Here is a 70,308-nt window from a genome sequence, read left to right as displayed (position 1 = left end):
ACATGCTGAAAATAGAGCAAAGGCAAATGAGAGCCGAAGCTGAAAAACCAGTTAGCCACTTCCTGGCTCTCTCCATTGCAATAACCCAAGCAAGAGCCAACAGTGGCCTGCACCAGAAGAGTGGCAAAGGAGGTGCTGATGAGAGGTAGAATTGCAGGTTCACTTTGAAAGTTAACAAGTCTAACCCTAATTTTTTCAAACCATCGTGTCAAAGGTTGACTTCGAATAGATTCCAGTGAAAGAGGTGCTTGCTACATATGAAACCACACCCCAGAGGCAGGCTATCTAAAAATGGTTTGGCACCAGGTTGAATGGCCTTGCGTCAGAGTTGCTCAGTGACTAAATGTGGGATGTAAAAAGTTTTGTCCAGAGCAACTGGAAGAAAGGAGTCGCCACATTGAAACAGGAAGAACAGTGAAAGAAGCATGTGGGAGTGGGAAAATATCAGTTCAGTCTTGGATATAAGTTTGAAATGCCTATTAGACAAATGCAGACCAGAGAAATACAGTCTGAACACCGACCACTTAGGTCAAGCTCTCTAGAAATGGAGGCTGTAATGGAGCTTCTTGTGCAGGTTTATTTCTGAGGAACTGCTTCCAGGAGGAATCTGTGGGGAACTGAAAGACACAGGTAGGGCAGAGGGAGAAGGTAGGCCCAAAAAGAGAAGTGGCTCGGGGATTAATCTAGGCTCAGTTTGATACTATGGGAGATCTGGGGTGTAGATTGCTAAAGACCTGAACCCCTAAATTAAGTCAAATCTTCTTTACCAATAAAAGCAACTCTTCCTTCCTTATCTGGGAAGTTGGACACTCGTTCCTGGCAGAGTCTATAACAGACCCTGATAGTTTCATTGATACATACCAATATCCTAGAGGGGGATTGCTGGATCAAAGGGTGCGTACACTAGTAAATTTAATAGGAGTTGCCAAATTGCCTTTCATAGAGACTGTATTAATTTATATTCCCATTAGCAATGCGTAAGAGAACATATTTCTCCAATAAGTTAGCAAAGTGTTGTCAAAATTTATAAGTTTTGCCAAATAGATAGATTTTTGTAAGATTTTATTTTTAGAGAGAGGGGAAGGGAGGGAAAAGGAGAGACATCAGTGTGTGGTTGCCTCTTGCATAGCCCTACTGGGGACCTGGCCTGCAACCCAGGCACGTGCCCTGAGTGGGAATTGAACCAGCCACCCTTTGTTCACAGGCCAGCACTCAGTTCACTGAGCTACACCAGCCAGGGCTGCCAAATGGATATTTAAAAAATGGTATCTCACTACCACTTTGAACTTTCATTTTTCTAACTACAAATTAGGTTATCTTTCATTGTTTAAGAACCATTAACATTTTCCTTTTCTGTGAATTGCATATTTTCATCATTTGCTCTTCTCTTCCTCTACTTTTGGGTGGTCAATCATTTTCTCATCATTTCTAAAAGCTCTTTATAATTACACATTAAACTTTCATTTTGAATGCAGATATTTTCCCAGCTTTTTACATTTTTTGTGAATTTTTACTGTGCAGAACTTTTAAATTTTATTTGATCAATCTTTGTAAATTTTATTGATTTTATGATTTTATTGATTTTTATGAGTTTAAAAGATTTTCTGCACCCCAAGGTTTTAAGAGAATCTTCATCCTCTCATTTTTTTCCAGTAATTGTTTAATTGTATTTTTTCTTTGTTAACTTTAAAATACTCTATTTGGTCTACTTGGACTTTATGCTGGTTTATGGTTTGAGGTATGCCAGCATCTTAATTTTTTTCCAGATGATCATCCTGTGATTTCAATATCAGTTATTAAGTGATTTATTTTTCTGATCTGAAATATTACCTTTTTGTCTACACTAAATTTACACCAAATTCCCATATTATATGTATTCACTTATGGACTATCTATTCTACTGGGATATAATCACACACACTTTTTAAATTTTGAGGTTCATACTATAGTTTAATGTATGATAGAGCTTGTCTGTCTTGATTGCTTTCTTTTTCAGCTTCTTTCAATATCTATAATAACCTTTAGAGTACCCTAGCTTTATTTTTATAGGTTAAAGGGGGACGTCGGGGGAGCTGGCTATGAGTTTATAGTAAAGGTTGTTTTAAGGCACTAAGTGTTAGGATAACCTGTTAGACAATAGATAACGAATACAGGCACACTAAGGGGTTTTTTGCATTTCAGGATAAGTCTTTTTCTGCAGAAATTGTATTTTGCTAGAATTTTAGTTCTGCCCCTCTGGGTTCTCTAATTCCTCTTTATAATTCTTTTCAGTTTCTTTTTGTACACTACCTGATCTCATCTGTGACTGGCAGTGATTCCACGTGACTTGAAATGTGTGGATCATCTCTTAGCTTCACTAAAAAAGGAGTTTTTAGAGCCCCTTCAATTTCCTTACTGCTTTGACATAATCGCCAGGGAAAGAAGGGGAACACCATGATTTATGCCATAGTGTTTATAGCAGAAGCCTAATTGTTCTTTTAATTTTCATTTCCCTGATCAAAAGCAGTGATTAGCTCCTTTTCACATTTTACTTGGCAGTATGTACTATCTATTTTTCTCATTTAACCACAAGTCTATTAGTTTGCTTATATTTTTTTATTGACTTGAGGAAGCTCTTGGTATATTAAAGAGACTACCTTTTATCTTTTAAAAATGTTTATATTTTCTGACATGTTACTTTACTTTTTTATCTTTCTTATATGATTCAGTCTCATTCTTTATACTTAAATTTCTAATGCTTTTGACACTTTGTGCTATCTTTACTGCTTTGAAAATTTCCACAGTTCTACAGTTCATTTTTTTTTAACAAGTGATAAAGGATAAATAATAGTGTAATATTTTAATTGAAAGGTCCCCATCCCCTCTTTTTTTTATTATTTAACAATGAATAATATCATTAACAAACAGTATTTTTGGAAGAAACATTAAGAGAAATAAAAGGCATTTTATTTTCTGCATAAGCATAAAAGAGATAACTAGAGTAGGTAGGGTTCAGGCTGCAGGGAAAATTAAGCTCTAATGTAATAAAGAATTAACTATTCATTTTTATTTAAGCTGACCCTTGATCATCTATATACCTCCTATTAATAGTACTTTAAAATTGAAAAATAACTTAAGTGACTCCTACATTTATAGTATCTTTTCATTTAAAAAAAAAAAAGTGGTTTTAACTTTTCTATAGTCAATTTGCCAGTTATTTCCACTATGACCCAATACTTAAAGTGTTAATTACGAAGGCCTAAGAAAGCCCTAAGCCATCCCTGACCAGTGTGGTTCAGTGGGTTGGGCATTGTCCCAAAAACCCAAAGGTTGCCAGTTCAATTCCCAGTCAGAGCACATGCCTGGGTGGTAGGCCAGGTCTCAGATGGGGACTTGGGAGAGGCAACCAATTGACATTTCTTTCTCATATTGATGTTTCTCTCTCTTTCTCCATCCCTTCCCCTCTCTCTGTAAATAAATAAATAAATAAATAAAAACATTTAAAAGGAAGAAAGAAAGACCTGGCCAGGTAGCTCAGTTGCTTAGAGCTTTGTTCCAATGCACCAAGGTTGTGGGTTTGATCCCTGGTCAGGGCACATACAAGAATCAACCAATGAAAGCATCAATAAGTGGAACAGCAGATCCACCCCTTCCTCTTTCTCCCCTCCCCCTTTTTCTCTCTAAAAATCAATAAATTTAAAAATATATATTAAAATATTTTTTAAAAGAAGGCCTGAGAAAACAGAGCTTCTCTGGTTTGTGAGACCTGAAGGGTATGTACATACTTTATTGTACAATGACATACTAGAAGGTGGGGGAGGACAGTCAACATTTTTGTAAAACTTTATGTAATGAAATCTAGGAGAAATTGAATTACCAAAAATGGAGGGTCTTTTAAGAATTAAATAACATTTAAATTAAAGATCATCTGTCTTTAGAATTTATCTGGAATTTATGATAAAATGTTGGCTCTGGCTCTAGCTGGTGTGGTTCAATGGATTGAGGAGGAGCCTGCAAACCAGGGGGTCGCTGGTTCGGTTCCCGGTCTAGGGCGCATGCCTGGCTTGCGGGCCGGGTCCTCAGCAGAGGGGCACACAAAATGCACAAATGCATACATTGATGTTTCTCTTCCTCTCTCCCTCTTTTCTCCTCTCTAAAAATAAATAAATAAAACCTTTTAAAAATATGTTGGCTCTAATTTAATTTTTTATTTTTTCCAATTGTAGTACCAGTATACACTTATCTACTCCCACATCAATACCACACTGTTTTAAAATATATGGCACTAGAGTATCCCAGTTCTATCATTCCCTGGCCATGAGACTTTTGCAGATTCCTGTACGCCTCAGCTTCCATTTTGCACTATTGTTTTAAGAATTAAGTATAGACAAGATTTAAGTAAGTAAATTGTTCAGCCCCATGCCTCACACAAAAATAGGCATTCACAAATAACTGTTATTAATACTATCATAAAGTGTGATGAAATTAGACTATAGGCAAAAATTAATGATGTTACTAGTTATTTTTAAAATACAACAAGCCCTGGTTTTATTTTATTTTCCATGTATTCAAGCTCCAAGGTGACATGTGGGGAGGTCATTCAGATTACTGTTCATTCGGATATTCTGTTCTCCTGGGCTAATAATGTGAAGAGTGGAAGGACCAGAGAAACTTATAGAAATTTCTTTAGAAAGGGAGCTGGGGTTAAGTAACAAAGAGGAAGAAGTCAGGCTTCACTTAGATTCCCACAGGAAGGAGCTAAAAGCTTGTTGTTCACAGTTGCTTAGCAACATATATAAATGCTCAAGAAAGAATGAAAGTCAAGGCATAGCAAAATCAAGCAAATTTTACTCTCACTTACCCATTTATTATTTCCACATTGTGCACAAGTCAAAGAAAAACAGGATATAAGTTTGACCTCCAGAAATTAGCCAAACAGTGAAGAGAATGCAAATTGAGCATAAGCACTAAAATGTAGTAGGTAGACAAATACACAGACAATAGGACATGTGCTCACAGCTGGGTTCCAGGTGCAATAGAATCATTCTGTTCAATGTAGCAAGAATTGTATTTATTAGCACTTCTGGGAGCACATGGAAGACTATGAGGCAGCCCATGCCTTCAGAAACTTTAAAATCTACTGGGGAGAATAAAACCAGCATACAGATCATTCCACCACAAAGCAGAATTCATGTCACAACTAAGCAACATCCATCTATATGTCCTCAAACGTAGGTGACGGCAAAGCTTGGCGGGGGAGGGGGCACAAAGCAAAGCTCCCTGAAGAGAAGCCATACAAATTAACCTGTAAAAGATAAAGGGGTTGGGCAGGGGAAGAATTAAACAGGATTTTAACAGATGTGAGGGTTAAGAGCACACATCAGCATGTCAGAGGAAAAACTCCAGAACAATAATACAAATTCTGTTGCAAAATAGGATTCTGCTAGAATGGCAGCAGTGAGAGATGCAATTATTGCCATGTTTTGGAGGTCCTTGATGCCAAGTTTAGGGACCATGCTTTATTTGATAAGCACTGGCAAGTGATGAGGTGTGGGTGAAATAGTCAGAGTCATGCCTTCGGAAGATTCATCTAATGATGGTAGTTTTAGGGGTGGGAGAGAAGAGTGTAATGGAGCAAGTGATGAAGAAGTTTAAGCAGAGAGATGGACAGTCTAATCTAAAATAGGACCCACAGGAATGGGACGAAAAGGACAGATAACAGGCATATGAAACTGAAGACAAGTTGCTGATTAGGTAGAAAGTCTCAGCATAGAGTGGGGAGTGAAAACTGGCTCAAGAGGTTGGAAGCCTGCTTCACTGGATATCAAGAACAGAAAAAACAGACTCGACTGAGTGGTGGAGGGGCTGGTGGGGGGAAAGGAAGAGGAGCAGGAGGAGAAGGACAGACGTTTTACACCTGCTGAGTTTGAAGTGCTCACTGGCACCACCATGGTGCAGACTCCCAACAACAGGAAGAAAACACAGGTTTAGAGTTTTGAGGAAGGTCAAGGCTTTGGTAATTATTCACATGAAGGCAAATCTACTCACATAGGCGTAAACCCCAAGGGACAGTAGCAGATTAACCTCAAAGACAAAAGAGGGCTGGCTACAAGATCCCCAGCAAGAGGATGAGGGAGTGGGAGGGGGAGACAGGAGCACAGCAGGCGGAGAAGAGACCCCAGTGCAGCTTCGCAGGAGCCAAGAGGAGGAAGCCGCTCAGGAAGTCACGCAGGTGGGCAAGTACAGGTGGTGTTTACTTTCCTTCTCTAAATATCTCCTACCAACATCAGATACTACTTTTGTAAAAATATTTGTAACCTGTTTGGTTTTTTGAAAGAAATAATTTTTTATCAAGAGGCACAAATACAACAGAGACATAGAAAGATGAGGGTGGAGGATATCACAGGGAGGGACCAGGAACTTGGGAGTGTCCTTTAGAAACACATGTCAACAGAATGGGGAGCAGAAAGAGGACTGTATGGAGCTCCAGGGTGGGGTGGAGGTGGGGGCACCTTTGGCAAGTGACTAATTAGCAGGACTATCTATCTATCACTTGAGAGGGTTAGAAAGCCAAGTGGATTTTTCCCCCCCAGGAAAAACATTAAGAGGTACCTTTGCTGAAGAAGGGAAGGACAATAAAGAGGGAAAGGTTGAAGATTCAGATAGAAGTGGCTTTTTGAGTGGGGACCGGAAAGTGAACCTCAAAAAGTCAAAAGCAGGGTGTGTCTCCTAGTGCAGAGGCACGGGGGAGGGAAAAGAGAAAATACGGCTGAGAGATTTTAAAGCCAATAGAGGAAGTGTAGGGAGAAGGCCTTTGAGAAGGCCTGCCTGGGCTCTCTTTCTTCTTAAACCTCAACGGTCACAGAGATGTGGAGAAAACTCTCCATGTCAAAATCTCAGTAGGTCCCAATGGCAACATAAAAGAACCCACATCTGGATCCATGACCTTAACATTGACAAAACCAGCTAACAGAATGGGCTGTTGAGAACATGAATATATAAACCATAAAGCCCAGGTAACACTCACTGCCACACACACGAGCACACATGCATGAATTCCACCACACTCTGTGAAGGGAATTTGGACTTCAGGCCACTCTTGCACAGAAGGACAGAGAACTTCACTGCAGGAGACGGCTGGAAAACAGTTAAATGAAAAAAAAAAGGAAAGATGATTTAAAGCATGAAGCCAGAAGACAGCTGAAGTTCCAAAAAATCCTCTCTCATCTGACTCAACAGATAAACATCGCAGGATGTGTCAGGATCCTTGCATCTGGTTTTCAAAGGGATAATTTTAAACACCAAGAGACAGATCACAGGGAAAGTAGAAGTTTCCTGATTCTTAGCCACATCAAGTCCCACAGGGAACACAGCTGTACCAGCTACACACCTGCTGAGTGGAAATCAGTGACGCTAGCCCCCTTTTCAGGACCCTCAACCTCACCTTGGCATTCCTATTGCATTGAAGTTATTCTCCTCATCGTGCAATGTGGCAAAGAGGCTGAAAGAAGCAGTGTCCCCATGCCTCCTACATCTGAGTCTCTGAGGGTTTTCATCTGTTACAACTCAAGATGCTCCACAGCTTAAGGAGCAGCCCCTCTCCAGCGCAGCCCTCAGCTTGGGGTAGCTCACCAGTAGAATGATGGGGTGGACCGCTGTGCACAAGTAAATCACCACCTTCCACTTAAATTCCTGAGATGGGAAAATACCTGCAGCGTTTAGCACCAGCGACAGAAAAGCGGAGGTGAAGAGAATGACAAAGTAGATGAGGACGAGAAAAGCCTTGATGTGCGTCTGAGCACCAGGGTCAGGAGAGCTTGAGATGGACAGGAAGGTCTTCCTGGCATGTCTTCCAAAAGACATGATGAGCAAAACCATGCCAGAGAGGAAGACAATGGTAGGAACTGTTCAGGTAACAATTTTTAGAGGAAAGAAGTAGAATTTCTCATAGATTCTCCTCCCAGTATCCCCAGTGACGTTCTGAGACTGCAGACCTTTCCTTAAATAATTCTGATATATGCTTTGGTTGCCTATGAAGAAAAAGATGGTGCTCAAGCTAGAGAACCCCACCGAGCTGAGCAGCATCCATGGAACCAGCCCAGACACCTTCCGCTTGAGCCAGAGGAAAACCGGGTGAGTGAGCGTTGCAATCTTCACGCAATAGAAGACACTGAGCCAGCTGGAAAACCAGAAGGTGGCAGTGTTTAAGAAGTCCCACTGGAAAGCTAGGAACTGGAATACAGGGTTGTACGCGGAGGCCTTTGGGTACAGGAAAATATAAATTCTCTCACTGATCACCACCCACTGCAGATAGAAGCGGGAGGCCACCAGGCTGATCAGTAACTTATCACAAGACAACAGTGATCTCTGTAGCAACCACTGCATGCCCAGGGCTGCAATGATGAAGCTGTTGCTCACCACGGCCACCAGGCACAGAAGGTATAAAATGCTATCCAAGATGATGGCTCTCTCATCCATCACCGGAAGTCCTACAACCATGTTCCCATGCATCTCTTCTGTGGACCAGATGGATGTCAAGCCTTCAAGGCCGATTCCTGTTGGGTTGCTCTGAAAGGTCCTGGATGACCGGTGTCTCTCCAGCTGCCCTAAATGCAGAGGACAGGGTAGGGGAAGCGGGCTACCTGAGGAGGGTGAAGGGTTCTTCTCAGAATCGATGCAAATATTGTTCAGGCTCGGTGTTGAAAGTCCTTCTGCCTGCCCACGAATTTGCCTGCCCTTTCTCTGCCAGTTTTCTGCCCATGTCAACACTGATGTGGATAATATATCAGGCCCTCCCATTTAGCGTCTCTTACACAGCAATTGATACTTCTCAAAGCTGACACCTAAGTCATGATCATCCATCTGCTGGCAGCCTGTGAGGAAATCCACAGGGTGCGTCCCTACAGACACCATATATAAATCTCTGCATACGCATAATAACTAAGGTGCTGCTAACAACTGTTATCATAATGACTATTTTTCATTCTATCTAGCCTGTAAAGTCAAAAGTAGTCCAAGGAGAATCCAGGAGAGCATTATGGATGCACTACGGGTCCAGTGAACCAAATATTAGACCAGCCACTTCAGCTAAAGGAAGGCAGAGTAAGCAAAGGCCACACTTTCTATAGGAATGAGTTCAAAAAGTAATAAACAAACAAGGCAATCAATCAATTAGCAATCAAGTGAGTGCTTACTTACCCAGGTGAGAGTAAGCCAGTTAATGTGTTGCAGAAATTATTCTGAGTGAACTACAGCAATATTGAACACTCCAGAGCAAGCAACATAAGAGTGAGGGAGTATTTCATAGCACATTCACCTTCTGACTAACATCGTATTTTACCAGTTCCACGCATAGGACCCCACAAAGAGAAAAGAGTGCAGAACACTCAGCATCTCTCTCCAGTTCCCAGTCCACCCAGGAGAAAGGTCCAGGTGGGATTGTTCCTTAGTGAACACTGCGTTCCTGGGACAAGGAAAGGAGATGAAGTAAGGTAACTCATTCACTCTGCCTGCCTTGATGCAAATCTCCAGGGAATAGAGTTCCCAACTGCTCTCTCCTCTGCCGTTGTTCCTATAGATGACATCTGGCTGTTTTCTGCTGGAATGAGGAACAATAAGGCAAGCTCTGGGCTCCTAGCTGTAGAATTTGGCCAGCCACAAAATCTTCAATATGGAAAACTCATCTGCTCCCATCCACCTTCTACATCTTGATTGGCTCATACAATGGGAAAAATATGCAAATAATCCTCCATTCATTTAAAAACAATGAAACATTTCTTGTATGTGATAATGACCCTGTGAAAGGCATTAGGGCGGCAACAACGAACTAGGTATCTGCCCTCACAGTGCTTTCATGCACTAATCATAAACCACAGACATCTCCTGGACATATACAGATTAAGTTAATCCCAAAGGGGAAATAATCATTTGTATTCAAAATATACATTGTGTCCTGGCTGTGTGGCTCAAGTAGATTGAGCACTGGCCTAAGGACTGAAAGGTCACTTTCAGGAATCATGGTTTGATTCCTGGTCAGGGCACATGCCCGGGTTGCATGCCAGGTCCCCAGTTGGGGGCGTGAGAGGGGCAATGGATCACTGTTTCTCTCATACATCATGTTTCTCACCCTCTCTTTCTCCCTCCTTTCCCTTCTCTCTCAAAATAAATAAGATCTTTTAAAAAAAATATGCATTTTGTTTTATGGCAATTTCTTTTGTTTGTGCTTTTTGTTTGTTGCATTTTGCTTTCTCATATTCAGATTTATCTTAAGTGGAAGCCAAGTCTGAGAATGTAAAAATTCTCACAGTTAATCTTTCTAAGTGAAACCATGAGTGATAGAGACAGGAATCCTAATAGGTTCTCCATATGGGAAATCCCTCAACTCAGTACTCTCCGTCTCAGAGGGACTGAAAAACGGGAGGATTCTAAATGCCTGTGGTTCTAAAAGTCACGTGTCACCCTTTTCCCATCCTAAGAATTCTCAGAAGAGTTCAGCAGCAGCCCCTCATGGTGGGACAACAAAGATGTCTTGTATATTGGAAGGAAGGAGGCATGGCATCAGTTGTGAAGACGTGGTTATTGTCAAGGGAACAAGATGAGTTTGGCTACAGCAGAGGAGTTACATACAGGCTGACAAAGTAGGCTGGGGAAAAAAATCACTGAAAGCCTTGTAAGTCAGGATGAGATACTGGGTTGCAATGGGTGAAGATGGAGCCACCAAACATTTTTGGACTGTTGTGAGTTACAGCCTAGAAAGGGAGGCTGAGACCATCAACCAATTAAGACTCCTGAGATAAGCCTCTGGACTTGGCGTAACTCACAGGACTGCAGAAACAGTACAGAACATGAGTGCCCCGCCAGCACCTCCTTCCCACCCAAGACACCCAGTAAAGTTCTGGAACTCTGCACAAGGCAAAGATGGTCTCCAAGGGACACACGGCTGAGTAGAAGGGACAAGAGACAGACACCCCTGATGCTCCTGCTTTTGCTGCCTCCACCCAACCCTCCTGTGGCTTGAGCCTCAAGGCTTGGTCCCCACAATTTATTATTGCCCTCCATGTTGGAAGGTATCAGTGCACTCAGGTTGCTACGAAGGAGGAGGAGGAGAAAAGGAAAGAAGGAAGAAAGGAAGGGAGGGAGGGAGGAAGAGAAAGAGAGAGAGAGAAAGGAAAGGAATAGGAAAAGGAAAAGAAAAGACGCCTCATGAACCAGCTTCCCACAGATTCCTCCATCCAGCTTCACCCTCTCTCTGCTTTCTAGGAACCCCCTGCTCCTCTCCAGCAATTTGGAAATCTCTTTTAAAGCCTTACTCATCTTTTTTCCAGACGAAAATTCTTCACCCTGTTACTTCATCTCTGCCCTTCTTTCTCTCTCGACTTGCCACAACTCAGCCTCCAGCTAGCGTTATAACATAACGTAGTGGAGCCTCAGCCTCCCGAGAATATTAGACAATGCAGTTGTTTATTTGAGAATTCCTTGTAACCTCTATTCTGCTCTGTTACTTATTCCTTTTATTTTGACTAGCTCAAATATATAAATCTCTCTTAACCATGACTGGTGCTTTTCTCAATCTCTTCTAGTCTGTTGGTCTCCGCACTTTCTTTATAGTGAACTCCACCAGTAAAAACAAAACAAAAAAAATAATTATGAACATGCATCCCATCATATGTATTTTTATGTATGTACTACTTTACTAATACATTACATACATCATAAAACATACATACAAATAGGAGTTAGAAGGATAAGATAAAAATAAATGGAGATTGAAGATGCCACACTTTTCCTCTTACAGCCAATGGGTCATTTTTCACATACATTCTGGGGTGCAAACACCCCAACTTGGAGACAACTATCCTACACATCGGTGTTGAGGGTCCACCTCCTGGGTGAGCAGGCAGGAAGAGCAGGATTGTCAAACCTAAGAACTGCGGCAAATTTTCTTTGTTTTCCTTCTCTATCATCTGTTGGCCAAAAGCTAAAAACACTTCCACATCAGACAACTCCTTTTAATTCAATATATAGCAAACACACGAAATCATGGACAGGACCTATATATACTGACACACAATGCAAATACACCCTCAGCCTTTGCGGGGATCAAACTGGAAAAGCTCCATTGATGGAATCAGGATTAGCAGGGCACAAAAGAAGAGGGGGAATAGCAAAGAATGGCAGAGAAGGGAAAGAGCACTCCAGATGGGCCAACCACCACAGGCCAGAGGGAAGACGACGTGGGGAGATGAGGAGCAGCTCTGCTGGGCTGAGGCAGAGAGACTGAGCCTGGAGCACAGCAATGATGAGCAGGGAAGTTAACATGTGGGACAATCTGTGTGACCATTAAAAAAAAGAAACACTCCAGTTTGACCACAGAGGCAACTTACATGCATTACAGCTTTTTGTAAAGGGCTTATGGACCAAATTGATGCTTGGAGAACATTATTAGGGTTGTTCACATACAGAATAACAGAGGCCTATGAGGAAATGAGGCCACCATCCTAGTGCAATGTGGTTTGGGAGCCAGACCAGGGACCCAGGAGCAGTGGATGGAAAGGTGGGAGCAGAGAAGGATGGGAAAAAGATCCATGGAACGTGGAGGGAGTGGGAAAGATAGAAGGAAATGAAAAGAGAGGATGGCACCCAAACCTTGTGCATTTTTGCCACTCATGGGCTTGTCCACTGACAGTGGTTATTGGTACTGATAACTTGAGATGAACTGTCTTCTATCTAGGGCTTTCCAAAGCCTCGTCATCAGGGTCTTTCTGAGAGTGGGGTTGCTTAGCACCAGGATGCTGGCATGCAGGCAAGGCACCCACGTAAGCCACCACTTCCCAGGCCCAGCACCAGTGATTCTGGAAGGCTGAGATTTTCACAGCAACTATCATCAGGGACAGGAAATACAATGTGCAGAAGATGAAGAAGGCACGTGACTTCGGGGCCATCATGTGGGTAGTGGGATCACAGGGGCTGGGCCTATGGTCCCTCATCTGCCCCAAGTGCTGGGGCAGTGAGAACATGAGTAAGAGGGGGAACACCAGGAATAGGAGGGACGGATTAAGGCCACCAGCACTAGATGACGTAGGAAAAAGTGCCAACAAAAGACCTGCATTCTGTCAGCCAGGGTGCCAGTTTCAATGGGAACTCTGGGAGGCAATTATCTGCACCAGACTGTATTCTGGGTGGCTGATGAGATGGCTGTCAGACAGGATAGGATGGGATGGGGGAGCTCAGCAGCAGCCTGAGCACTGATGAAGAAATCCTCCCCTTGAGCCGGAAGAAGAGGTGGAGGAGAATGAGATCTTTGCACAGCAGAAGACAGCAAAGCCGGGCAGTAGGCCAGAAAGTGAGAGTGTTGTTGAAGGCCCAGGGGATGTTGAAATAGCACACTCTGGAACAAAACTCAAGGGAGGCTGTCAGGTTGTTCAGGAGGGCCATCCCATGCAGGCAGAACCGGGTGGCAGCTAGGAAGGCCACAGTCCCATCGCCTGTGGGAAGTGTCTGGTATCGCACTCACTCTCTGCCAAGCACAACCACCACAAAGCCACTCCGCAACACCGCAGCCAATAACCCAGGAAGAAGGTGACCACGGAGATCAAGAAAGGAGAGGAGGACACCTTCTCCGGGGCGGTTCTGCTGAGACTCGGCTTCTGCCAGAGAGTGCTGGGACACATCCACAGGGGATAATGGCCGCTCTGGCCAAGCCGCGCTCTTGAAACGGGAGATCCAGGAAGCCCTCTCCTTGGATTCATGCACAAGCTTAGTAGCCAGCAAACAGCCCCAGACCCCCAGGATTTGAAAAGAGGATCAATCCCCTGTGATCCCCCTTGGCAGGCAAATCACTCCCAGTTCAATGGCATCCTGTCTCTATTTGCATAAGCTGTATTTGCCTGTTCTTTTCCAGAACCAGATGCTAGAAAATGTTAACAAAATAAACATTCCAGGGGTGACTGAAAAATGACCACAACTGATCCTTTCCTAAGAAGGCTCTGAGGAAATGAGAAAAGTAGATGAGTCATAATGAGAAAAAGAAAAAGAGAGAAAGGGAACAGAGGCCATCCGGTCTCCAACGGACACCACAGGAGAAGCCAGGGAAGCTAGAGTGGTGTGACCAGAACTCAGAACAGAGCTCCGAACAAGCCCACAGGAAGGGGCTGTTTTATTTAGCACAAGCCACAGCCTATAACAATTAACAATGCTGAAGATAATAACAGCCAACCTGTTACAACACCTTGCCATTTGTGAAGTGATTTCTCACATGCTACATTTTGCCTCCACCACCGGCCACACAAAGTGGTACTGGCTCAGATCAGCCAACCTTGACACAGGGAGCCATGAGGAAAGACTCAGCCAAGGTGGGCTGTAAAAGGCAGGAATGCTAGTGAATGTGAAAAAAAGGAAAAGCAAAAGGGGAGACAGGAGAGAACAGAAGAAAGCAGAGGTGTGGGTGGAGAAGCAGTGATGGGAGTCCCCTCTCCTGATGTCGAAGGTCCTGGATTCACTCCCCCAAGAGCTCACCCAAGGCCTCTTTACATGGTCTCACTTGAGATTCCACAGGTGACAGGTCTATGTGTGAAAGAATAAAAAGAAATAAAAACCCCCGTACAGGCCACCAAAAAAACAGCACACACACACACACAGAGAAATATAAACAAGGATAAAGTTGTACAGTGGAGACCTCAGGAAAAAGAGGTTCAGCTACCTCTCAAATATAGCATTTGCCTGAAGAGGTGCTTCATTTTCAGTGAACTTTACAAAGATTATCAAAGAGCAGATAATCCAATCTGATCACCGGTTTTGCAACACAGCTTCAGTGGCTTCATTTAGTTCTTTGCATTTTTTCGTCTGGTTTCTTGAAGACAGCAGCAGCAAGCGGATTCTGCATGTTTCACAACATTTTGGCTCTTTGAATCCTTTGGCTAAAGGCCAGCTTCATGATGTCATCAAGAAGCAAGTTGAGGCCATGGCACACATGCCCTGTTGTGGTCACACATACCGAGTATTCCCTGTGTGCGCAAACGCCATGTGACTTGCACAGTCATCAAAGCACAGTTTGCCAGACACAGTCCTGTGACTTCCTTTTCTACAGTTACCAGCTCTACCAAGTCCATGTCTGTCCTGTTTCAGTGCTCCTTCAGAAGGAAATTGAGAGAGTTGAGGGAGCTCCCCTCCTCAGGCATCTGTTCATCCATCCCTTGGCGCTCCACCGGATATGTCTTAGAGAGGTCCATGTCCCATTCATAGTCAGCCACCAAAAGAGGCCACAAGAAGGACAATGCTTTTCCATTGTTTTTCAAGAGTCCCCCCACTATGCAAAAGCAGTCCAAGTACTGGGAGTTCCTCGCAAGAGTTTGGGTCACATGTCTCTTTTCTAAAGGCATCTCATGCCTGCAGATGAAGCTGATGGATCCTTCCCCGTAGCAAATGGCAATGTTTTTAGGGCGATACCTGAGTCCTCCGTGAACTGATGCTCATGTCAAACCAGTTACAGCAGAAAGCTGGATTTTGAGTGGAATTTCGAGTGGATGATTTTGAAAAGACCTACTTGTACTTATTTCTTTCTACTAGTAAAGGATTATTTTTTGTTTCTGTTCATGAGTTTGTTTTTGTTTTATTTTCTTTTATTACTTTTAAAAATCAATTGGGTCATCTTACAGACATGTAAAACTACATACGTCATATGACAGGGTTTGTAAATCTTGGTCCATTCTTTACTGGACCTTTGAGTGACATGCAATGTGTGAATATGTAGTCCCCACTTTACCCTCAGTTTTGCTTTTGCATGGTTTGTTACCCATAGTCAACCACAGCTTAAAAATATTAAATGGAAAATTCCAGAAATAAAATCCATAAGTTTTAAGTTGCATGCTGTTGGAATAGTATGACGAAACCTCATACCGCTCTGCTCCCTCCTGCCCAGGATATGAACCATCTCTTTGTCTACTGTCTCCACCCTGTACACACAGTACCTGCCCGTGGTCACTTAGGAACCATCTGGGTTATCAGATCAACTGTCGCAGTATCACAGTGCTTTGTGTTCAAATGTCCCCAAAGTGCAAGAGTAGCAATACTAGAAATGGATACGCCAAAGAGAAGCTGTAAAGTAAGTATGTATGTATGTATGTATGTATGTATATGAAAAAGCAGTACAAAGTGTTCGGTACCATCCACAGTTTCAGGGCATCTACTTGGAGGTCTTAGAAGCATCCTCTGCAGATAAGGGGGATTACTCTACTCCCACCTTTTTCCATGGTTTCATCAGGCAACTGATAGTCTGCCAGGGAAAGGAAGAGAAAGAAGGAAACCTTTTTAAAAATTTTTTTATCCTCATCAAGGACATTTTTTTCATTGCTTTTATAGAAAGAAGAAGGGCGACAGGGAGGGATTGAGAGAAAAATCACTGCAAGAGACAAGTATCAAATGGTTGCCTCCCATACACACCTTGGACTGGGGATCGTCTGTGCCCAGACCAGGGATGGAACTCACAACCTAGGTATGTGCCTGACCAGGAAATCAAACCCATAGCACTTCAGTTAGTGGGATGATGCTCCAACCAACTGATCCACACTAGGTAGAAATAATGTTTTTAATGGCTGGACTGCACACAAATATAAACTAAATCATATACAAATTTAATAATCATTTTTATGTAAAATAAGCTCTAAATATTTTTCTGGCCCTACAGACCTCCTCTCATATACTCAGGTAAATAATTTCAGATAAAATAGTGGATCTAATAGTAATCCAGTGTAAAACAGAATTTTAGCTGTCTGAAAGCGAATTTGAGAGTTTCCAATATTCTCAATTATCAAAATGTGAATGCACAGTTAAATACTGTTGAATATTCAGGTAAGTTTTATACACTTTCCAATTTAAAAAATAGCATTTTAAAGTTAGACTGCAAGGAAGTTTAGAGTTCAATTTTATTTCAAAACAAAAAAATCTCAGAACAGTTTTTTTCTCTGTCTTGTACCATTTGAGCAATTGGAAGCAATAAAATCTCAAATAGAATAAATTGATATTCCTTTCATAATGCTACAATCTTCACTTGAATGTCTAACATCTACTGGAAGGTAAGTCATGTTCAACTTCTAAATCAGCGATTTACAAACCATCCCTTCTTCAAACAGAAGAGCTTTGTTTACATGTATGGTACCTTATATACTGAGTTTCTACATAAGATTTCAGTTACACACAAGGCTCTACCACAAAAACAAAAACAAATTTAAAACTGCTGTCCTAGAACAAAAGTCACCAAGAGGAGAAAAGACAGATTCAATCAACACATCATTTTTCACTCTGTCCTCAAATTTCTGCTAAATTGACTGTAAAGGGATTTTTAGAAATTAATTTCAAGGCATCAATCCACAATAACAAAGAGAATGAGGGGAAAATATTTTTGGAAAACTGGAAAGTAGTGGTCAAAAATGTAGCAGGACTGAGAACATTGAATCCTATTCAAGCAGCAGGAAAAGTCAAGAACTAACCTGACTTTTATTCAGGATTTATAGTGCCAGGTACCTCTAGAGAAAAACTAGTAAAAATTAATTAAAAGTCCACCTTAAATAATAATTCCCAGATCACTTCTCCTTTTTGGATTTCTGGGCAACCACTCCTGTCCCACCCTCGGTAAAGACTTGCGGGGTGGGCGGCGGGGGTGCGGGGGGCAGTTTCTAGGAGCGGTGTCTTTGTTTTCCAGAGCAGATAAAACAGGATATCTCAGCTGGATGTATATCAAACACAGGGACCTAGGTTTACTGAAAACAGGGAAATTCAGTGAATAAATGCTTTTCCCTCACTTGCCTTCCAGAACACTGGCACCCAGGTCTTCAGGTAAGAGGTGAGTATAGTCTTTTCCAAGAATATAAACATTCCAGAGGAAGATCTAAAAAAACACAAATCAGTGATTCCTCAAACAACTGGCCCAGCCAATCACTGTCCAGTGAGGCCTATGGTCCACAAGTCCCGTGCATGAGTTCAGTGTGTCCAATCAGCCTTTCCACTCTTACTCAACCTGGGCAGAAAACAAGGAATTAAGGAACTCTGAGAAAAGATGGGAGACCAAAATAAAGAAACAAAGTAGCTATTTGTTGGGGCAGGGGTCGGGGGGGGGGGGAGACAATTCAAGGAAAACTTCCCCCCTCCCACCAGAAAAAGTTTCAGACAGTTAAGAGAATATAATAAAAACACATTAAATAATAGAATGTTGTTTTAAAGGACCTCAAAAATTTTTTTAAAGAAGAGCTCTTGGGAATTAAAAAATGATATCTGCCAACTTAAAACTCAATAGAAGAGTTGAAATATAAAATTTATGAAATATCTCAGAAAGTGCAAGCGGGAAAAGTAGGTAAACTTTTACAAAACATAGTACTGGAAATTCTATGCAATCAGACAAGAAAAAGAAATAAAAGGTATCCAAAAAGGGGGCTAAATGGTAATGGAAAAAAAATACAATTAAAAAAAAGAAATAAAAGGCATCCCAATTGCAAAGGAAGTAAAACTGTAATCATTTGCAAGTAAAATGATACTGTAAATTTAAAAAACCACAGACGCCACCAAAAAAACAGCACCTGGAGAGTATTTATGCTAAGTGAAATAAGAGAAAAACAAATACCATATGATTTTATTTATATGTGGAATCTAATGAACAAAACAAACTAACAAAATAGAAACATACACATAGATACTGAGAACACATTGACAGCTGTCAGAGGGAAGGGTTTGGGGGCCTGGGTACCAAAAGTGAAGGAACTGAGCAAAACCCACAGTACAGTGGTCGCTGGGGGAAAATGGATTAGGGGGTGGTGGAAGAGGACAAAGGGAAGTAAACAGCGACTGAAAGACCTGATTTGAGTGGTGAGCGCATGATGGAGTATGCGGGTACTGTGATACAGAGTTTACACTTGAAACCTCTACAGTTTTATTAATCACTGTCACCCAATAAATTCAGGTAATAAAAATACAAATAAAAAAAGTAGGTGAAAAATAAGGATGTCAATCCAAGATATCCCATATTCAAGTAATAGGGATTCTAAAAAGAGAAGTAGTAAATGAAGGGCATAAAAACAACATATGACTGAAGAAAAATCCCCAGAACTTAATATGGGTTTTCATATTAAAAGTGCCCTGCAAGTATCTTGCCCATTATCATAAAATTTCAGAATACTGAGCATAAAGAGTAGATCCCACAAGTTTCTATAGAGGGAAGGGGGAGACCAAATGCAAAATATTAGGAATTAACAGTGGTTTTACACTTCCCAAGGGTAATTTTGGAAACTGGAAGACAACGCAATAGTTACCTCTAACCTAGAATTCTCTATCGGGAGATGCAAGGGCAAAAGAAAAACTTTTCAGACAAGCCAAGTCTCAAACGAAGTTTACTTTTTATGTGCTATTTTTCTGGGAGCGCCTCAAGAATATATTCCTCCGGTGCCAGAGAGTATACATGCTAAAGGAGGACATGGGGTACAGTCAATACAGGATCCAAAACGAGAGGGGCAAAGACCAGGGACGACTGTAAAAGCAGACCTCAAGGGGCCAAGTTCAGACTGAAGCAAGAGGAGAGGCTCCAGAAGAAGCTTTCTCAGGCGAATAAAATCTCAGATGCCGGATGCATCCAAAATTCTTAAGATTTAAACCACTGATGAAGAGCTTGAGAGCGAAAGCAAAGCGAACAAGGCAATTAATAATCGAACCGAAAACAAAAATATGTACAGGCAAAAAATAGTAACTGTTTAATGCCCTCGTTCCAGCAACAACAGCATTTACATCGTCAGTAAAAGAAAACTTGTTTCCTCGCCACACTTCTGACACACGTGCGGGAGTTTTTCTCACACCAAACAATTCTCCGGCTCTCCAGGCACCCACTGCGCGCGCCGTCGTTCAGTTCTGACGCTAACTCCTGGCAACCCCGGGCAGACAGCACTTGAGAGGCTCAGTCTCACAGGACCGCCCCGCTCCAGACACCGGTGGCAGGTCACGTGTACCTCCACCACACTCCCTCCTCAGGTTCAACAATTTGCTATCTGCTCACAGAACTCAGAGAAACACTTTACTTACGCTTCTTCAGAATGAAGCGGCACCGAGGGCAAGGTCAGGAAGCGTTCCACCCAGGAGCGCCAGTCTCCGTGACACTGGGGTCCACCCACTCTCCGGCACGTGGACGTGTTCAGCAACTCTTCCAGAAGCTCTCTAAATCCCTTCGTCTAGGGCCTTTATTGGAGGTTCCTTTACGTAGGTAAATTAATTCGATCATTGGCCACTGGTGTGACTCAATCTCCAGCCCTTCTCCAGCCTCCACACCTCGGTCTTTCTGGCAACTGCAGACCCCAGCTGCCTGTCATCTCCGTAGCAAACTAAGAGACTCTACTGTCACTCAACTGAATCCAAGGACTTGAGTTCTTGCCTCAGGAACTGGAGTCAAACCCGTTGGGCCTTGGAAAACACGGGTCAGAGGTGCTCAGGTGCACGTATACATGTTTTTTGTTGGTTGGTTTGTTTCCAATACATACTGTCCGCCCCTCACATCCGCGAGTTTCACATCCGGGGATTCACCAACCGTGAGCAGCCCGCAGTATTTATTTCCGCATTCCCATCCGCAGATTCCCAACCTCGGACGCTCAACCGCGTGAATCGAAAAGAGTATTTTCACATTGGCAACAGCAGATTCCCAGATGCGAATTCCCAGCGAGGTTGAATTCTGGGATGCCAAGTCCTGGCTGTAGTTAACTTTGGAGGAAGTCAAAAGTTATACGTGAATTTTCAACTATGGTGGGGTTGTCCCCCAAGCCCTGTGCTGTTCAAGGGTCAACACAAAAGATGCTCCAAGCACCCCTATCACACAGGAAAGTACAAGAGTGTTACGGGTTTTGTATCAGGAACTAGAGGCAGAGAACCAAATATGTATTTCTTATGATATCACAGTGATAATATTTTAAACACTAAATATTGATTGAGCCAACCTCACAATAAAACTATCCTCAAAAGTGAGACGGAAAGGGGCTGCCATGGGAATGAGGTGAGGGAGAATGAAGCGTTCACATCCCGTAGGGAAAACCACGCCCAGGACTGAAATATCAAAAGTAAAAACACAAGCGTATAATTTAGATACAAAGGCATGTACACACAAACACACACATCAGCTAAAGGAAGTAAAACCAGTTGCCTTGGGAAAGAAGGGAAAGAAAAATGGCGGGAGCAGGAACCAGTGTTTTTCGAAACAAGCTAATGCAAACACCTGGCTCTTTAAACTAGACTACCGGCCAAAGCCCCGCCCCGCAGGTGGTTTGTTTCGGTAACTATTACACAGGTGGAAAGAGAACAAAGGGCTTTTCCCACAGAGTCCGGCCGTGGCCCTCTGCCTCCGTCTCTTGCTTTGCAGAAATTGACCTACGCCTGTCATCGGCATCTTTGTCACTCCAAGCAGCTTGAGTGGTGATTTAGCTTCGCCTTTTCACGTCTAGCTGGGCCAGCACGTGGAGATGGATATCTTTAGTTTCCTTCTGAAATGAAATTAAAACGACCTCAGGCCCTCTAGGTCCAACTACCAATTTGCTTGTAATGCAGAGCATGGGGGAAAGTGTAAAAGGATACCAAGGCGTGCAAGCGGCAGAAACTAGGCTGTGAGAAACCCCAGGACAAACGACATCATTTATTCAAGTAAATTGCAAGGAAGGGGAAAAAGAACCTGTAAATGAAAAATGATTTAAAAGACTTAAAAAAAAAACGCAGATGCACATGTAACTTTGATGAAATCTTAAGAAAAAAATGAGAAAAGGCAACAAGGAGAGGGCTACCAGCAAAAACAGCCAAGTTATTCTTCCTCGATTTTTGTACATGGCAGTACCTCCTAGAAACATGGATTCATTTGCCTCTTGCAATTAAGTATTGGATTGCTGTCCTCCATAAACAGGGATCTTAATGATGTAGTATTACTTACAATTTTATTAAAATTTTCCAAGTATGTGTTTTTCATAACCATTTGGAGGGAGAAAGGGCAGAAATCAGTATATGAGTCATGTTTCTAAAATGGCTTAATCACTTTGCTGGGAAAAAAATGATAATTTTTTAAATGGCAATATTTTTTTTCCATTCCATCCCCTTTCATCTTGTCCTTCCTTGGATCCTCAAATAGCCCGCACCCCCTATTCATCACCACACACCTTCCTGGAGGCAGAAGGATTGAAGGGAGTGTTGTTGGCATCAGATTACAAGACACTTCTTAGGACGAGGCCAACATGTGCTGACCTATATGCACCAGCAGGGGTAGGACAGTGTTTGGAATTGGGGAGAAAATAAAGAGACAAACAAAAAACATAGCATAGCATCCACTGTGTTCCCCAAGGGGAGGAGAAGAGGAAGTAAAAAGGATTACCAATCATCCAGCTCCTCCCTACAGTCCCCACAAAAAACTCCCTTCATTTTGTCTGCATGTGCAGAAAAGAAGGAAACGGGGATATAGTGAGGCTGCATGACCGTGTCCAACTGGGCAAATGTAAGGACTGCAGAACGCCTGAAGGAACACTGCGCCCCGGGCTCCCAGGGAGGGACGTTAGTTGGATTCATTGGTTTCTCCTCATGAGACCATGGTAATCGAAGAGGGGAAAGAAATATCTTTTTAAAAAATCACCAGGTATTAAGTAGGTAGTTCTAGGAAAGAAATACATCTCAAATTAACCAGCACTCATTGAAAAGTGAATCTATGGCTGGCATCATGCTCAGCACATTTGCACACATCATTTTCTCATTTAGTCTAATTTCAGGATGCCATATGCGCTCCAGAGTGTGCTCTTTATTGTTAGATGTACTGTCCAGGCTTCCATCCCCACCCCACCCCCATCAAGAAAATATAGTGAAGCTGCTACAGCTTTGCTTTTGCCCTGCATGGAGATCAGGACACGCTCTCATGTTTTCTGTCACCTGCTGAGACCAAAAGAAGCCAGCTTTATCTGCTTGCCATTTTTCAGTGACTAAATCTCAGATTTCTGAACCAAGAATGCTGTTCTGAGTAATAAGTGTTTTCTTATCTCTCTGTTTCTCCTCTTGTCCATAATACTTATTTACCACCAGTTCACAATGTGTAAATACACCCAAGCAGGCAAACATTAGACAGAATAAGAAAATAATCATGACATTCCGAAGGTAGTTATGGAAATAAAATCCTCATGTTAACATTCTACAAGTTTAAATTAACTTCAAGCTACTTTGTTGTCAAGGGCATATAATGAAGTTTAGAAGACTTGGGCTTGAGTTTTATTTCTGTCACTTTCTCAACATGTTACCTAATATTAAGTCTCTCCCTCTTTTTCAGCCTTGGTGTGTACAGTTGTCATAATAAATAGTTGGCCAGTTTGTGAATGTTAAACAAGGAAATATATAAAAATATTATTGCCCATAGCTAAGAACTATATGTTAGTTATTTAGTAAAAACAGGCACAACCCAGAAAAGATAATGTAGATGAAGCAAAAGGAACAAAATATAATCTCCCTAAATTAGCTATTGTTTTCCTTTTCTGAAAAGAAACTTACTCCCACAACATTCCTACTCCTATGTCTTTCCTTGTAAGAACAACAACCAAAAAAATGCCTTTTCTATTTCTTGCTAATGAACAAATCTTAAATCTTGTAACAGCTTCTTTGTAATGCCTTGAAACCCTGCTTTTTCCCTCAGAACATCCCTGCTTCATCTGAGGCTCCTAAAAGTCTCTCTTGTGGCATGGGCAGTCAAGACCTTGAATTAAATGTCCTCAAAGCTCCCTGCCAGCCCCAGATCCCCAGTTTCTGACTGTCTCTCTTTCCCAGTCAGTCACTGTCTGAGAACTCGTATCTTTTTTTTTCATCAGTGTCTCTGGGAAAAAGTCCAACTTCACCATCTCGCCAAGAAACACCATCAAGATACTCCTAATTATTAATATGCACAATTAAGATACCTCATTAGTCAAAAAGTCAATCTAATAATAATAGCATCTGCTTGTTTTGCTTCTATTCTGAATCTGACATTTGAACAAGGAGTGGTGTCTCCACCAATAGGGTGTCCCACCAGCGATAACGCCTCACAGCAGAAATCGTGGGTTAAGTTCTGGTGCCACCATGCTCAGGAGGGCAGATGAGAGAGGCCTGCCCACAGAAGGCTGCGTTCCTGGAGGAGAAAGGGAGGACAAGGCTCTGGGTTTTCCAAGTGAAGTCGAACCTGCTCTGACCCAGGTCTGGGAGCCACCTGGATAGGAGGGAAAAAGTGAGACAGAAAGAGCCCTCCTCCAAAGAAGTCACACTTTGTGCCCCAGCTTCCAGGGGAGGACGCCCTAGTTGAATGACTTGGGGATTTATCTTCCCCTAAAGGATTGTTCTGACAGGCACAAAAAGGCATATATAAGGACACTCCTTGCTGCTTTGTTTATAATAGCAAAAATCTAGAGGGGAAAAAAAGCATAAATACCATCATTAAATCACTGGTCACCCCTCTAAGAGATATTTAGGAAATTTATGTGGTTGTTTGTGATGTCATGATCTTTGGGGTTACTACTAACATTTATTGGTTGGGGCCTACAGTGTACCCCCTTCAATAAAGAATTTGCCCCATCTAGCAAGGACTTTGGGTGTCCTACCAGACACTGAGTTACGTAGGTGAAAACATAACATCTGAGCAAAGAACTAAGCTCTGCCATATATAAATACAAAGTAATTTTCGCACAATTTTAATACACAATGACTTTTCTAAGAATAAAAGCAAAATAAATGGAGACCTTGGGGAATTTTGTTTGGTTTGAATCTTTACCAGGAGTTGTTCATCTCAGAAAAATCATGAAATTAACATCAACATCACCCCAGATTTTAAATCAACACCAAAACACACTCAAGTCTGTCTGCATCTGGGGCTGCAGCCCTCGCGTGTATGTGGAGGTGCGGGCGTCTGCCTGCTTTCTGATGCCATCTGCCACAGTGTGCCTGAGCCACGTGTATGTCAACATACATGTTAGTTTATTTAAAACTGTTTTTCCTTCTACCTTCATATTCCAGCCAAAACAGTATATTGATTTTCATTATATTTAAGTACATTGTGTTATTAATTTTATTTCAGAAGAGTATGGGAAGGTGTTCCCCAATATTTTTATAAAAAGGGGCCATTGGTCCAGAGTATTTGTAATTAAATAAAATATGATACATTATACTATGCAATACTCTGCAACAGTTTAAAGGATTAGCTAAATCTATATATTCTGTAATAGAAAAATCCTTAAGACACATAGCTGAGTGAAGAAAGCTGACTCAGACACTTATACAGCATGTACAGCGTATATGTGTGTAACATATACGCACAAAACCACATTGTATGTGATATACATATAGAGAGAAAATGCTTATGGAGGAAATGTCTGAAAGTTCACAAATGAGCTGATAACAAGGGGATGGAATCAAGAATTAGGAGTCAGGTGGGTTTCTGCTTTATTTGCAATGCTCGAATGTGTATAGAGAGCACATAGATATTCATGACATAATTCAAAATTCCTCAAATAAAAATTTGGAAAAGAATTTTTGAGAAGAAAAAAACAACAACAAAACACCACGCTTGAGCTCTCTCACTTGTCACCCCTGTGTTGGTGGCGTGAACTGCAGGACCAGCCCTCTGCAGGACCAGCCTTCATGCAGCGAGGCCACGCCTGGGTCCCTGCTTCCTTCCGCGTGGAGACAGGGAGAGAAGGCGCTCTGCCTTGGGCCCCAGCCTAGTTCAGGCGGGGTCCTCCATGGAACGCACACTAGGAGGAAGTGGGCGTTCTGGCCCAAAGGCTTGCCCCCTCCGGGGAACAGCCTTGTACCATCACCACAAGCCTTAAAGGAGGCCCCACACCTTCACCCACCTTTCAGCTTTACACACAGGAAACAAAGGCCATGCAGCCAATAGGATAGGACTGAGCCAGACCGAGCTCCCTCCCTCTGGTCCAGACCAAGACTCCATGAAGCATCAGGGGACCCCAGACACATAACAGAGCGGGGCCAGGGACGTCAGAGGAGGGTTGGGGGGAACTCCTGGGCCTTCTGCCATCACCATCGGGTGGAGGGCTCAGCACACTCTGACGAAGAAGTGGGCACCTCATCCCATGGTCCCGTGTGACTAAATCATAGCGATCTTGGGGGTTATGGTCAGCAAAAGTGCCCCCTTCCTGTATTCCACTGGGCTTATTGCCAGTATCAGATACAACAGACAGCTTGGAAGCCACCTTTGGTAAGGCAGCTACAGCAGCAGTAGAAGAGCACAACTGCACAGCCCCGTGTGGAGGGAGAGTTTACAAATATAAAAGATACCTTTGTATGTGGAAGTCATAGCGATTTCCCAGGTCCTAACCGCCTGAGGGACAGATGATGCGTCACAGTGACAGGAGGCTCTTGGGTGCCCTGCCAGTCTGGTCTGTGATCTCCACGCTCAACCCCCTGGGCCGCACACCCCCACACAAGCTGTGCGCGGTCCTGCTCCCGCAGCTTCCAGGCTCCTGCTGTCACTGATTGTCCTGGCTGCTGCCCACGTGCTCAAGTCACCACCCACACCCTGCGATCCTACCTCAGGGGAACATGCTCTCTCCGTCAACCGTATAGAAAGTCAAGCCTTAGAGATCACACCGGTCTTTTCCATCAGGAGACACATGTGAGGCAGGAAGCTCAGGACCCCTGAGAAAGCTTCCTGGTTAAAAGACCAGTGTCCCCTGATGGCTCACACACCTTTGCTGTCTCTAAACCCAGAAGCAAGTTCCCTGCCATCCAGGCGTCCAGTTAGCTGACATTCCTTCCTTCTCCTTTATTTTTTTAATGCAGTGTTCCCAGAGTCCCAGAACCTGGCCATCGCTAACAAGCTCGTCACAAGAACACAGAGAGATGAGCATTAGATGTATTGAGAGTCCTGGACAGCCTGGCTCAGTGGATTGAGCATCGGCCTGCAAAGCAACAGGTCGCAGATTTGATTCCCGATCTCAGCACACACCTAGGTCAGGAGTAGGTACCTGGTTGGGACGCATGCAATCTATGGTTCTCGCCTACAATGATGTTTCTCTCCCTCTCTCTCTCTCCCTGCCCCTCTGTCTAAAAATAAATAAATAAAGTCTTTAAAAAAAAATGTAGTGAGAACATGAGCTCTGGTTTTACACTGTCAGGTTTGATGGTCACCTTTGCCATTACTAGCTGTGTGACCTTGATCTGTACACGACAACATCCCACAGGGTTCTGACAAAGGTTAGAAGGATGCACACAGTGGGCTTCACACAGCTCTGGTTCACAGGAGAACCACAAGAGCTCTATCCATGCCCGGACCCAGGCCACCAGGGAGGTGTGCAGACAAAGTGCCCATTATAACTTTCCTACACAGCAATGTACATGTTAAAGGCCTGTATTCTGACTTACATGTTATCTCCTTTCTTTAGTATGGCCTCCTTAAAACACTTCCATAGAGAGTGGGAATTCTTTTTTCTTTTTAACCAGAGTTCAGCATGAATACTTCTATATAAAATAAGTCACAAATTTTAAAGATGAATCCACTGAGAAGATAATAGTAAATTTTAAAAAGGGGCTTTCTATAATCACGTGACTATTCCATGCGCATGAAAACACTTATAATTGAAGTTTTTGTTTTCTGTACAAAGAGCTCACGTTGTTTCTGCGGTAAGGTAGATGTCGTGAATGATCCACTCACAGAAGTTCACTTAATGCAACATAATGAAGCCTGTTTCCTTCGCGTACTGATGGAAACACGGGCGGTACGCCTTGAGGCAGTGTTTCCGGATCGGACCAAGCTGGTCTGAGCAGATGCAGCAAGGCCGGAGGACCCTGGCAGAATTTTCTCAGATGGCTCCGGTGGAGCTGCTGGTGACCCATCTGGCTCTCTCAGATGCCACGAGGCAAAAGGAAAAAGGAGAGAGTTCCTTAGAAATTACGCTGGGTTCATTTTGACCTTGTTTTTGGGATCTTCCAGTCAATAGTCTTCGTGGAATCATAGATCTTAATACTGGCAGGGCCTTAAAAGATCATGTGGCCCTGCTTTGGATGAGATCTTCTTGTCCCCACTCAAAGCCAGGAGAGCTCAAACCGCTTGCCCAGGGTCTTATCGCTAGTAAAGGGAGGGGGCTCACAGGGAGGTATGATGTAGCCAATAAAATTAGATGTCTGGTCACTTCCATTGCTTGCGAGTGTCCATGCTGTCAAACTCTCTATCCCCTAAGGACCAAGAGACTTTCTGGACAATGACCATAGTGTCCGACGGGCCAGTTATAATTAATGCTTCCTCAAGACCCAGCAATAAAGGAAGGGATGATGATGGTAATGACAAGGTCAATGCCATGCTTCTGTTATCCTATCCGTTTTCTTTTTAGTCCCGAGAATTGCAAAATGGCAGTGAGGGATGTATTTCAAGCTGGTAAGGTGATAAAGGAGCAGAGAACACAATCAAACCCTCCCCAGGAAATAAAAGACACGTAAAGAACTGAGTAAACTTGGCCCCTCTTCCAGATGAATCCACTCGGAGCGGCAGGCCAGCGCCACGGAAGGGCGGTGGAAGAGCCCACCCGAGGGAGAGAGCCCGCGGCACACGAGCCCCGGGCAGCAGGTCTGCAGTCTCAATCCAGCTGGACTGTTGGTCGATAGAAATCCTTTGTCACCAAGCAGGAGCCTGAGGCAAAACACAGGGCTTAGAAGAGCAGACAGCGGGAATAGACCACACTAATCAAAGAAAACATAGAAAAATACCAGCAGAGTTGAAATTGTTGCTCCTTTCATTCTCCTACCGGCCGCCAAGCAGCAGAGCAAAATAAAAAGACCACCTGGGCCATGGGTCCTTGGCCTCCTATCCTTCCGAGAAAACTAAGAATCTGACTCTGCAAAGGCCATCCAATGACACAGTTTCTACAGAAGGCTCTACAGGGAGAGAAAGCTGAGGTCACATCTAGGTCCCCCCTCACTGCGAATCTTCCTAAGTGTCCTCTTGCGTCTTGACCCTTTTTAACCGATGATTTGCTCTGAAAGGCGCCTGCCTGATCTCGACATGCTCTCCTGTCCTCTCGCAAACTACCTGCTTCCAGGCAGGCCTCTGAGGTGCCCTGCCCTTCACCCGCCACCACTACGCCAGCTCAGTCATCGCAGCCAGCACCCCCCACTCAGCCAAACAAAAGCCTGATTGACGGTTTGATTCAAGCTACAATTCCGCACCCAATTCCAATGTGGGAGTTTTTCCCCCCACACCGTCGAGTCAATTCTGAGATACCAGCTGGGTTGTCCTACAACTCAGTGCCGACACCATCTACCCAGAGGTAGTATCCGATCCCACGGGTTATGGGCTCAGCCCTTCAGGATCCTCCTTCCACCTGAGACACCAGTTGCAAGACCAGACAGTTGGTCACCTGTGCTTCTGACCAACTGGCTATAAATCAGAGGTTCTCACGACCCCCTCCTGGGGCTTGATTAATTGGCTAGCGCCACTCACAGAACTCAGAAGAACAGTTTACTTACTAGATTATCAGTTTATTATAAAGGATATAACTCAGGAACAGCCAGAGGAAGAGACGCAAGGGACTCAGAGCTCCCCTGCTCTCTCCAGGCAAGCTGCTCTCCCCACCTCTCCCCACATTCCCCACCCTGAATGTTCTCCAACCCTTGCCCTTTGGGGTTTTGCGGGAAGCTTCATCGGGTAGTCATGATTGGTTAAACCAATGATGATTAATTCATCCTCCCACTCCTTTCCTCTCCCTTCCCCAGAAGTCAGGGGGTGGGGCTAAAAGTTCCAACCCTTTAATCACGTGGTCTGGTCCCCTGGCTACCTGCTCCCATCCCCAGGACTCTCCAAAAGTCACCTCATTAACATAGCAGAAGACCCTTGTTACTCTCCAAATGCTTTGGTTTCAGGAGCTCAGGGCCAGAAAAGGGTACGAAGACCAAATATTTATTTCTTATTGTAAATCACAGTATCACACCGATGTGTCACCATGATCTCTAAAGCTCTTTTCAGGGTGCAGCCCTTCATTTCCAAATGCCTCCTTTCACGTCGAGAACTGTTTTGTTTTTTTTTTAATCCCAGATACGACTCTACCACCATGATTGTACCCTACACGTAGGTTAGCCTCCCTCACCTCCCCGCCTAACCAGCCAGCACACCCTGCTACGGAGCTGGGGCAACGCCACTCATCTGGCCCTTGCACCCTCCACCTGAGCTGGAGCCCTTCTTATCTCTGACCTGGACCTGGGTCTCGCGGGCTCTCCCCCTCCCTTTGCACTTTCCTCCGCTGGCCACCAGATCTCAAAAACACCGTCCGCTCACATGGTTCCCTAGTACAAAACTGACTGCCTCCTGGTTACATAGAAAAGAAAGTTCAAATTCTGCCAGCTGGTCACCGAGGCCGACTCCCACCTGCCTTCCTGCGCGTATCTCCCTTCCTCCCTCCTCACCCCCGGCCCCACGCCCCCGGTTGCTGGCACATTCCCTTCTGTTCTTCAGTTCTCTGCCCAACCTCCTCCTTCTCCATACATAACAGAGGCTTTCTCATACAATCCCTTCCCTGACCCTGTTTTAATTTTTCTCCCAGTATTTCCCACCATCTGAAAAACATATTTTGTTATTTATTTGTGTGCTGTCTGGCTCCTCTCCCTAGAATGTAAACCAGCGAGTGAGGTGGGGATTCTTTTTTTCCTATTTTTTAAATTTACCCTTGTATATCCCCAGCACCCAGAAACAGTGCCTGGCTCATTTTAGGGCCTCCATCCCTTTTTGCTGAATGCATAAATGAATAAACTGCTCTGTTGAAGTCATTCTACCCACCAGGCTCCAAGCCAAGGCCACTTTTTTCCCATACTGTTCCTGTCAAAATCAGCCGCCTGTGTTTTCATGTTCTCTGCCTCCACCTTAGGGCTGCAGAGCTGTCTTCCATGGCGGGGGCGGGGGCGGGGGGGGCGGGGGGCGGGGAGTGGGCAGCAGGAGGCATTTGTACGCATGCGCGCGCGCGCACACGCTTCTAGAAGGTAAATGAACCACTGCAAATGAGGATGCTGAGTCTCAGAGAGGCGAAGAAAAATGTCCACTGTCCTACACCTAGGAGGCAGAAAGCCTGAACTCTACTCCAAATCAATCGGAATCCCAAGGCTACTGAGCATCTTTTCCCCTAAACTTGGTGCCTCTCAAGTGTCTTAATTTTGGTCTAAGAAATAGCCCTTTCCCATAATCATTTTAAAAAATAGAAGGGAGGGAGGCTCGAGAACAAGGAATAAAGGAAAAGAAACCATGTTGCCACTTTTCTGAGCCGGCACTCTGCCCAGAGGGCAAGGCAGCGTGGGCAGAAGAAGGTTTAATACCAGCGGAAGCATCTCTCTCCAGCTTGTACCTGAGGGGCACATTGCAAATAATGGTCACCCTTTCCTATCAGACAGCCTCTCCTACATGGCTTGGTTTCTGCTTTTTGGGGGTGTCAAATATTGAAGACTGAAAGGAGGACAAGCCCCACCCTCCCTTCCGTTCCCCTCCAGACCTTCCCTCCTGTCCTGTCAAAGGCCACATTACTGGGAGAACTAGGCAAGCTGAGGAAGCTTCTTTCTAGCCTAAAGCCTACCCATTTTCATGGCAATGAGGATGGCTGTCATTTTCATATCATGTTGATTAACAGTCTCGTGTTATTCTAAGATTTTATAAACAGTAATTACATCTATTTGCTATATCGCACACCTGGAATTTGAAGTTACAGATGCAGTTACCTACTTTCCTCACCAGGTGGCGCGGGGATTTTTCTGACCCAGGGCTTGGCTCTCTTCCTAACTCGAGGATATATTCAGAGAACTATACATTGATTCCTTAAAGAGGTAGCTGGTATCTGTATACTCAAAACTGTGTGTGTGTGTGTGTGTGTGTGTGTATTTATATTTATAACAGTAACTTTCTAACTAGGACTTTTTAGAAGAAATTGCAGATTGCCCTAACAGAATCATTTCAAAAAAAAACAAACCCCAAAAAACCTCTTCAAAGCATAAAAGGATTCAAGTTAATGCCCAATTAATAGAGCTCATACTTACCAAATACTTGCTTTATAAGACAACAATGTAATATCACCTCCAGACCATGGTACCAGTCACTGTGAGTGTGGGTTATGCCAATCTACATCCCAGTCGCCTTTAGTGGTTCATTTCCCAGACCTCCCAGCCCAGATGAGCAATAAAATGGTAAGTTTTTCAAATAAACTAAGTTAGCCTAACCCAAAAGGCAAAGCCCTCTCCTTCCTCACACTAGCTGAACTGGAATGACTTTGAAACACGGCTGGTTTTCCACTTGTTCTCCTCCTGCGGTTTAACCAGTAAACATTTTGACAAGGACCAAGTTTAGGCTCTTCTCCCAGAGGATCGGGTGTTTAACGCTTGTCTCAACTTGTTCTTATTAAATTTCTGACGTGCCCCAGCTCACTGAGCCACACTGGTTCTCATCCTTTCTCTGCCTCCCTTCTACCTGCCCGAGCAATAAAGCAGTGCTTTCATTGCTCAGGTCAGCCACACTGACATCGCAGGTAGTCAAATAAACAAGTGAAGGGAGAAACGCGACGGTTTCGCTCGAGACACACGCAAATGTTAGCATGAGGGATTCTGAATCCCGGCCCCTTCATGTGACAGGACCCCCTCCATGTTCTTCTGTCCTTACTCCAGAAATCGAATGAAGTCATAGGATTGTGAATTGGTTTTATTTTTACTTTAGAGTAAGATCAGTTAAGAATGAAGGTGCAGAAGGTATGGAGGTAAAGGCTGTACCTAAATACACACTTGGAAGCAACACATCATCCCAAGCAAGTTTCCACGTCAGCCCCTTAGTCTTGCCCGTCAGCACCAGGAACAATCCTACCCTCTTCCTTGTGGCTGCCACTGTCCATTCTTCAGTTCAGGCCTCCCCTGCTCTGTGGTCCAACCTAGAATGCAATGCAGGCTTACAGCTCCTCCACCACCTTCTTGCCCCTAAGACAAACAGAATGCTTTGGAGATTTTAATATGGCAAATATAGAGACAAATTTTTTTAAAAGCAAACGCAGAAAGAATTGCAATGTGTCCCAGGAGTGTCAGAGTGCCATTGATTCCCATAATGCCTCATCACCTAAATGGCTCAAGTGATTTCCCTTCGCTCTTTCTTTATTCTTCTTTTGCTTCTTCTTGAGATCCACACTTCAACTGATCATCCCTTTTAAGTCGGGGTCTGAAGCTACTCAGTCTCCTTCTCCAGCAGACATTTCCTTTGATTCTTCAGAGCTAGTTCACAAATGACCCTGTTCTGGAGGACACAAAGTGTATGGTGATCGCTTATCATATTTATAGTCACCTCTTATGCTATGAGGTAGGTGTTGGTCACCATTCCCCCCATGTAGTAGATCAGGAGGCCGAGGCTCAAAAAAGCTAGGTGGTTTGCCCAAGATCACACCGCTACTGAGTGACAGTATTAGAACGCGTGCTTCTGGAATCTGAGAAAACTTCAAACTGCCTCTATCTCAAAACAGCGCTATTTCTGGTATGAAGAGTTGCAGCTACCTAAACAATATCAAGTGTCTTCCTCCTAGCAAAGGAACAATGTGGAGGGAGGGAGGGAAGCGAAGAGGGATCACTGGGGCGGGTGGCATCGCTCAGAGCCGGCTCTTCATATATTTAAACAAGTAAGGAGCCATGGGGCTAACAAAGAGTCTCCTTTAGAAACGGAAGTACCTCCTGGGAATATTATACCTGTTTCAGAGACACCCAGACTAGCCAGATGAACCACAGGAGTTCATGGGAGTTGCCCAGTGCAGCAATTCAAGTGTAGAATGTTTAACCACAGGTCAAGAGGTCTTTAAAAATAAGGTGTTCTGTATGCAATGGAAGAGCATATAGCAATGAGAATAAATCAGTATCAACCACATGAATAGATCTCCCAAACATAAGTGAATGAAAGAACTCCAGACACACCAAAGAATGCATACCAGATGACTCTATTTTATAAAGTTCAAAACAGGCAAACCTAATCCCTGGGTTTTTTGTTTTAGGGTTTGAGTTTTGTTTTGTTTTGTTTTTGTATTTTATTGTTTATACTTTAAAGCAGGATTCTGTTTACCTTTGGGTAGGACGGATAGAGGGGTGGAGGTAGGGAATAAGACAAAATGTAGGTATTTACTACTTTTTTTTTTTGCTTCTGGAAACCCTGAATAGGGGCCCCAGACCATGGAGTCAGACAGAGCTGATTCTGCAGCTAACTGACTTTGAGCAAGTACCTTCAACTTTCTGTGCCTCAGGTTTCTCCATCTATAAAATGGGGCTAATGATACCTTCCCCAAAGTGTTGGTGTGAGAAGTCAATGAAACAATGCATGCGAAGGGCCGGGTGGCCTGTGAAGGCGCTGTAATACATGGCAGATGTGATCATCCTGCCCCTGCTACCTATGGCTGAGCAGAGCCAGAAAACAGATAGGAAAGAGCGAGACAGAAGCAAAGAGGAGTACCCAACTAGCCTGATGATCAAAGACGTGCAGGGTCCACAGGATGCCATACAGAGAAGGCTGTTTCTCCCCTCCCCACTGCCCACAGCAACCCCCAGAACATGTTGCCTGCAAGAGCAGGCCAGCCCCACGCAGCCCAGACAAAGCTGTCTGGGGCCCGTGCATGCAGGCCCATGCTAGGGCACATGATACCTACTAGTCTGATAAACTGGTGTGCAGTGATGCTCTCATCATGGCTGCTGGCAGCTTACTGGGTTACCCTCCAGGTTAAGCAGGGTTTTTAACCAGAGCCTATGAACAGACGCACAAGGCCTTGACCCAGGCTGGGTGGAATCTACCTTACCCCAGGTCAGCAAGGAGCCAGGCATCTCTAAGGTGCCCACACAGGGAATACTGGTTGGAAAGCGGAAGGAGCGAACTGCGGAGGTCCACAAAGTGGATGGGCCTTAGGGCTCACGCTGAAGGGGCAAAGCCAGACTCAGGAGAGACTACCTGAAATTGGGACCAGGACACATTTTGTCAGGAAGCCTGGGGCTAGAGGTGGGATTGACTGCAAAGGGCACAAGGGAATGTCCTAGGTGATGAAAGTGTTCTGTAATTGAAGGAGGTGGTGGTTACCAGGGTGTATACATTGGTCAGAACCTATTGAACTGTACACTTGGAATGGGTGCAATTAATTTTATGCAAATTATCCTGTATATAATTGCTTTGAAAAGAAAAAAAATAAATGCCTTAGTCACAGATGTTGTTCCACTGCAGGAGTAACCTGGGAGGCCTCAGCAACAAGAACCTTGGTAAGTCATATGTAGCCTTGTGGGGAGACAAAAATAACTTTTCTCCCACCTTCCAAGTTCTAGCTGAGCTAATAATCAAATTAACAGGAGACAGATTAACAGGAGAACATGTTCACAATTTATTACAGATGCACATGGGAGGTGGGGCAGGGGGAGGGCTGCCATGAGACATGAGACCCAAAAACCCATTGGGAAGTTGAGGTTTATATGCCATTTTGAACAAAACGAAGGGGTAGAGATTTGAGATTTTAAATGGAAAGCAGGTAATTCACAGGTAAACAAGAAAGAATAGATATGTGGCCAATGAATACTTGAAGGCCTACCCAAAAGCAGTGGGACTCAGGCAAGTTCAACAGGCAGGCTCTGCTAGGCTTCTCCCTGCCAGCCACATTCACCTTATTGGTAGCGTGAGGCCAAGATGAAGCTCCCTTCCTTTGATCAAGTTTTTCTATCGGAATTCCTTGAGGGAGGTAAGGGAAGAAGGCCAACGATACTTTCTGAGTCTTTTATTTCTTAATAACCAGCTTAAAGTCAATATCCCTAAAGGCCTATTTGGGGGTGGTGAAACGTTGGTTTCCCTTCAACCTGTCATTGTTCCAGCACATTAACCTCTGTCCAGAACTTACAGCTCCCAAAGCACTTTCTCCTCTTTGACTCATCACAGTGGATCCTACTTTACAGCTAAGGAAACAGAGGCCCAGCAGGATGGAAAGAGCTGGCCCAAGTCTTCTGACTGCTAATCCCTCCTCCTTTCCTGGAAATGGCCTCAGAGATCAGCCAGGTTGAAGGAAATTCAGGTCTAGAGCACATAAATACCTTAACAAAAGCTGAGCTGCTAGTTGAGGACCCAGGCCAAATGGAAGGCATGCCTCCTCCCACAGCAAAGGGAATGAGGAATTGTCAACTGGAGTCATGCTGAATGCAGCTAGAAGGTGGGCTTTCACTCCTCCCCCCCTACCCCCACCCCCGCCCACCCGCAACCCTCCCTGACCCAGGACCAAGAAGCAATCTTAAACAAAAGCAAGGATCCTGTGACTCCACCTCCGCCTGCCCCAGCAGCCCCCACCCCACCCCCTCGAGTCCCCAGAGTCTTGTAACTTTAACAAACTACAGCAACGCGCACATGCATTACCTCACCACAAGTCTGGCTGATTTCCTAGCAGCAATTGTCCAAAGCTTGCTCCATTTCCCCCCTCCTGTTGGCTGTGCACCCTTCGCCCATTCCTCCCCGCTGAAATCACCAAGCTCTGACCCCTGTGAGTCTGCAGGGCGCTCCACCTCCTCCCCGAAGGCCTCCACTAGAAAGAGGCCCCTGGTGCAGAGTGGTTGGATTCTGCGGCCCCTCTGCATGTATATTCTAAAACTATGAGTATGTGTGAGAGTAGAGGGGGAAAACTGATGGCATGCACATAGGGGAGAAAATTCTGGGAGAATCACAAGGTACAGTTGATGGGGGTAAACTTTGGGGACAGGAATTGGAGGGTGGGAAGAAGGGAATTCAACTTCCCCTTCTGTTTCTTTTATGTTCCGCATAAATTTTCCAACCAATTTACTGCACTATATTTACGTATTCATGGCAATAAGGATAGTGGGAGTTTGGACATTACAAGCCCTTTTCTTTATACACACACACACACACACACACTGAGAAGTCTTCATTTTTTTAATTATTTATTTATTTATTTTAGAGAGAGGGGCAAGTGGGAGAAAGAGAGGGGGAGGAACATCAATGTGTGAGAGAAATATCAATTGGTTGCCTCTTGCAAGTGTCCCATCTGGGGGCCAGACCTGCAACCCAGGCATGTGCCCTGACCAGGAATTGAACCAGCAACCTTTGGTTTTGCGCACGATGCTCAACCCACTGAGCCATGCCAGCCAGGGCGAGAAGTATTAATTTTTGAAAATGAAATAAGCACCTAGAATGCATCTCCTCCCTTCCTCCACAGTGACTGAAACATGCAACAACTTAAATAATAAAAAAAAAACTATGAATGATTCACCCTAAATGAGATGGAGCCAGGGAGGGGTGTAGAAAGCAGGGCCCCAGGAGCAGAGGCTGCTGCCCATTCTCAGTGAATGCGTCACTCCTCTTTGAGCCTCTGTCACCCCTGTTTTGCACCTCCACTGGGGTCCACCCCTGCCTGACATTTCAGTCACCTGTGTGTTTGCTTTATGTCCTGACCCTCAATGCTCCTCAGACTAATGGTTTGCTTAGGGCAAGGCAAGAACTACTTACTCTTTGATGTTTTCAGGCTTAATGCATGGAAAGTGAAAACGGAATAAGCAGCTATTAAATATAATAGAAGGCCCTTCCCGAGCGGTTGGGAGGTCTGTGGATTGACACCATTAAGTCAGGTAGGGTGAACACAGGCTAGACCCCTTGGGTCTCAGAACCCCTCCTCTTGTCGGCTCTGTAAAGGGCAAGGTAAGTTCAAATGCCCTGCCGTGTTCACAAAGACCTTCCCTGCTCTGGCCCACGCCTGCACCTACCTTTCTGCCTGGCTCCCAACATAAACCCTGTGCGCCAGCAGTCAAGCTGGTCCATTCACCACTCCCAGGACGCACCTAGAGGCTCCCTGCCTTCGGGCCCTTGCTCTTGCCGTTCCCAACCTCTGCCACTCAAAACCCAACTCACAACGCCTCCTTCCAGAAGACTCACCTAAAGTGCCCCGCCAGCCAAGTTTGCTTCCAACCTTCCAGGTGATTCTCTAAGGGCAGACCCCACCCTATACTGGGGTTATCTCAGCCTTCCCCTACTGGAGCATAAGCCTCTGATTTCCTCGTGTCTATTACAGTGCTGGGCCCTGAAGAGAGGGAGAACTACTTGGCGTAGTTTAAGTCCAAGGTAGAATTAGGCTAAAGGCTGGATCAACACTGGGTTGGTAGGGTTAGAACTAGGACTGGGTGAGTCGATTCCTAATCCCACCCACTAGGCGGCGTCGGCAGTCTCATTCTGGTCAAGACGCCTCCGGTTTTAGAAGTTTATTACCTGTCGAACAAGTTTCCTTCCTTCCCTACTGTCCCTTTAAGAAGGTGATCCAGGTGAGGCCGGGACTCCGCCCCTCCGGAGGCGGCCCCGCCCCCCACCCCCACAAGGCCCGCCTGACTCCCCCCTAGTCCTCGCGACCTGGCCCAGCAGTCCGGGCCACTGTCCCAGGTCCCGGCCCCGCGCCATGGAGCGGCGCTGGCTCCTGGGGCTCGGGCTGCTGCTGCTGCTGCTGCTCTGCTCCCCGCTGCCCCCCGGGGCGCGCACCAAGGAAGGTACAGACCCCCGCCCCGAACCACCCTCTCCCCTGGGCCGGCTGGCACCCTCCTCCAGGAGCCGGCATTCCTGAGGAGGCCTCCCCTCGCGCCCCTCTCCAACGCTCTTGTTTTATCGGCCGCCAGGGCATCGACTGGCCAGGCCAGTCTTTGGTCTTTGACCCCGAACAGCTGCTTTCACGGGCCAGTCACCGCCCCGCTGGGCAACAGTTTGCAACTGGAGGTGGGGTACAAGGAGCAGCCTCCAGACCCCCACCCCAGCAATGGCGGGCGGGGCGGGGGAAGGGTGGTCCTCGTGACTGGGCAGGCTCTGCCTCAGGTGCCCAATCCAGAGATCTGAACCCTCCGCCGTGGGAGGTGGAAGTCGCTTTATTGTCATCCTAAGCCGGGGACACAGAGTCCTGCCGCTAGGGAAGGGTTGGAACTCGGGGTGTAGGGGCTCCGGGATGTGGAGGTCAAGCTTTCCACAGGCAGGCTGGCCCACCTCTCCAGCTCTGTCACCCAGACTCACCTGACTCAGAGCTGTGCATGGTCCCCCCTCCACACCCCCGATCTCAGGCAGAGTGGGCCCTTTGCCAGTGGCAATGGGAGCCTGCCACTCCGAAACCACCTTTAAGGTCCCTGTCCACATTCTACCCATTCATGATGCCCACAGGCTGAGCAGCTGTCTGGCCCATGCGCCCCTCCATTCTGCAGCAGATGGGCCCCCCGCTGAGTGAGAGGGTGCCAGTGTTCTGTGCAGCAGCTCTTCCCAACGCTTCCTACGTTGACTTTGGTCAAAGATCCAGCCCTCCAACCCTTGCCCCACTTTGCCTCCTGTCACACTCCAGAGGACAGCAGGCTCTTCGTCCCTGGAGCTCTTCACTTCTTCCTGGGCCATTTTCCTCCCTGGAGCCTCAGGAAGTCCCAGCTCTTAGGAGCAGGATGTTGGAGCTTAGGGGCCAGGGGCCCAGAATGAGGAATGTGGGCTGCATGTGAGGGGCCTCCTCCCGCAGAGGTGACAGGCCCCTTTCCTCCCCACCTTCAGTCACTCTGATGGACACAAGCACCGCTCAGGGAGAGTTGGGCTGGCTGCTGGATCCCCAGGATGGGGTAAGTGTCAGGGGAGGGCAGGACTCAGGATGGCTCAAGTCTGAGGGCCCAGTGGGAATCGGGTGGAGAGGTGGGTGGAGGAACAGGAGAAAAGAGCAGGAAAAACTGGAAGTGCCTCCTCTGGAGGGGGAGGGGAGGTGACTCACAGACTCCTGAATGGGACATGGCGGGGGTCAGGCTTCACCCCATGGGGAATGCTTCAGTGCCTGGCTCCACCTCTCCTGCCCCAGGGAGATGGGGCTGAATCCTCCTGAGGACCACCTGGGGAAGAGAAGGGACCGGCCTGGGGATGGTTGAGGGCTGAGACCTGAACAGAGACGTGCCCTCACTCTGGACACTGAGGTCCTCTCATCCCAATGGAGCTGCCCAGATAAGCTCCAGGGTATCAATCCCAAAGAAGCATAGTCAGAGGTGTGTATGTGTATGTGGACATTTTTTTTTTTTCTGGACAGGAGAGCCACAGTTTTGGTCACATTCTTCATAGGCACGGTGACTCTCCCCAAAGTTAGAAGCAGTCTCTGTAGAGGTCCCTGAGCCCGTGGCACCCCTTCCATCCTCCCCAGGGCAGGCACACCATGCATTCCAGCTGCTCCAAGTCCCTTGGATACTCCTCAAACCCAGGGAGCAGAGGTCAGATCTTGTGAGTCCCAGAGAACACCTTCTGGCCACTGTGCAAAGCTGTCCAGGAACCAAGCGAGGCTGGCCCAGTGGCCGCCGCCCAGGACTCTGGCCTTAGGCCACTCTTCCCTCTGGTCCTAAACCCCTTTCTCTGGGTGTCCCCTTTTCCCTTTCCTATCAGCCTCTGTTTCTGGGGTTGGGGTGACTTGCTTCCTTTCCCTCTGTGCCCTAGGGTCCTGGATCAATCTCAGCTCTCCCACAGAGTAGCCTGTAATTAGAATTAATAGACTAAACCATAATGTATCCTACAGGAGGGGCTGCTTGGAAAATCCCAGATTAGGCCAGCCCTAATAGGTGCCTCATCCCATAAACCAGCTAATCATTCCACAGAGAGGGCTCCAGGCCCACCTGCGGGCTCCTACAGGCCTTCACTGTGCCCCTGCCACCTACACCCAAACAACTCTTCCCTAATTGGGCCCAAGAGGAGGCCAGGCGCCTTTCGCAGCTCAGGCTGAACAGCGCTAGGAGGACAGGAAGACAGCAGCAGTCACACACTCCCACTGTCTTCCTTGTCCTCGCTCCTCATCTTTTCAAAACACACACTCAGGTCCAGACTCCCCAGAATGTACCCACGTAGCAGCCAGCAGCGCCTGAGTGATAAGTGAAAGGATCCTTGTGGCTGATCCCGGGCAGCTGGTCCTCCCCATCGCTCACCGCTGGAACCCGGAGAGGCGAGTTACAGCTGGGAACATCTGCTTCTCCTGGCTCCAGCTGCAGGCAGGCTAATGAGCTGCACATTAACCACCCACCGCCCTCCCACCTGCCCTCCCACCTGCCCTCCACCGCCTGCCCTCCACCGCCTGCCCTCCACTTGGCTTCCTCTCGCAGCTGCCTCTTGTGCACAGGCTCTGGGTGCCTTCTCTCGTCCCAGCTTCAGTGCCTCTAAATCCTCCACCCAAACTGTGAACTCCCCAACATAATGCAAAAGTCTGCCCCTGCCCCACACCACCGCACATTTATAGTTTCTTGCCTTTTCCCCACTGAGCAGAGACTAGCCATGAATTAGTGGAGTGAAAGGCTTGGGAAAGTGAACTTTCTCAGGTAAAGGCCTCCTAGTCTCTTCTCTATAAACTAAGGGGGTTGCAACCCAAATATCAAAGGAATATTTTATAGAATTTTGGAGTTTCCTTCTTAAGTTCATCTGGCAGGGAAAATACTTTTGAATAGCTAATTTTTTTTTAAAGGATTAATGAAAGGGGAGACTTGCCTACATACAAGAATACTCAGGTCAATGGAACAGAATAGAAAAGATCAAAAACAAGTCCAAGTATATGAGATTTTAGTATGGGATAACATTGGAATTGCAAATCAACAACTTGCAATTGCAATAAGTTCATCAATGAATTGATAATTGGATGCCTAAAACTTTTTTTTTAAAGGCAAAATTGCATCTTTACACCATCCCCCCCCCCCAAAAAAAGGAGGATCTAGGAAGATGAAAATTTAAGCTAAAAACCAAACCTATAAAAATATTAGAAGAAAATGTAGATCTTTAAAAGTTTGGGATGGGAGAGCTTCCCAAATAAAACACACAACCCCAAAATCATAAAGGGAAAGACTCTAGATATTAGTATATAAAAATTTTAAATATATGTCAACATCAAAGACATTATTAGCAAAGTAAAGTGGCATGACAGGGAGAAAATATTTGAAACGTGCATTTCAAGCAAATGGTTAATGTCTATAATATTTTTAAAAACTTATCCAAATGAATGAACAATCAAAAGATAACAATAGATCATCCCAGTAAATTCCATTAAAAATAAGTAAATAAAAAATCAAGAAAAAAGAAAACAGTAGAATATAAGACAACAGATGATTGCATAAAAATATAAATGGCCAGTGAAGAAGAGAAGCATACAACCTCATCTCAAAGAAATGTATATGAAAGTGGCAAGAAGCTGCACTTTGTCTATAAGACTGGCCAAAAATAAAATTATTAATATCCAGTATTGATGAACTTTACAGAAAATGAGCTCTCAGGCATTGTTGGTGGAAGTATAAATCGATAAAGTCTTTGGAGGACAATTTAGCAAAATCTTATAAAGTGTATAATATGTTTATCCACTGATACAGCAGTTCAAAAGAAGTCTTATAGAAATCTGTGTATGTTTACCTTTTAAAAAACTGGATGCTCAACAATAGGTGAATGATTAGATAAATTTTGGTACATATCTACAGTGGAGAACTATTTTATGAATTGCTAAAAAGAATGAGGTAGATCTATATACCTGCATGTGGATACTTTCAAAGACTTTTGGTTAAAAACAGTATTTACAGAATAACACCTGTATGTTTTTTGTTTTTTTTTAAATTTATATTCAACACACACAGCAAAACATTGAAACAGTGGTCTAGAGGCACTGAAAACGACCTATAAAGTTCTGCTCCACATCGTTGGGTGGCTTCCTCTGTGCGGTGGATGGATGGGAGAACTTTCACTTTTTAATATATGTAAATTTTGGCTCTTTGATTTTATAATAAGCACATAGAGACATACTGATTAACAGTATAAACTCAGGAGCCTGGAGGGCCTGGGTCCCCGTCCCAGCGCTGCCTCTTAATAGCTGAGTGCCTTGGGCAAGTTATTTAACCTTGCTGTGACTCAGTTTCCTCGTGGGAAGAGCTAGCCATTACTAAGTTTAAAACTTCTTTTAAAGTAAACAAAATGAAGGAGGGGTGGACTCGATGGTCTCTAAAAGTCCCCGATTCTGATGGGCCGTTACTGGGATGCAGGTGGGACAGGGTGTGAATCGCTTATATAGAAGCATTTTCTGCTACTGCTCACTCTCCAAAAGCTTAGGGACCTCCGTGTTAAATATGGTCTCCTCTTCTCTGAACAAGCAGGTAGAAAGTTTTGTGAATGAGCTTTTGCTACAAAAGTCTGCGCTTGGGGTCCTTGACAGCTCTACTGATGACATAGGTCAAAGTAGGGGCTCAGGCACTCGCACTTGGCGTGGGCTGTGTGAAGGGACCAGGGCTGGCTAGGGAGGTAGAGGGGGCATTGTCTTGCCCATTCTATATCCGTATAGATCTCCCACCTTAACACTTAACCGACTATCGTGGGGCACAGGGGTGGGTAGACGGCAGGACAGAGCTTGACCCTGGTGCGTCTGATGCTGGTTTCCTTGCCATCAGCTCTAGAAAAGGAGGGTTTGGGGAGCAGGTGAAGACAGGGAATCTGACTTTGACTTTCCTCTGGCAGTGGAGTGGTTCGCAGCAGATGCTGAATGAGACACCCATATACATGTACCAGGACTGCCCAGTGCAAGGAGGCGGAGACACTGACCACTGGCTTCGTTCCAACTGGATCTACCGGGGAGAGGAGGCCTCGAGTGTCCATGTGGAGCTTAAGTTTACCGTGCGAGACTGTAAGAGTTTCCCCGGGGAAGCCGGGACTCTAGGCTGCAAGGAGACCTTCAACCTCCTGTACATGGAGAGTGATCAGGACGTGGGCATCCAGCTCCGACGGCCCATGTTCCAGAAGGTACTTTCACCCCTCGGTGCCATTTTGATCCCTACCTCACTCCTTTCCATATCCCCACTCAGCTAAGAAAAAGAGAAGGCGACAGAAACAAGAAGGTCTTGGTGTCAGATAATGAAAAAGCAGTGGGATTAGAGTTCAGTGGGATTTGAGTACCTCTTCTGCTGCATCCTGACTTTGGGCGCGTCACTTTACCTCTCTGAGCTTTGGTTTCCTTGTCTTCGCATAGTGATAGTAGTGCCAGCCTCGTCTTTTGCCGGCGTCCACTGAGATCACAGCATGCCACGGTGGAGGCGGGGAAGAGGTCTTTCAGCTTGTCCCGCTGGTATCCACCACGTTCATCCCCATGAGTATTGCTAGAGTCGTGTAGGAAGAGAGTTCTCTGCGGGCTGTCTCTCATATCATTCCTTTCTTTCCTACTCAAAAACAAACAAACAAACAAATAAAACCCACTGGAGTGCCAAAGAGTTAGAAGCATATGATGATAGGATGTTCTCACTTTTTTTTTTTCCCAAAGAGACGACGTTGTAAAATTTGTTATTAGTAATAAATGGATTATGACACACTTTATAACTGATTGCCCCATTGGCAGTGAGGCGGGGCCGCAGCTTCAAATAGTAGGAATCATATGAGCTGTAGCCCTACTGCCTGGGTTCCAAACCTAGCTGTGTGACCTCAGGCAAGGTCCCTAACCTCTCCTAGCCTTCATCTCCTTGTCTGTTAGATGGGGACAGCTATTCCTTCCACCTCTGAAGATTACTGCATGGACTCAGTAGCATAATGCACATAAAATGCTTAGCCCAGTCGCTCCCATGTAAAAGCCCTTGGTTTACGGTTGTGTAATTGTAGAGTATTAAGCAAGCAATCGTTTCTGTTGTGTGGTTGCTCCCCTCTTCCCCCGCCTTCCCAGGTCACCACGGTGGCTGCAGACCAGAGCTTCACCATCCGAGACCTTGCATCTGGTGAGATGAAAATGAACATCGAGCGCTGTTCCTTGGGCCACCTGACCCGCCGTGGCCTCTACCTCGCTTTCCACAACCCGGGGGCCTGTGTGGCCCTGGTGTCCGTACGAGTGTTCTACCAGCACTGCCCTGAGGCTGTGCACGGCTTGGCCCAGTTCCCTGACACTCTCCCCAGACCCAGCGGCTTGGTGGAAGTGGTGGGGACCTGCTTGCCCCACGCCCAGGCCAGCCCTGGCCCCTCAGGAGCCCCCCGCATGCACTGCAGCTCCGATGGCGAGTGGCTGGTGCCCGTGGGGTGGTGCCACTGTGAGCCTGGCTATGAGGAAGGCGGAGAGGTTTGCGTTGGTAAGGACACTCAAGGAGGTGGTGACAACCTGCAGGGGCCACTCTGGGGACGGGGACAGTGTCCAGGGTGCCAGGGGAGGGAGGGAAACCAAGGCTCTGTGTCAGAGATTATTTAATTGAGTGTCCAAGGGCCCAGGGAGACACATGCAGGGTGTTTCCAGTACAGGGATTGGGGGAGGGGAGTGTGATTTTTACCCCTAAAAACACCGGACAACCACGGCTCTCTCTGTGCATCCTCTCTCCAGCCTGCCCAAGCGGCTCCTACCGGGCGGACATGGACCCACCCCATTGTCTCAAGTGCCCCCAACACAGCACGGCTGAGTCTGAGGGGGCCACACTCTGCGCCTGTGAGAGCAGCCACTACCGAGCCCCCGGGGAGGGCCCCCAGGCAGCGTGCACACGTGAGTTCAGGGCGGGGCCTTTTCTGAGCCCATGTCAGCAGCGGAGTTGCCCAGAGCTTATCTGATATTGGGCACTGACTCTCTGGGGTGTCAGACACTTGAAGTTACCTCCCGGCCCCTGCTCACCACTCTCCCCCTCAAGATGCAGAGCTGAGATGACGCTGCCCTTTCCTCCGTCGGAATCTGGTTCCCTGGCGGCCTTCGGAGGACTTCAAGGATTAGGGTGGTGGGGAGCCAGCAGGGTAGGCTCCCACTCATGGCCCCTCTTCTCCCGCAGGTCCCCCCTCAGTCCCTCGAAACCTGAGCTTCTCCATTTTGGGGACTCAGCTGGTCCTGCGTTGGGCACCCCCAGCAGATACGGGGGGACGCCAGGATGTGAGATACAGCGTGGGGTGTTCTCGGTGTCAGGGAGCACTGCAAGGCGAGGGCCCCTGCCAGCCCTGTGGGAAGAATGTACACTTCTCCCCGGGGGCCAGCGGGCTCATCGAGCCTGCCGTGCACGTGGTTGGCCTTGAACCCTACACCAACTACACCTTTAATGTTGAAGCCCAAAATGGAGTGTCAGGGCTGGCCAGCTCCAAGCCCGCCAGCGCCTCACTCAGCGTCAGCCTGGGGCACACAGGTGAGGGGCCTGGGGGTGGGGCAGGGGCTGCCCCTGGAGGAAACCACAGGAACAAACTGATGGGCCGGGAGCAATCGAGAAGCTACTCAGTTAATCCCTCTTTTCTTCCAAATCCATTGGAACCCTCTGGACTCACAGAGTCTCCAGCAGGCCTGTCCCTGAGGCTGGTGAGGAAGGAGCCGCGGCAGCTGGAGCTGACCTGGGACGGGTCCCAGCCCCGCAGCCCCGGCGGGAACCTGACCTATGAGCTGCACGTGCTGAACCAGGTGAGGATGCAGCTGAGAGATTCCTCAGTTCTGTTCTTGGCCCACCCCACCATTCTAGCCTGGGGTGTGGGGTGGCTCTCTTGGGACGTAAACCTACACAGAGCCCTGCCGTGACTGCTCCGCAACCCACCCTCCTGCCTCCATGTGCTCCCAAGACCGCCCATCATCACCTCTGCGGGGTCTGGCTCTGCCCGGCCCAGTCAACATGAGGCCCCACCCACAGGATGAAGAACGGCAACAGGTGGTGCCAGAACCCAGGGTCTTGCTGACGGAACTGCAACCAGATACCACGTACACCGTCAGGGTCCGAGTGCTGACCCCGCAGGGCCCTGGCCCTTTCTCCCTTGACCATGAGTTTCGGACTAGCCCACCAGGTGGGTGGCTTATCCTTTGCTCTGCCCTAAACATGAAGGTAGCTGTCGTTCCGCTGAGGCTTCTCAGACCCCATACCAGTTAGCGGCCCTTCCTCTCTGTCTACACACACACACACACACACACACACACACACACACGCCGCTTCCAGGGGGACAGCCCCACCCAGACTCACACCAAGAAGCCCCTCCCCACAGTGATCGCAGGCACACTCTTCAACACTAGGCGCAACCAGCCAGCACCCTATCAAATCTCACCCTCAGTGGGTGCCCGGCCGCAGACAGCCTGGCTGGCAGTCCCTATGGGCAGCCCTTTCCACGGGCTCCCTCTCCCTGACGCACCTGTCTCCCCGGTCACGGGACACGCCTGAGGGCCCGGCCCCTGGGCTTGCCCAGCTGGCCTCCGCCCATCCCCGTGACTCTGTGCACCCCAGCCTTCCTCACCTTGTGTGCCACAGCTCCCAGGGGCCTGACCGGAGGCGAGATCGTGGCCCTCATCTTTGGGATACTGCTGGGCCTGGGGCTGCTGCTCGGGATCCTCGTCTTCCGCTCCAGGTGCTGCTCCTGCCCCTTCCCAGATGCCATCCTGGGCCCCTCTGTCTGGCCAGAAGCCCCTGGAAGCCATACCAACGACCCTCCCCTCCTCTAGTCCTGAAGCTCTGCTGTGCCCGCACCTTTACCCTGCGCCCCGGAAGGAGCTCAGCCAGAGCCCCCAGGGCCCCTGAGACCCTAAAGAAGCTCTCCTCTCCCTCTGCCCCGCCCACAGGAGAGGCCAGCGACGAAGGCAACAGAGGAAGCGCGATCGCGTCACCAGTGTGGATCGAGGTGAGCAGGGAGCGTGTGCACACGTGTGTGTATGTGTTGGGAGGTGCCTCTGGGGATGAGGAAATGTAGATTTCCTGGGCCAACTCTGGGGGCACAAGTGGGCTCTATTGTCTTCAGGGTTTTCGTGTTGTGCTACCTAATTAACTCTGGTTAATTAACTGCGTACGGATGGTGCCCCAGAGGCTCTGGGCAATTACTGTTGGCTGCTGGTGCCGCTGGACCGACACGCGGGCACGGGGCCGCCTCCCCCATCCCAGCTGGCTGGGTCCTTGGGCTGAATCTGGGCTGGAGGGGGATTGCTTGCTTGGCAGGCTCCCCGAAGTCCTCTGAGGCATGTAGCCTTCCTGCTGGTCACCTCATTAGGTGCCCCCAGAAAGGGCAGTCAGCAGTCCATCCAAATAATGGGGCAGGAGTGAGCTTCGTCTGGGAGTGGGAACGAGGTGTGAGTGATGTGAGGAGCATGGTGAGCGGGGGTGAGCGGGAAGGGCAAGGCACTTGGAGCCTGGGTCAGCGAGAGCCGTGGGAAGCTTGGGTAACGCGAGGCCATGAACGCTCTTGGGTCAGGTTTCTGGCCCACCGCCCTGGACCTCGCTGGGGGGTGAGGTCAGGAGGTTCGTGCACAGACAGGAGGAAGAGAATTTGGCGGTGGAGGCTTCATGGCTGAGGAGAGAGGCTTTCTCCCACTTCAGCCAAAACAGGACTCCTCAGGGAACCAAAGAATGAGAGGGAAGAGGTCTGCAGCCCGCCCCTCCCCCTCTGACCTGTGACTCTCGAGCCCTGACACCGGCGGTCCCATGGCCCAGCCTTCCCTGTTCCCCCCGCAGAGGACAAGCTGTGGCTGAAGCCTTATGTGGACCTCCAGGCCTATGAGGACCCTGCCCAGGGAGCCCTGAACTTCACCCAGGAGCTCGATCCCGCCTGGCTGATTGTGGACACCGTCATAGGGGAAGGTGAGCCCTGCCAGTCCCTCTGGGTGGCAGCACAGAGCCGCTTCCTTCCGGCCCTTCCCTGTGGAGCCCAGCTGGCCTCTCCTGTGGCCCAAGAGCTCCCAGATGAGTTCCCTCTCTGCTCTCGCCCCGTGTCCTTGGCCCTGCTGTCGCCCCCTTATCGCGTGCCTTGGAACAGCCCCCTCCTCATGCATAGTCTGCTTCTGTGGTTACAGAGTTTCTGACAAAGAACATTAGACACATCTTCCTTATCAGTGGCAGGAGGGCCAGGCGGGGGGTTGGGGGGTCACGGTGCCCAGGCTCAGGCTCTCCTCAAATGGTTCCCAAACGAGGAGGGGGTGCAGAGCCTCTCTCACCCCGCATGCCACCCCACCAGGGCCCAGTGTCCTTGGGATGCCCTGATCCCTTGGGTCACCAGGGAAAATGGATCTGAGCAGAGAACAAAGCTTGGCAGTGTCCTTGCTGATTGTGCGGCCAGGTCGGCCAAGCGGTGACCAGAGGAACTTGCTGAAGAGAGCGGCAGTGGGCAGCCTCCCTGGTCACTTGTGCTGCCGGCCCTGAACGGGCATGTCCTTCATGAGCAAACCCAGTACCAGAGCACCAGACCCAGTGTGCCCGGAGCGCCTACTGTTAGCCAAGAAGAGTGCTGAGCAGGTTGCAGAAGTGCACTCCTGTCCCCTTCCCCCGAAGTCCCACCCAGTCCTTCTTGTCCCAGAAAGGGCCTGCAAGGCTTCTGATCCAGAGAAGAACAGAGAACTGAGGGACGGGAGGATGTCATCTGTCCCCCGTGGGAAGCTTCACAGTGCCTCTGGCCATGACCCTGTTCCTTTCTACCCAGGAGAGTTTGGGGAGGTGTATCGAGGGACCCTGAGGATCCCCAGCCAGGAGTGCAAGACCGTGGCCATTAAGACCTTGAAGGACACGTCTCCAGATGGCCACTGGTGGAACTTCCTTCGAGAGGCAACAATCATGGGCCAGTTTAGCCACCCGCACATCCTGCACCTAGAAGGCGTTGTCACCAAGAGTATGAGGATTGGTTTCCCAGCATCAGGGTTGGGGGGGAGGAAGGAGGGTGGGAGACCCCCGGAAGGGGAGGGGAGATGTTTTGCCACGGGCAGGAAGTCTGGTTCTGGTGGTTTTGGGTGGAGATGGGGCGGAGGCTGCCATGGAGGTGTGCCTTGTGTCTCAGGGAAGCCCATCATGATCATCACGGAGTTTATGGAGAACGGAGCGCTGGATGCCTTCCTGCGGGTGAGGCGAGCAGAGGACCAGCCGGGAAGGGGGGTGTACCACGGAGCCCTGAGCAGAGGCGGCCCTGCCCGTGCCCTAACCCTCCCCTCACTGCACCGCGCTGCAGGAGCGGGAAGACCACCTGGTCCCTGGGCAGCTGGTGGCCATGCTGCTGGGCATTGCATCTGGCATGACCTACCTCAGTGACCACAATTATGTCCACCGGGACCTGGCCGCCAGAAACATCTTAGTGAGTGAGAACCTGTGCTGCAAGGTGTCTGACTTTGGCCTCACCCGTCTCCTGGACAACTTTGATGGTACCTACGAAACCCAGGTGATAGCCTTGCACTCACCGCATACACATTCACACGCATACTTTCGTGCCATGCACACAGGTGCACATGTACGACAAACACATACCCATGCTCCTGTGGACACACTGACTTCATGGAGGAAGGGGACTTTTTCATCCCTCCTCTAGGCCTTAAATGCATCAGCCTTCTGTGCTACATGTTTATATTAGGGAGGAAAGATCCCCATCCGCTGGACTGCACCTGAAGCCATTGCACAACGGATCTTCACTACGACCAGTGACGTATGGAGCTTTGGCATTGTGATGTGGGAGGTGCTGAGCTTTGGGGACAAGCCCTATGGGGAAATGAGCAATCAGGAGGTGAGCCCGGCTACTCTCCACACCAGTCTTCTCCTCACATCTTTCCATGGCTCTTCCTGCACGTGTCCTTTTGCCTTCTGCCTGACCCATAGTTTTTCTGCACTTCTGTCCTCTCTGTTCTCTTTACTATTGGTCAGGGGTGGGAATGGGGGGCAGGGTTAGAGGCTCTTGGGCAAGGATCCCGCACAAACTGCCAGGTTGGCTTCCTGCCTCAACCCCCGCCTCCCCTGCTGCAGGTAATGAAGAGCATCGAGGACGGGTACCGGCTGCCTCCTCCCGTGGACTGCCCCGCCGCCCTCTATGAACTCATGAAGAACTGCTGGGCCTACGACTGCTCCCGCCGGCCTTCCTTCCACCAGCTGAAGACACGGCTGGAGCAGCTGCTGGACACCCCCCACTCCCTGCGGACCATGGCCAACTTCGATCCCAAGTAACCAAGCTGGGGAGGGCGACAGGATTTGGAGGGCAGATCTAGGGGAACGGAAATGGGCTTTCGGCCACAGCCACCAAGCGCTGGGCCTGCACAGCTCCGGACACAGGGCATGACCACAGCCTGCGCCCTAGGGGAGCGGCCCCCCTCGGTGGAGGAGTGGCGGTCCCACCCTTGATAGCGGTAGTTTAATGGAACATAGGAAGCAAACAGTGAGATGGGAAGCAGATACAAAGAGAGCTTACAAACTGATACCTGCTCTGGCGAGCTTGGTTGCTTAGACTGGGGTGGGGACGACAGAGACTGGCAAGTGATAGGCAGTGGAATGACTGTCATAACTGTGAGGGGCAGCCATGTGGGGCCTGGGGAGGCTCCCAGATCACGTGCCCAGCATGGGTTCGGGGAGCTGGGGGCAGGCTGATTGCAAACAGTGCAGGGTGATGGCAGCTGGCAGTGCCCAGTCCCGGGGACAGTGGCCAGAGATGAAGCTGGAGAGTTACCAGCTCTGCAGAGAAGTTTGGACTTTATCCTGAGCACTGAGAACTATTGCCCCATTTTAAAAAACTGCCCATGGGAAGGACATGGTCAGAACTGCATTTTACGAAAAACATTGGCAGGATGTGGAGAAGGAACCGGTGGGGGGAGGCGGAGGAGACGGGCAGGGCTGGACGTCAAAGGCTTTATCGGGTAAACCAGCCCTGGCATGCCGGCCCCTGTATCAAACCACCATATATAACCTTGTTTCTGGGAGAAAATGTGCTCCAACTTTTGAAACTATCTTTTGGAGCACAACTCCCTCGCACACTGGAGACTGCATGTGCTAATCTTTCTGGAATGTTGGATATTTTTCCCCCAGTAGATTTACTTTGCTAATGGTTTTTGGCTCTGGCTGGCGCTAGCACAGGAACACTCATTGTATTGTGGGTGTCCGAGTGCAAGAATAACAGCCAAGGTTGGAGGTGGCAATCAGGGGCTGCGCCCAGAACTCGGGGGCCACCCTGAAAAGAGGCAGGACCACACCCGGGTCCCAGGCCCCTGCTTCGTCTCAGCTGGGATAGTTGATACATTCATGTCTTATCCAGCCCCTCACCTATTGCCCAGACTGGCCGCACTAGATGGGCTGGTAGTAGCCTTGTGTTGGGAACTCGCAGGGCCGCCACCTCCCCCGCCCCGGGCTGTCCATCTGCTGCCCACTGCTCAGAGCACACCAGGAAGCCGGCCAGGAAATGGGTTCACAGACAATGGCCTGGCTAATCCACAAAGCCTTGATAATCTCTGCGCCCAGACACCAACTAGAACGCTGGCCGCAGCAGCTCACAGGCTGAGCCCGGGGACTTTCAGGAAAGCCGAGGACAGCCCCTGCCTCCCCGCCCGACTGAGGCAGCCCATGTCCCGTAGGGTCACCCTGCGCCTGCCCAGCTTGAGTGGCTCAGACGGGATCCCCTACCGAAGTGTCCCCGAGTGGCTGGAATCCATCCGCATGAAACGCTACATCCTGCACTTCCGCTCAGCCGGGCTGGACACCATGGAGTGTGTGCTGGACCTGACGGCCGAGTGAGGACCCTGGGGGGCCCGGCAGGGGAGGGAGGCTGGGGTTTGAGCCTGCACACTCAGCAGCCTTCTTCCTTGACCACAGGGACCTGGTGCAGATGGGGATCACGCTGCCCGGACACCAGAAGCGCATTCTTTGCAGTATTCAGGGATTCAAGGACTGAGCCCTCCCCTTCCCAACCTCTGTTCTCAGGCAGCCAGGACGGGGCCAGGGTCACTCATGTCCCTTCCCTCGGCTGACCAGGCCTTGGTGCTGCTCCCGCCCGCCCTTCCCTGAGGAACTTGTCTCTGGAGCCTGGGAGCCTCTCTGTTTTCAAAAGGGAGATTGGGGTAGAAGTAAAACAGTAGAGCTGGGAGGGAGCTGAGGGAGGTGGGGGTTAATATATATGTATATATATACATATATATACACATACACATATATATATTTTTATAAATAAACAGGAGCTGAGTTTTCACCTTGACCCCTGGTCTTTTTATCCCGCCATCTCCTCCATCTAGTAGCACAAAAGAGTCAACTGCTAAGAATTCTGGAAAAGAAGGATTTTTATTTGTAGCTGTAGCCACAGCCTGGCAGCATGGGGGCAGGTGGGAATGTCCAGGCCAGTGAGCCCAGCCCCGCCCAGCCTCCCCGGGGCCCCGGGGCGGGGTCCGGGCCCCCAGCAAGCAGAGCAGAGGCTGCTCAGGCGCCAGTGGAGGGCATCCCAGCTGAGGGCATCGGTGCAGCAGTGAAAGCAGTGCCCCACCTGGCGACCCCCAGGCGGGGGCCTGGACGGTGGTGGGAGCCCCTGCGGGAGCGGGGAGGACTGGAAACCCAGGACTGGGACTCGGCAGCCTGGGCCGTGTTTGGGCCCCTGGGTCAGGGCCGTTGGGATACTGGGTGGGGTTTGGAATGGAGGGAGGGGGCAGGGCCAGTGGCGGGGCAGGGCGGTCTCAGTGGGGGTGGTCCGCTGATGGGGAACCGACTCCCCGCGGAGAAGGGGCCAGTCCTCACTCAGGTCTAGGCTCTGGCCGTGTGGCACTTCCGGCAGAGCACGTGGCCGTCCAGGGGGAAGCAGCCGTTGTCGTCCGCCTCAATGGACAGTGCCTTCCCACAGTCCTGGGAAGGGGAGAGCGCACTGGTGGGAAAGGCCCCTGTGCTCCCCACGCACCCCCTCGTTCGCAGTGGGAAGACCAGGCGCTTCATGGAGTGCTCATTGTCTGTGCCCCCGCCCAGCTACACCCACCCCAACTCACCCCCACTTTCACTTTTGTCCCCTAGCCTCCAGTCCCAGGATGGGCAGTTGGCAGAGCGGCGCCCACCCCAATAAAGGACGTGGGGCCTCTCCCACCTGTCTTGGCTCCATTCTGACTTCCTTCCTCTGAACCTCACTGAGACCCCAACCCCGCTGCAACAAAGCATGGCACCCACCACTGTGCAGCTGCCTATCTTGGTTGATCTGCAGCTCGGTGGCCCCACAGAAACCCCACACTCCCTCCCCGCAGTCACCAAAGCATCTGGGCTGGGCGGGCCTGGGCACTGCCACTGGCCACCCTCAACACTGCTGGCCGGCCCTGTCAGCCACCGGGCGGGGCCCGCAGTGTCCCCACACTGCCCAACCCTCCGGGGTCACGGGGACACTGACCTCACACTTGTAGCACTTCATGTGGAAGTTCTTGTCCAGAGCGACCACTCGCACAGTCTCCTCGCGGCCAGGCTCAGGCATGATGGGTTCCGCACAGACAGAGCACCTGGGCGCGTACTGCCTGGAGGGCGGCAGGAAGGCACGAGTTGGGGTGCGGGAGAGGCGCGCGGGCTTCCCCCCACCCCTAGCTCAGGGAGGGGAGACAGCGGTGGCACAGCCACAGGCTGACTGCTTTGCCCACCTTGCCCCACATCCCGGGGTCGGGGAAGCCCTACAGGAGGGCCTAAGACCAGCCGCCGTAACTGCTTTCATCAAGGGGAACTTCCCGCCTCGCCTCTCCCCTCACCTCCCCAACGCCCCCTCAGCCCCCAACAACTACCTCCAGGTCCTCACCCCCATCACATCCACCCTGCAGAAAGCACACCCAGAGGTGCCCATTCCTGGGCCCCTGAGCCCAGCCCACCCCCACCACACAGGTGCCTCTGACCGACGGCTGGCAGTACAGAGGGAGGTGACGTCCTGGCCACCCACAGTGGAACCCTGAAAACGCGCACCTCAAGCACAGAAGCAGGAGCCAGGTTCTGCAGGGTCCCTGGACTGCCCTTTAGCTACCTTACGGGACTGCACTGCTGGCCTGAGAAAGCGGCCACCTTGTAAACACTTTCTAAGGGGAAACCACAGTTCCAAACAACAGGTCTCCAAAAGAACTTGCAGAGCCTAGCCTGCGTGTGAAACGCAGTCACCCCAGCACATGCTGCTGAACCCATGACCGCAACAGAGAGGGGCCTCCCCAGGGCCAGGGGACTGGCCAGGAGCAGGACTTGCTGCCCAGGCCTAAGGCATCTGGACAACTAAGTCCAGATGAACTGGTCTCTGCCATCTACAAACAGGGTGTGGGCCGGAAGGCAAGACCAGAGGTATGGAGCTGTCTTGGGGTCAGAGGGGCGGCCTGGCTCCCAGGAAAACCACGGCTGGCCCCAGAGAAGAGCCCAGAAGGGGCGGTGGGTCCTCACTTGTGGTAGTCGGGGACGCAGTGGGGCCGGTTGGCCTGGTCCACGATGAAGGAGGTGCCTTCCAGGGGGCAGGCGCAGACCACACAGGTGAAGCACTGCGGGTGGTAGGCTTTGCCTGTGGCCCTCAGCATGCGGTCAGTGATGGGCTGGCCACAGGTGTTGCACTTCTCCAGGGTGTCCTGAGGAGGCAGCAGTAGGAGGTGGGCAGGGGGTGGCCAACTGCCAAGCCACATGGGCCCCACGTCCATCCCACCCCCGGCTGAACCGGGGGGTGGCCCTCAGCCCCAACCCTGACTCACAGTGTAGCAGCGCTCACAGTACGGCGCGCCCTCCAGGCTGTAGAACTGCTGTCCTTGTAGTTGCTGCTCACACTGGTGGCAGGTAAAGCAGGCGATGTGGAAGAGCTGTCCCAGAGCACGAACTGCGGGCTGCGCACGTGCCAGGGGCTGGTGACACCGGCCACAGGACTCTGGAAAGGCCGGAAAAGAATGAATAGGAGGAAGCTTGCAAAGGATCGGCTGGCTCCCACAGGGAGTGGAGCCACAGCTATGGCCAGAAGTCACAGAGCGGGAGACAGACATCCCGTGGAGGGGGCAGGGACTCACCATTGACAGCCACGTTCTGCCTCTGAGGATGCTCCATGTCCTGCATGAGCTTCTGGGTCAGCTGCTCCAGCTCCTCCACCTCCTTCAGAGTCAGAGGTCCTGGGGCCCCTGGGGAGCGCACCTGAAACCCCAACACTCTCTTTGTACCCTCTCAAGGGTCCCCCCCGCTCTGAGAACATTCCCCAACCAGCTTATCCACTTTCTTCCAAAAAGGGCTAGCTCCTCTCCCACTTCCCAGATGCTCAGGGTTAACCTGAAAGCTCCTCATTCCCTGCCCCAGACCCCAGCACCACAAGAGTTAAGGGGAAGGGGATGACCCTTCCACCCGCTTTGCCCAACCCTCCCTCGGCAGCCACAGACAGGCCAGAAGGACTGAGCGGACGGAGGCCACGCACACAGCAGCTCAGGTCACGGAAGCACTGAACACACCAGGCCACGCATCAACTACACAGAGCATGCTCGGGCATGGCCCCCCCAGGGAAGAGGTCGGCGAGGGCCTGTGCGCCCAGGTGCGCGCACACCTACCCGTCCCGCCTGCTGCTGGGCAGCCCTGACAGCGTGAGGATGCAATACAGGCGGGAATCACAGGTTAAACCCCCAGGGCTGTCTGCAGCAGCCCAACCCCCAGCCCCCCAATGGAGGTCAGGGGTCTCCCCTGAGACAGGGTTCCCGGTCTACTTGACCTCACATCCTCCCCTGGAGGCCTCGGAGAAGGGCCTATCCTAGGCCAGCCCCACCTATTTAGGGGATCCCGAGAGAGCTGGGGTCAGGGAGCAGGTAAAATCAGGGGGTCCTGCAGGGACCCTGGAAACTCCAGGAGGAGGTGCCACAGGGGCTGTCTGACCTGCGCCAGCATGGCCATGAGACACTCCCGTGGGAACGCTGGTTGTTTTCCATTACCGGGGAAGCCTGCCCAGGGCTGTGGCCACTGAACGCCCTGCCTGCCCTTGCCTTCATCCCCACAACGCATGGAACCGCAGCCTCCCAGCTCCCTCCTCCCACAGCCACCTTCCTCCTGGCCTGGGCCGCACCACCTCACCCTCTCTGGATCCAGACAGGGCTGCACCTGCCCAGAAAAGCAGACCCAGAGGAGTCCCAGCTCTCAGCTCCCTCAACAGCCAGCCTTCCCTCTCTGCCTGCCAGCACGTGTCCGGGCTTCAACACCCACAGCACTCAATCCTCTAACTCCTCAGCCCCAATGGCTCCGAACGTCTTCCATCTCAGGCACCTTCCGCCATGGGACGCCCTGGACCCGAGAGTCATAAGTCTCTCTACCTCCAAGACCTTGGGCTTGACCTCCAACTGGACCTCCTCCCCCTTTCCCATGCGTCCCCACTGAAGGAACCTACTCAGAAGGGCTTTGTTTTCCTGCCTCCCGGCCCTCCCTGTGGGCCTCCCCCCAAGCCCGGCCCCCTGACCACCTGTCTGTACAAGGCTCTTACCACCCTTGGCCACCATGGCTCATCTGCCCAACCTCAGCCCCAGCCATACCACCCACTTCCTGTTTCTGCCTCTGGGCTCAGAAAGTCAATACAGAGATCCATAAAGGCTGCAGAGTGAGTTCGCAGGGCACCGAAGGGCCTTGGGCGCCCTCCAGCCCCAGCCAGGCCGTCTGGCTTGCGGCTCCTGCGGGTTCGCAGCGACCTTCCCTGCAGCAGCTGCTGAGAACCTCTTCCATCTCCTCGAGCCCCTCGCTCCCTCACTCTCACCGATGACCTCACCTCCTACATGACTGAGGGGATGGAAGCCAGCCAGCTCAAGCTCCCTCAGTGTCTCTCCTCTCCACAGAAAACACTGCAGTGACACTGTCCTTGCTCTCTGGGAACGCCACGGGATGGGGCCATATCACCGCCGTTCCTCCGGACTCCATCCCAGCAGCAGCCGCTGCTCTCAGGCCACTCGAGCCCCTCCTCCATCAGCTTCCTCCTCCTGCTTCACACACACACTGGAGCCTCCTGCCCCTAACTTGAAAAAAACCCTGCACACCCAGGCCTTGCCCTAACCGGCATCTCTGCCAGCCTCCGAGAGCAGGCTCCTCTGGAACCTTCATTTCTAACCGCCCATGCAGCCCTCAACTGCCTTCACTGTCCCCACAGATGGACCGCCCTGCCGCCATCGGTGACTTCCAAATCGTCACATCTGTGGCCTTACTGTGCCACATGCTCCTCAAACCCCCACTGAAGAGTTCCTCGCCGTCACATTCTGTCCCTGAGATGCCACCCTGACTGATGCTCCTCCTCCTTCTGCCATTGCTCCCCTCCCACGTGGCAGACGGGAGCACCCCTCGAGGTTCCGAGGTTCCTACGAGGTGCTCAGCTCCATCTGTGTGAGCGCCTCAGGCTGCTTTGGTACCACTGCCCCCGAGAACAGAAAACCTCGAAAACCCAGGCCTCCATTTCTAACTGAATGACAGTTCCAGCTCAAGGAGCGTCCTCCTGGAACCTGTTGCTCAACACGCTGACAGCTGGACCACCTCCCGCCCCCGCACGCTTCCGGTCCAAAGTATTTCCCCTTATGCACTTCTCTATTTTGTCAAAATACCAGCATTCATTCCACAACACACCCAGGCATTTTTTCACCCTCCCCCTCCTCTCCCAACTGCTTATCAGTTACAAGGTCCTGGAGGCATTTCCTTTGCAACAGCTCTTATCTAGGCCCAGGAGTGAATCCTAACAAGTCCCTGACCTCCTGCCTCTAGTCCACACCTCTGCTGGAAACACTCCCCAAAGCTTCCAAAGGCAGGGCCATCACCAGGCCTCTGACCCAGCCACACACCTGCCGGAACACCAGGCAGGACCTGCCAGGACTGACAGGCTCCCTGGAGCTCCCACCTACCTCTCTCCAGCTCTGTAACTTCCCAGAGGAGCCTTCTACTTTCCAGTCTCCAAACACTCTGGTGCAGCTGTGCCCTTGAGTTTTGCTCACGCTATTCCCAGCCCAGTGCCCTTCGCTTTCCCCTCTGGATTCTGAAGTCTGACCATCCTTCGAAGCGCACCAGCGCCATGACACCTTTCCTAATGTGCCAGCCACATGCTGACTCCCTGCTCGGAGCTCCAATAACACAGGATTCTGCCCAGCTCATGGGTACTTGGCATCTCTTCCTGCCCCGTCCTTGACTACAGACGCCGACATTCCTGCTGCTGGTTGGACTAGGCGACCAGCAAGCTCCCTTCAACTCGTAAGTTCTCATCTCCTGAACTAGAAGGCAGGAATGAGGACTTTTCAATTTGGGGTGCTCATGTGCAAGATAAAGATACCAGCCCTTTCTATGCGTTAGCTCACTTAAGCTTCATACCCATTGCATGGGATGGATAGTGTTATTCCCAAGATGGGAAAGTGATGTTCCAAGTTCACCTCACTTGCCTAGGACCTTGTGAGGTGGGGAGCTGGGAATTCTATCCCAGGTCCAGCTGACTCCCTCCGGCTTAGCCTCTTTGAGAGATCTCTTCCGCCCTGAGCACAGAGCACAGTGCCTGGCACTCAGCAGACCCTGGCTCAGCCAGTGCGGCAGCTCTTATCACTAGATGGGCCCTCCAGCAGACAGACAGAGCGCTCAGAGAAACAGAGAGATTAACTCAAGAATCCAAGAGGGTAGATGAACCCTCACTGAACTGGTGGTGATGAGCTCATCCTCCCCTTTAACAATCTGGGACAGGTGAAAGGGATGGTCCACCAAACCCGCTGCCAAATTCACAGCCTGCACTGCTCCCCACTCCCAGCCAGGCCCCACTCGCCGCCCTGGCCCCGAAGAGCTGTCTCTTACCATGTCCCACCAGACCAACCCTAAAGGCTGGAAACGCCCATCCCACCAACCCCACTCACTCATCTTTGCCCTCATCCTCTGGCTCCTGACATACCCCCTGCTCCCTGCCCCCAGGTCTCAGCATGGCCCTCCCATCCTCCCTCACCTGGTTTTGGTTTTGAGCCGGCGGGGGCACCGGGTGCTGCTTCTCCTGCACTCGGGGCTTCTCTCTCTGCTGAGCATAGGTGAAGCTGGGGGGCTGAGGGGAGCCTGTGCCAGCGGAAGAGGGGGCTGGAGGGGGCCCCAGCTTCTGGTTTGGCTGGGACCCAGGTCCACCTGGGGCTCCAGGGCTGAACTTGGAAGCCACAGGGGTGAACTTGGGAGTGACTGGAGAAAACTTAGGGGCTGGAGATGGGGCTGGGGGACCTCGAGGCTGACTGTTAGCCAAAGGCACAGGCTGAGGCTGGGGCTGGGGCTGGGGCTGGACATGGAGCTGGACCTGAGGCTTGGCCTGGGGCTGGGGTGGGTGATGCATGTGGCTTGGAGGCTGAGGCTGAGGCTGAGCCTGGGGCACAGGCTGGGAGCTAGGAGTCTTCCAAGGAGGCAGGGGTGCCGAGCCCCCGGCTGCGGGCTTAGGGCTGGTTTTGGGAATGAGTGGGGTGCTGACAGGTGGGGGCACATATCCAGATGAGACCTGCAGGGGAGAAGGAGAGGTAGAGAAGTATGGTTGGGGGAGGGTGCTGCCCTCCCCAGTTCTGTCCCCACGCCTGTCCTCCTCCCCTGTCACTTACGCGGGCTTTGAAGGGATCATTCCTGGTCATGTCATCCAGCAGTGAGGACAAGGAGTCTATCTCCAGGTCAATGCTGCTCACCTTCTCCCTGGGCTAGAGGGTCAAGGGTCAGAGCATCCATCCCAGTCCTCCATTCCCACCACCGTCCACTGCCCCCAAATCAGAGCAGAGTGCAGAGGGGAGGTCAGAGAGAAGGACCCTCCTTTCCCTCCCCTGGGGGTGTTTCTGCGTAGCTGCCCCTCCCAGGCCTCCATACCTGCGGTTGGTGCGGGATGTGAGCCTCGGGCCCTCCCTCCTCCAAGGGAGGCGGTGGGGAAGGGAAGATCTCCTCCTCCAGAGGCGCAGGGGGAAACGGTTCCTCGATCGGCGGAGGCGGGGGTGGGAAGGCACCTCCCAGGGTGCCCTCCGCGTCCTCAACATCCCCAGGAAGGGGAGGGGGCGGTAAGGGGAGGTCTGGGGTAGGAGTGAGAAAGGGAGAAGTCAGCAGGGGCCCCTCTACCCCCTTCCCTAAGTTCCCCTCCTTCTACAGCTGCAACCCCTCTCCCAAACACTCTCTCAAGGGTCCCGGGGCGTGTGGGAAGGAAACGGGGGCGCAGAACACCCTGCGAGCACTGGGTCAGGAGCGGCCGGGGGCTTGGCGCAGAAGTGGTGCAGCTCCCGTTACGCTTCGGAAAACGGACCCGGAGGGAAGATTCGTGCCCCACATTCCCACCTCCCACCCCCAGGCGGGGGACTTGGACCAGTCCCAGGAGCCCTGGCTCCCAGCCATGAGCTCCAGGATGAGGTAAGAACATCTGCTCGGGACAGGGTGGCTGCGCCCAGCCCCCTCCGCTGCAACCTTTCCAGACACCCCCAACCCCGAAGCCACTGCCCCCAGCCCGGCGCCCGCGCTAGTCCAGCCCCCGGCCCCGCCGCATACCTTCCGGGGGCGGCGGGGGAATCTCGCCCACCCGGCCCATCTGTGCGCGCTGGGCCCCGCCGGCTGGGAGAGGCTCGCTGTCCCCGGGCCGAAAGGGATTCACTTTGGGCTTCGGGGCCACCACGGGGCCAAACTTCTTCTGCGGGGCGTAAAACGCCGGAGCCGAGACCGAGACGGAGATCGCGGGAGACGGGCGGGGGGCCGCCATGGCCAGGCCGAGCTGCTGCGGGTGGGTGCCCGGGTTACGCGGCGCCGAGCCGGGCGGAGGACCCCCTGGCGGGCCCAGCTTCCCTCGGCGTCCCGGCGTCCTCTCCCCGTGGGCGGCTCCTCGCGCCTCACCGCGGGCCGGAGCGTGCGCGCCGCCTCTCGGGTGGCCGCCTGGGCGCCGGGTCCGCGGACTCCGCGTCCGGGTCCAGCGCCGCCTTTAGCACGGCGGGGGAGGGACGCGGGGCCGTGGGAGGAGGGAGGGGGCGGGGAGAGCGCGGCGCCGAGACCATACAAGGAGCGGCCCGGAGAGGGGGCGGGGAGAGGCAGGGAGGGCGGACCGGGCGGGAAACTCCCCCAGGAAGGGGCCCTGGTCCTGCCCGTGGGCCGCAAGCTCAGCCAAGGTCCCCCCCGCCCCGCCCCCGCCGCCCCGCCCGCCGCGGACCACCCCTCCCTGGGCCCAGGCCTCTGATGTCATTTCCTGATTTGCCCCCCTCCACGCCAGGCTCGCGGTGCCCGAGGTCTGATTCACCGTCCCCACTCCGGGATACGCCGGCGGAGGTCAGGCGGGTGCCCCGGGGGTGCAGCCCTCGGCGACTCCGCCCCGGCCCAGTCCCCTCCCCTCCGGGCCTGCCGTTACCTGTGCCTGCCACCTCCCCACCCAGCTGCTAGCCCCGCGCCCCAAGTCCCCTCCGGGGCGGCCGGGATAGGCGCCCCTGCGGGGAAGTGGTCTCCAGGGTGGACCAGGACGGTGAGTGGGCGTCCTCCCTGCCCACGCCCCCCAGGCCCTTCTGGGACTTGGAAGGGGGTGTGTGAGCACGAACCTCAAGGATCCTTAAGGGATTCTAACTTGAAATGCTGGGCAGCCCCTTCAGGCTTCTAGGAATTCGCATCATCCCACCCCCGCCTGCAGAGCTGTGAATATTTGCGTAAGGGACAGGCAAGGACTGCAGAGCCGGGGCGTGAAAGTGCGGGGGCGGAGGGCGGGGCGCGGAGGCGAGGGCGGCCGGTGAACCCGGGCTCCGGGAGGAAGGGCGTGGACAAGGTGGCCCGTCCTTCGACGGTTCTTAAGCGCCCACAGTGACCCCTCAAGGAGCCTTTGGGGGGCAGGGCAGCCCTCGGGGGATTCGGACACTGGGCGTTCTGTGGAGCCCCCCACTGGCCTGACTGGATTGCTCGGCCTTGAAATCTGCCCCAGGCTACGCAGAAGGAACAGACCTGGGGTAATTGAAGACGGAAACTTAACCAAATTGCCGCTTGGATTCTTGCACACTCACAGCTTACAAACTATGGAGTCATATGGCCTTTGGGCCTGTAAATGCAACAGATCACCCTCGAGCGCTGCCCTTTCTCTGCCATCTAAGAGAGGCAGAGAAAGTAGAGTTAGCCCCTTGTCCAAACTCTACTGTTTCAGGTCCTGGCCCTTCGAATTGGCTACAGCCTACCGTCAAGGAGCACCGGGGCTATGCCCTAGGCATCACCAAGACCCACCGCGAACATTCACCAGGAGAAAACAGGCTGCGAGCTTAAGAGAGGGGTCCGGCATCACACCCAGGTAGCCCCAAGGTCTAGGTTAGAACTGAGTGTCTCCAGAACTCTAATGTCAGAGCTCACTCTCCTAACCCCGGGGTCAGGTGAAGCGAGGCTGGAGACAGGAATGCAGAATGGGGTCAGGGCGCAGAGACCGGCTTGAGTGTCCAAGTCTCCTCGTTCTCTCCACTTCATTTTCTCGGTGTGTGAAAGAGTGGTGATATTTAATCCACTTACCTTATTGCATTATATGGAGAAATAAATGAAATTCAATATCTGAAGTGTTATATAATACTTGGTGTTATTATCCAAGTCCCAGTTCTGCCCAGAATGGAAATTCTGACAGGTTAACCTAAGGCCGTTATTCCAAATGTCCTCTCTGAGTTGCCAAACTGACCTCTCATGGGCCTTCGGGTATGCAATGCTCCTTCCTTGAACCTTATCAAATACTTAATTATGCCTCATGCTAGACCTTCACCTTCTCAGACCCACTGATCGTTCTTCTCTCTGGTGTCTTATTGCCTTTGTCACAGGTGTCTCACGCCACCATAAGCATGTGTGGCCATGTATGATATAAAACACGCTGTGCAGACAGACCTCTGACAGGTATAAGCTGGTCCTGGGCATGTCCCTGTGAAGATCGGCTAGAAATTTGATTCTTTGCGTGTTGGAAGTTGTGTCTTGGGTTTTGCAGACCGCAAGTCTCTGCCAATCCTTCAAAATTACACCCACTCGGGAGGAAAAAGTTAGGAGGATGGTTTCCAGATCGTGTCACAGAGGAAAAGCCGCCTGCAGTCCAAACATCGCCTTAAGGAATGTGCAAGTGCAAAATATAGTCTGTTTAATTGTTAGGCAGCTGAATGTATTTATAAATCAAGAATGGAAGAGAGCGTGGGCAGGCTTGGCTTTACTGACAACAAAAAGCATTTAGGATGCAGAATATTAAAGCTAAGGGTTTCCAGCCAGCCAATCTAAATACAAATAGAAACACACCAGGTATCCCAGGAGGACAGGTTCACTAGGCCAGGATGTCCCGGGAGGAGCCGCAGGGCCTATTGATGTTAAAATGCACACAGTGAACAGGAGCAGCCCAAATGATTTTTAGGTATTTTTAAGTAAGCAATTCTAACTGATCTCCTCAGGTAGTATATGTAAAAGGTAGCAGGGACACAGATGTTCCCACCTAATCATTTCCAACAGCTTGGGACCAGGCAAGAGAGGGGAAGGAAAAAAAATGGGCAGGAAACCTTGCTACTTAAAACATCTCTACACACCTCCGAGAATTTATGTCCACCAGATACCAGAAAGTTTTCTTCAAGGTCACACAACGTAAAGTAAGCAGTTAGAAGCAGCCAAAGGGCGGGAGGAGGGGGAGGTGAGGAAGGAACAAAGGCAGTGGAAAAAAAAAAAGAATTTTCTGAAATGAAAAGAAACACCATCATGTGGTTCTTCCCATATGCTGGCTGTAGATGGACGGAGGGTTAACTTTGTGCCAGGCACAGTGCTAGGCACTCTAACAACGGCAAGAACAGCCGCCTCCATAACAACAACAACATCAGCAATAATGACACAATGATAAAGCTTAGTATGCGACACTAGGTACAGCACCAAACACTTAAAGCATATAACCTCCATTTAATCCTCACAGCAAACCTCTGAGAAATGTACATCATGATCCCGTTTGTCAGCTAAGGAAACTGAGGCCAAATAGCTGTTGCATTTCTCACCTCTGAAACTGCCCCCCCAAAAAATGTAATGCAAATATTTTATTATTTGAAGGCACCTCTGCCCTCCGCTTACATCCCTGCAGCCCTCACTTTTCCCTCCAGGAGCCCTGGCTCAATATGTCAACAGCCTCCTCAGGTCAGCCTCCGAGTCCAGCCCCCACCTCAAGTCTTTGGGCCACCGTTTTCTTTTTCCATCACCTGGTGCCATCGAATTCCCTCTCTCTATTATATAGAAACAGAGGTAGAGGGAGGGAAGGGGGGAAGGAGAGAGCTTTATATAATATAGCCTTTCCAGAAGGCTTCTCCAAGCATTGTTAAAAATGGTTGGTGTTAGGGTATAGAATTGGGGGAAGGCAAAAAGCTTTTTCTTTGTTTATCCTCACCCAAGGACTTTTTTTTTTCATTGCTTTTAGAGAGGGAGAGAGGGAGAAACACCGATGTGAGAAACATCGATTGGTTGCCTCCCCTACGTGCTTGGACCACCAGGGACCAGACCTGCAACCCAGGCCATTTGTCCTGACTGGGAATCGAACCCACGACTTTTTGGTTAACAAATGACACTTCATCCAACTGAGCCACACCAGCCAGGCTGGAAAGCTTTTATAACTGTTGACTTTTTCCCCATAAACATGAATAGCTTTTGTAATTTTAAAAAAGGAAAAGAAAGAAAAATGACAGAGCCAAAAGCTCTTGCTCCTAACATCAGAGTATTTTCTTTTCCATTTTCTCCCACATTTGCTCCCCTCCTAGTCCCACTTGCATTGCTCGTCACGACAAAAGACTCTGTCACTGGTGGGGGTGCAGACACAGAGGAGGGGTTGGGCAGGAATGGGGGCAGGGGAGGGGGAGCACCCAGAGAGACCCAGGGACCTTTGAGGCAAAGCCAAGGAAGAGCACCTTCTTTCTCTGCCCCAGGGACCCACCCCAGCCCACCCCCAACCCCAGCGGAAGGGATGGACTGACAACCACAAGTGGCCCCTTTTTCCTCCTTTCTTCCAGGTAGCCTGACATCCGGGCATCATCCTCTGTGTACTTGCCATTCCCCAGCCTCGGTTCCACCAGGACTTACCAATAACTTCTATATTCTACACACTCTGGATGTACTACGACTTTCCAGAAACTCTCCATTTAAAGTCCAAAAACCTTAAGCAGATATCTTAGGACAGTAAAGGGTTAAGATTAGGAAAAAGTTTCACCCTCCCAGAAGCTCTGGCTTGGGGTGGCTGGGCAGTCTTCTCGCCATTGAGACCTCACTGTTACGGCCCCACGCAGTCGGGGCCCCGGGAACAGCAGCAGAGCCTGCACAGGGCGCGTGGGGAGCAGGGCCCAGAGGAGTGGCGGAAGGCAGGGGTCCACACCTCCCGGGGCCGGAGCCAGATGGGCACCCAAAGGCACTGCAAGTGTCAGCAAGCAGCAACGTGTGGTGGCCGCGGGGGGCAGCGCTAGGCAGATGGTCAGGTGGCGGAGAGTCAGCGGCCCAAGGAGTGGGGAAGGGCAGGCAGGAAAGGAGGCTGAGGGCACCAACAGCAGCGCAGGCAGGTTGCTGGCACCGAGGCGGCTGCTAGAGAAGCATCTGCTGCCTTTGCCTGCCTTCTCCCCGAACCCAGGGGAAGCCAAAATCAGAGAGCCTGGCCTGGAAGCTCCGGTGTTTGTCACTGAAAATAGCTGACTAAGTCACTAGGGGAAGTAAACATTTCAAGCTGTAGGAGGTTAAAGTTCAGTAGATAACCGAGCTGTTTGAGATGAGAAGTACTTACGTTTCTCGAGTGGCTCCCACCCACCTCCGCTCCCTTTAATAAGGAGGGTTTACTACGAAGACACCCATCAGAGTCACCCAACAGAGGAAGTGGGTGCTTCTGAGCAAACCCTCAGAATGCCTCAGCCACCCCTTCCTGCCTGCCACCCAGGGGTGTGATGAGTGTGGCAGATGGACACGCGCTCAGAAAGGGGGACGGGGATCCACCCAGAAGAGCACACGTCTTCCTACTGAAGACTTCTCCACGGGCTCGTGCGAGCTGGGAGACAGGCTCTCGTACCCAGGCGTGACATGCTACCAGAGGACATTAATAACACAGAACCACCAGTTCCAGCAAAGTTATCCTCGTGTGCTCAGTGGTGGCATAGCACTGGAGGCCCAGCCCAGTGCCTGCCACACAGCCAGGGCCTTGGACCCATTTACTGAGTGCAGCTGAGTTCCAGAATCACTGAAATCTCATACAAGATCAAGGGAGGCCCAGTGTTCTGTACAGCTTAAGGGCTTTTGAATCAGCTTACATCATTTGTTTACTCACTAAGCATTTATTGAGCACCTACTATGTGCAGGACACTTTGTTTGGTGCTAGTGATATAATACTGAGCAAAAACAGACATGATCCCAGCCCTCACGGAGGGCCCATGACCCTGGGGAGTCTCCAAAGGGATGTAAATTTTAATCACAAACACATGGAAAACTGTGTGTTAGGACCGCAAGAGAACAATACATGATGCACGTGATGAAGCTCATATTGGGATGGGGACTGGTTGTGGAGCTCAAGGAAGGGATGGGCATCCGAGCCGAGACCTGAAAGATACATAGGAGTTAACTAGGCAAAGTAGGAGGGGAAAGCATTCCACGCAGAGGGAACAGCATATGTGAAGCCCTGTGATGGCTGTGAGCATGGCCATCATCATACGCAAGCACAAGGCAAGGCAGGCGTGGCCGGGGTGTCTGAGGGGGCAGTGCCCGCCTGGGCTGCCGGGGTGCTGGGGAGGTGGCTGTGCAGAGATGCAGACCATGTGACCAAGTTTCGACTTTGTCCTGGGAGCAGTGTGCAGCCGCTGCAGAGTTTTAGGTTGAAAAGGAGAGCATGAAAATACTCGGGAATTTTGAAACATCTCACAATAGCAGCAATGTGGGGAATAACAGGAGGGGCCAGTACAGATGGGGACAGACCTGTTAAGAGGCTGTTGTAGAGCTCTAGCTGCAAAGGGGGCTGTGGAGGTGGGCAAAGTGGATGGATTTGAGGACACAAAATCATCGACAGAGCCTAGTGATGGATAGAACTTGGAGTGGGAGTAGGGGGTACAGGGTAGACATCGTAGACCTGGCCCGGTTTCTGGCTGGTACCTGCTTGGAGTACAGCACCCTTGGCTGAGAGGTGCAGGTCTGGGAATGAGACTGTGTTTCATTCTGGACATGCGAAGAATGAGAGGGTATGCAGTGGGCAGTGGGATTCCGGGTCTGGAGCAGAGAACTGGGCTGAAGATCCACGTGTATGAGTTATCTGCTTCCAAGTAGTGATTTGAATCTATCATTGGCTGAAGGAAATCACCTAGTGAGTAGTGCATGGGAAGTTGAGAGGGCCTACCACCGGCTTTGATGGTTTACGGCGTTTGATGGACAGGTGGAAGAAGGAGGCGGGACTCTCCGAGAAAGGACGCCCCAGGCCCCCAGGCCTACTCCCCCGAAACCCTCCAACACTCACCGCCTCCCTCTGTCTCGAGACCACCAGAACTAATTGCATTAAGCCCTTTAACCCCGAAAAGGTGTTAGTCACCTTCAGAAGCAGCACATTCCCAGCTCACGCCACATCTTGCCCAACTCCGGAAACCAGTGCGGGTGCTCTCGGAGCTCATCCACCGCCAAACGTGCCTCTTCGTCCAGCCTTCTCTCTCCTGCTGCTCTCACCTGGATCACCTGAGGACATGCCTCCCTTTGTAGTCTTCTCAAGTGGCAGCGCATTTTTCCCCACAGCCTCGGCTGTGGAACAGATATCCTTTCCTATCCGCGTTACTACTTCCACACTACTCTCCTTCGCTCCCCCCTAAAATCCTCCAGCTCTGAACCTCGCGTCAGCAAACTATAGCACCTGCTGCCCGTCTCTGTATCGCCATCTATTGCCCTTGGTCATTCATCCTCATTTCCAGGACATTATTACGTCCTAGCTCACTGGCTCTCTCTCCCAAATGACTCTGCTATTAATTCTTCGTGATTTTATTACCACATAGACAATCCTTCCTTGCCCCTACCTCTGTGTTCCTTGAACTTCTCACCTCCCATGAGCAGAGCCTGCACAGGGCGCGTGGGGAGCAGGGCCCAGAGGAGTGGCGGAAGGCAGGGGTCCACACCTCCCGGGGCCTGAGCCAGATGGGCACCCAAAGGCTTGATCTCAACCAGCATCCCTAGGACAACATCCTAAACCAACACAGACAGTAGAGATACGATGTAAGCCACGTGTGTAATTTTAAAAGAAATTTCAAAAGAAGCAGGTGCCATTAATTTTAAAAATATACTTTAACCCACTATATCCAGAATATTATCATTTCATTACGTCATCGGTATTTCAGAAGATCAAGTGGCAAATTCCAGCCCCCACCAGAGAATGCAGAATTGCTTGCACCCGCTCCCTCAACGCAGCTCCCACCATCAGTAATAAAATTCACCTCGGCTACCTCTAGCCATCTCACTGTATGTGTCTGAATTTTGGTTGGCCTCCATTTAAAATTTTTTCTAAAATGGGTTTTATTACTTGAGAGCAACATGTGCATACCACCGGAAGTTCAAAGTTTCCAGTCTCGGGCTTTGCCATCTGGGTGGGTCTACTGCCGCCCAGCAGAACAATCATCCTGTGGGACTCAGTGAGCCAACAGCCCTCAAGCGGTTGGCTCGCCACCGCCCAGGAGAGCACAAGTGTTGTCCCCTGTCTGCTTATCACTGTGAAAATACCTTAACCAAAGAATGACCTGAACACACATACAAAGATTAGCATTACACACCCACTCTTAACACAAAGAACAAGAAAACAGTTATCTCTGGAACGCCTAAACTAGAACAATGATCTTTTACTTTTGATTTTATTGCAGTGAGAACACTTAATGTGCAATGTATCCGCTACAAACAATGTTCTTTTCACCTCATTTTATCCAAAAGGAGCTGATCCATCTACGTGAACAAAGAGTGTGGGGACTAATGAGCATTTTTCAACAGTATTTACTATCATAATAAAAATTAGAAAAATAATCCAACATAGATTTAGGGAGGCATCCCAGGACACAGAAAAGAATGCTAGAAAAGAGTTAGAACACCTGAATTTTGGTTGCAGTTCAGCCACTTATCAGCTGTATGACTACAAAAATCTGAGAGACAAATGTTTCTTGCCTGTGAAAGTCCAGCAATGGACTCAACTTCTGAGTTTTCCCCCAGCGCTCATGACTTGTACTTGGTACCCCTACAGCCTCTGCTCTTTCGTTGTCAGCAAGACGTGGTTGCAGCCCTCCCTGGACCTGGTCATCTTGCTTAAGGATAGCAGCCTGGCAAGGCCTAAGACCTGAGCTCCGCTGACCCATTACACAGTGAACACTACTTAGGATCAGGACCTGCTGCAGGAAAGGAGAAAGGGGCCCAGGCAGTTAGACTTTACAGCAAAAACAGATCCTTGTCCAAGAAGACATTTGCGAGAGAAATCCAAGCTGAGGTTGCAGGTTATTTAAAAGCTAGGGAAGACACAGGGATGGGGAACCCAGAATGGAGGGATATGCAGGAATCAGAGAGGTAGGTTGTCAGCTATCACCTGGCGACAGAGAAGTAACAGAGCATCAGCCCCCAGCCTGTGCTTCGGAAGCAGGACCAGGAGAGGCTGCCTCATAAGCACAAAGCAGAATATCTCTCCGGGAGCAACTGGGCTTAAAGGTGGGGCTTAGGGGTCCCCACAGGGGAAGCAAGAAGGCTCCAGAAGTACGATGTGACATCAGCTGCTCAACCCTAAGTTCATAAATACTGAGCCAGACAGCAACCTCTGATGCTCAGGAGTAAGCC

General features: G+C 49.8%; 3 protein-coding genes and 1 pseudogene across 3 annotated transcripts; 1 reads left to right on the top strand and 3 right to left on the bottom strand.

Moving 5' to 3' along the window:
- Positions 1-7,545: 7,545 nt before the first annotated feature.
- On the bottom strand, positions 7,546-8,490 carry TAS2R60 (taste 2 receptor member 60). Its single transcript, XM_054564233.1, is given in 1 exon segment — positions 7,546-8,490. A coding segment is annotated over 1 exon segment (945 nt).
- Positions 8,491-27,659: 19,169 nt separating this feature from the next.
- Positions 27,660-27,831, bottom strand: LOC129063268 (40S ribosomal protein S29-like; annotated as a pseudogene).
- A 10,533-nt stretch (positions 27,832-38,364) lies between these two features.
- On the top strand, positions 38,365-52,795 carry EPHA1 (EPH receptor A1). The gene is made up of 18 exons (XM_054564417.1): positions 38,365-38,481; positions 39,509-39,573; positions 43,457-43,738; positions 44,646-45,042; positions 45,288-45,443; positions 45,721-46,065; positions 46,204-46,331; positions 46,555-46,705; positions 47,161-47,257; positions 47,469-47,527; positions 48,352-48,477; positions 49,313-49,498; positions 49,664-49,725; positions 49,832-50,038; positions 50,228-50,377; positions 50,614-50,807; positions 52,206-52,361; positions 52,444-52,795. Exons 1-18 carry the CDS (start codon positions 38,394-38,396, stop codon positions 52,520-52,522), a joined length of 2,928 nt encoding a protein of 975 aa, XP_054420392.1. The 5' UTR covers positions 38,365-38,393; the 3' UTR covers positions 52,523-52,795.
- A 91-nt stretch (positions 52,796-52,886) lies between these two features.
- On the bottom strand, positions 52,887-61,456 carry ZYX (zyxin). The gene is made up of 9 exons (XM_054564045.1): positions 61,054-61,456; positions 60,391-60,587; positions 60,135-60,227; positions 59,510-60,037; positions 55,602-55,722; positions 55,296-55,465; positions 54,997-55,175; positions 53,984-54,104; positions 52,887-53,457 (listed from the first exon to the last, which is right to left on the bottom strand). The coding sequence occupies exons 1-9, from the start codon at positions 61,259-61,261 to the stop codon at positions 53,359-53,361; spliced, it is 1,716 nt and encodes a 571-aa protein (XP_054420020.1). The 5' UTR covers positions 61,262-61,456; the 3' UTR covers positions 52,887-53,358.
- Positions 61,457-70,308: the final 8,852 nt, after the last annotated feature.

The sequence above is a fragment of the Pteronotus mesoamericanus genome, unplaced genomic scaffold (assembly GCF_021234165.1).
Source record: "Pteronotus mesoamericanus isolate MK-2021 breed Mesoamerican mustached bat unplaced genomic scaffold, CSHL_Meso_final scaffold_85, whole genome shotgun sequence".
In the NCBI taxonomy this organism is placed as follows: domain Eukaryota; kingdom Metazoa; phylum Chordata; class Mammalia; order Chiroptera; family Mormoopidae; genus Pteronotus; species Pteronotus mesoamericanus.
The sequence above is the reverse complement of the archived record's forward strand: the minus strand, read 5'-3'. Positions and strand labels throughout refer to the sequence as shown.

What these genes read in the sequence shown, in the direction of transcription:
- EPHA1 (XM_054564417.1), top strand. Translation starts at nt 38,394, where the DNA reads ATGGAGCGGCGCTGGCTCCTGGGGCTCGGGCTGCTGCTGCTGCTGCTG. An exon ending in AGCTGCACGTGCTGAACCAG is followed by an intron (nt 46,332 to 46,554) that starts GTGAGGATGCAG and finishes CCCCACCCACAG; the next exon opens with GATGAAGAACGGCAACAGGT. An exon ending in GTGCTGGACCTGACGGCCGA is followed by an intron (nt 52,362 to 52,443) that starts GTGAGGACCCTG and finishes CCTTGACCACAG; the next exon opens with GGACCTGGTGCAGATGGGGA.
- ZYX (XM_054564045.1), bottom strand. Translation starts at nt 61,261, where the DNA reads ATGGCGGCCCCCCGCCCGTCTCCCGCGATCTCCGTCTCGGTCTCGGCT. An exon ending in TCCCCCGCCGCCCCCGGAAG is followed by an intron (nt 60,588 to 61,053) that starts GTATGCGGCGGG and finishes CTCCTACCCCAG; the next exon opens with ACCTCCCCTTACCGCCCCCT. An exon ending in ACTGTGAGCGCTGCTACACT is followed by an intron (nt 55,176 to 55,295) that starts GTGAGTCAGGGT and finishes CTGCCTCCTCAG; the next exon opens with GACACCCTGGAGAAGTGCAA.